The 67,527-nt window shown below is 50.0% G+C and overlaps 3 protein-coding genes and 3 non-coding genes across 6 annotated transcripts in view; 2 read left to right on the top strand and 4 right to left on the bottom strand.

Annotated features, from left to right (window-relative positions):
- Window positions 1–6,792: 6,792 nt before the first annotated feature.
- On the top strand, window positions 6,793–30,582 carry idh3b (isocitrate dehydrogenase (NAD(+)) 3 non-catalytic subunit beta). The gene is made up of 8 exons (XM_038792934.1): window positions 6,793–6,914; window positions 10,581–10,713; window positions 10,871–11,004; window positions 11,257–11,359; window positions 11,477–11,623; window positions 17,006–17,100; window positions 19,130–19,190; window positions 30,351–30,582. The coding sequence occupies exons 1-8, from the start codon at window positions 6,793–6,795 to the stop codon at window positions 30,426–30,428; spliced, it is 873 nt and encodes a 290-aa protein (XP_038648862.1). The 3' UTR covers window positions 30,429–30,582.
- Window positions 30,583–44,102: 13,520 nt separating this feature from the next.
- LOC119963798 (nucleolar protein 56-like) lies at window positions 44,103–55,497 on the bottom strand. Its single transcript, XM_038793088.1, is given in 13 exon segments — window positions 44,103–44,985; window positions 45,074–45,247; window positions 45,666–45,787; window positions 46,768–46,893; window positions 46,896–46,915; window positions 47,455–47,555; window positions 49,576–49,727; window positions 50,949–51,136; window positions 51,566–51,764; window positions 51,871–52,038; window positions 53,284–53,398; window positions 54,104–54,193; window positions 55,424–55,497. Coding segments are annotated over 13 exon segments (1,692 nt in total). The 5' UTR covers window positions 55,427–55,497; the 3' UTR covers window positions 44,103–44,751.
- Window positions 45,381–45,451, bottom strand: LOC119963953. Its single transcript, XR_005460211.1, has one exon. It is a non-coding gene; the product is annotated as a small nucleolar RNA SNORD57 (small nucleolar RNA).
- Window positions 46,599–46,672, bottom strand: LOC119963955. The gene has a single exon (XR_005460212.1). It is a non-coding gene; the product is annotated as a small nucleolar RNA SNORD56 (small nucleolar RNA).
- Window positions 51,245–51,382, bottom strand: LOC119963959. Its single transcript, XR_005460216.1, has one exon. It is a non-coding gene; the product is annotated as a small nucleolar RNA SNORA51 (small nucleolar RNA).
- A 9,991-nt stretch (window positions 55,498–65,488) lies between the features above and the next one.
- The window catches only part of LOC119963601, a 27,231-nt gene continuing 25,192 nt past the window's right edge, over window positions 65,489–67,527 (top strand). The window contains exons 1-2 of the mRNA XM_038792933.1: window positions 65,489–65,656; window positions 65,741–65,899. Of these exons, the coding sequence (XP_038648861.1) occupies window positions 65,629–65,656; window positions 65,741–65,899 (187 nt within the window). The 5' untranslated portion in view covers window positions 65,489–65,628. The remainder of the gene's footprint in view (window positions 65,657–65,740; window positions 65,900–67,527) is intronic.

Genomic DNA, 67,527 nt, shown 5'->3' with positions numbered 1-67,527 from the left:
CATTAACTGACTAGGCTGGGGCAACACATTAACTGACTGTAGACTGGGGACAACACATTAACTGACTGTAGACTGGGACAACACATTAACTGACTGTAGACTGGGGACAACACATTAACTGACTGTAGACTGGGGACAACACATTAACCGACTGTAGACTGGGTCAACACATTAACTGACTAGGCTGGGGCAACACATTAACTGACTGTAGACTGGGGACAACACATTAACTGACTGTAGACTGGGACAACACATTAACTGACTGTAGGCTGGAGACAACACATTAACTGACTGTAGACTGGGGACAACACATTAACTGACTGTAGACTGAGACAACACATTAACTGACTGTAGACTGGGGACAACACATTAACTGACTGTAGGCTGGGACAACACATTAACTGACTGTAGGCTGGGACAACACATTAACTGACTGCAGACTGGGGACAACACATTAACTGACTGTAGTCTGGGGACAACACATTAACTGACTGCAGACTGGGACAACACATTAACTGACTGTAGACTGGGACAACACATTAACTGACTGCAGACTGGGACAACACATTAACTGACTGTAGACTGGGGACAACACATTAACTGACTGTAGACTGGGACAACACATTAACTGACTGTAGACTGGGACAACACATTAACTGACTGTAGACTGGGGACAACACATTAACTGACTGTAGACTGGGGACAACACATTAACTGACTGTAGACTGGGACAACACATTAACTGACTGTAGACTGGGACAACACATTAACTGACTGCAGACTGGGACAACACATTAACTGACTGTAGGCTGGGACAACACATTAACTGACTGTAGACTGGGGACAACACATTAACTGACTGTAGACTGGGACAACACATTAACTGACTGTAGACTGGGGACAACACATTAACTGACTGTAGACTGGGGACAACACATTAACTGACTAGGCTGGGGCAACACATTAACTGACTGTAGGCTGGGGACAACACATTAACTGACTGTAGACTGGGACAACACATTAACTGACTAGGCTGGGGCAACACATTAACTGACTGTAGGCTGGGGCAACACATTAACTGACTAGACTGGGGACAACACATTAACTGACTGTAGACTGGGGACAACACATTAACTGACTGTAGACTGGGACAACACATTAACTGACTAGGCTGGGGCAACACATTAACTGACTGTAGGCTGGGGCAACACATTAACTGACTGTAGGCTGGGGCAACACATTAACTGACTAGACTGGGGACAACACATTAACTGACTGTAGACTGGGGACAACACATTAACTGACTGTAGGTGGGACAACACATTAACTGACTGTAGGCTGGGACAACACATTAACTGACTGTAGGCTGGGGCAACACATTAACTGACTGTAGACTGGGACAACACATTAACTGACTAGGCTGGGGCAACACATTAACTGACTGTAGGCTGGGGCAACACATTAACTGACTAGACTGGGGACAACACATTAACTGACTAGGCTGGGGACAACACATTAACTGACTGTAGGCTGGGGACAACACATTAACTGACTGTAGACTGGGACAACACATTAACTGACTGTAGACTGGGGACAACACATTAACTGACTGTAGGCTGGGGACAACACATTAACTGACTGTAGACTGGGACAACACATTAACTGACTGGGCTGGGACAACACATTAACTGACTAGACTGGGGATAACACATTAACTGACTAGACTGGGGACAACACATTAACTGACTGTAGGCTGGGGACAACACATTAACTGACTGTAGGCTGGGACAACACATTAACTGACTGGGCTGGGACAACACATTAACTGACTAGACTGGGGACAACACATTAACTGACTGTAGACTGGGGACAACACATTAACTGACTGTAGGCTGGGGACAACACATTAACTGACTAGGCTGGGGACAACACATTAACTGACTAGGCTGGGGACAACACATTAACTGACTGTAGGCTGGGACAACACATTAACTGACTGTAGGCTGGGACAACACATTAACTGACTAGGCTGGGGACAACACATTAACTGACTAGGCTGGGGACAACACATTAACTGACTGTAGGCTGGGACAACACATTAACTGACTAGACTGAGACAACACATTAACTGACTGTAGGCTGGGACAACACATTAACTGACTAGACTGAGACAACACATTAACTGACTGTAGACTGGGGATAACACATTAACTGACTGTAGGCTGGGACAACACATTAACTGACTGTAGACTGGGGCAACACATTGACTGTAGGCTGGGACAACACATTAACTGACTGTAGGCTGGGACAACACATTAACTGACTGTAGACTGGGGCAACGCATTAACTGACTGTAGACTGGGACAACACATTAACTGACTGTAGGCTGGGACAACACATTAACTGACTGTAGGCTGGGACAACACATTAACTGACTATAGACTGAGACAACACATTAACTGACTGTAGACTGGGGACAACACATTAACTGACTAGGCTGGGGCAACACATTAACTGACTGTAGACTGGGGACAACACATTAACTGACTGTAGACTGGGACAACACATTAACTGACTGTAGACTGGGTCAACACATTAACTGACTAGGCTGGGGCAACACATTAACTGACTGTAGACTGGGGACAACACATTAACTGACTGTAGACTGGGACAACACATTAACTGACTGTAGACTGGGGACAACACATTAACTGACTGTAGACTGGGGACAACACATTAACCGACTGTAGACTGGGTCAACACATTAACTGACTAGGCTGGGGCAACACATTAACTGACTGTAGACTGGGGACAACACATTAACTGACTGTAGACTGGGACAACACATTAACTGACTGTAGGCTGGGGACAACACATTAACTGACTGTAGACTGGGGACAACACATTAACTGACTGTAGACTGAGACAACACATTAACTGACTGTAGACTGGGGACAACACATTAACTGACTGTAGGCTGGGACAACACATTAACTGACTGTAGGCTGGGACAACACATTAACTGACTGCAGACTGGGGACAACACATTAACTGACTGTAGTCTGGGGACAACACATTAACTGACTGCAGACTGGGACAACACATTAACTGACTGTAGACTGGGACAACACATTAACTGACTGCAGACTGGGACAACACATTAACTGACTGTAGACTGGGGACAACACATTAACTGACTGTAGACTGGGACAACACATTAACTGACTGTAGACTGGGACAACACATTAACTGACTGCAGACTGGGACAACACATTAACTGACTGTAGACTGGGGACAACACATTAACTGACTGTAGACTGGGACAACACATTAACTGACTGTAGACTGGGACAACACATTAACTGACTGCAGACTGGGACAACACATTAACTGACTGTAGGCTGGGACAACACATTAACTGACTGTAGACTGGGGACAACACATTAACTGACTGCAGACTGGGACAACACATTAACTGACTGTAGACTGGGGACAACACATTAACTGACTGTAGACTGGGGACAACACATTAACTGACTAGGCTGGGGCAACACATTAACTGACTGTAGGCTGGGGACAACACATTAACTGACTGTAGACTGGGACAACACATTAACTGACTAGGCTGGGGCAACACATTAACTGACTGTAGGCTGGGGCAACACATTAACTGACTAGACTGGGGACAACACATTAACTGACTGTAGACTGGGGACAACACATTAACTGACTGTAGACTGGGACAACACATTAACTGACTAGGCTGGGGCAACACATTAACTGACTGTAGGCTGGGGCAACACATTAACTGACTGTAGGCTGGGGCAACACATTAACTGACTAGACTGGGGACAACACATTAACTGACTGTAGACTGGGGACAACACATTAACTGACTGTAGGTGGGACAACACATTAACTGACTGTAGGCTGGGACAACACATTAACTGACTGTAGGCTGGGGCAACACATTAACTGACTGTAGACTGGGACAACACATTAACTGACTGTAGGCTGGGACAACACATTAACTGACTGTAGGCTGGGACAACACATTAACTGACTGTAGGCTGGGACAACACATTAACTGACTGTAGACTGGGACAACACATTAACTGACTGTAGACTGGGGACAACACATTAACTGACTGTAGGCTGGGACAACACATTAACTGACTGTAGACTGGGACAACACATTAACTGACTGTAGACTGGGGACAACACATTAACTGACTGTAGACTGGGGACAACACATTAACTGACTGTAGGCTGGGACAACACATTAACTGACTGTAGACTGGGACAACACATTAACTGACTGTAGGCTGGGGCAACACATTAACCGACTGTAGACTGGGGCAACACATTAACTGAATGTAGACTGGGGGCAACACATTAACTGACTGTAGACTGGGGACAACACATTATCTGACTGTAGACTGGGGCAACACATTAACTGACTAGGCTGGGGACAACACATTAACTGACTAAACTGGGACAACACATTGACTGTAGACTGGGGACAACACATTAACTGACTGTAGACTGAGACAACACATTAACTGACTGTAGACTGGGACAACACATTAACTGACTGTAGGCTGGGGACAACACATTAACTGACTGTAGACTGGGACAACACATTAACTGACTGTAGGCTGGGGCAACACATTAACTGACTGTAGACTGGGACAACACATTAACTGACTGTAGGCTGGGGACAACACATTAACTGACTGTAGGCTGGGGCAACACATTAACTGACTGTAGGCTGGGGCAACACATTAACTGACTGTAGGCTGGGACAACACATTAACTGACTGTAGACTGAGACAACACATTAACTGACTGTAGACTGGGGACAACACATTAACTGACTGTAGACTGAGACAACACATTAACTGACTGTAGACTGGGGACAACACATTAACTGACTGTAGGCTGGGTCAACACATTAACTGACTGTAGACTGGGACAACACATTAACTGACTGTGGACTGGGGCAACACATTGACTGTAGGCTGGGGCAACACATTAACTGACTGTAGACTGGGACAACACATTAACTGACTGTAGACTGGGACAACACATTAACTGACTGTAGGCTGTGACAACACATTAACTGACTGTAGACTGGGGACAACACATTCATTTTGCTAAACTGTTGTGTGGCTCTGCATCAAATATCTTTTGACAATCCATGGACATCACATCAACTGCATTGTTCTTATCAACCTTTTCTGTTGCCTCTTCAAAAAAACTCCCAATTAGTTTTTAAAAATAAATTTAGAGTATCCAATTAATGGGCAATTTAGTGTGACCAATCCACCTACCCTGCACATCTTTGGGTTGTGGGGGTGAATCGCACGCAGACACGGGGAGAATGTGCAAACTCCACACGGACAGTGACTTGGGGCCTGGATTGAAACCCGGGTCCTCAGCGGCGTGGGGCATCAGTGCTAACCATTGTGCCGCTCACAACTCCCAAGTTAAACATATTTTTCCCCTCGATGGATCTATGTTGGATTTCCTTCATTATCCCCAACTTGTCTAAGGAACTGTTGGTTTTGTCCCAGACTAGGTTCCAGGAATTTCCCTACCACTGAGGTGAAATTGTCAGGTCTGCAGTAGTTGCCAACATTCTCCAATCACTTTTTGAACAAGCGTGTAGCGTTCACAATTTTCCAATCCTCTGGCACAACCCCAGTGTCTAAGGCAGACTGGAAGTTTATCAGCAGTGTCTCCGCAGTTTCCACTCTCACCTCCCTCAGTATCCTTGGAAACATCTCATTCAGTCCTGGCTCCTAATCTTTTTAAGTAAAGATAACACTCCTTCTCAATTGTAAATTCCTCCAGTGTACCAGTTATCTCCTCTGTCATCTTGGCCTGTGTGAAATCCTCTTTTTTTTTTTTGCAAAGTACCCATTAAAAAATTAAAAAAAATTTTTTTTTAAAGAGTACCCAAATCATTTTTTCCAATTAAGGGGCAATTTAGCGTGGCCAATCCACCTACCCTGCACATCTTTGGGTTGTGGGGGTGAAACCCACACAAACACGGGGAGAATGTGCAAACACCACACGGACAGTGACCCAGAGCCGGGATCGAACCTGGGACCCCAGCGCCGTGAGGCAGAGTGCTAACCACTGCGCTACCGTGCTGCCCTGCCATGCACTCATTTATTACCTCCGCTATTTCTACTGAAAAAAAAATGAAATGAAAATCTCTTGTTGTCACGAGTAGGCTTCAAATGAAGTTACCGTGAAAAGCCCCTAGTCGCCACATTCCGGCGCCTGTTCGGGGAGGCTGGTACGGGAACGCTGTCTCCACGCGCAAGTTTCCTTTTTATCCCTATTGTTTACATGGTTGTAGAAGATCTCGGGATTTTTTTTGTTAGCTGCCAGTCTCTTTTCAAGCTCCCTCCTTGCTTTTCTTTTCATTTTCACTTCCCCTGTTCCAATTCAGTTTCTGGCCATTGGTAACGCTGCCACCGTTGAGAGTGGGGGATTTGTTGATGGCAATGAAATCAAGAGGCGATGGTTCAATCCTCTTTTTTGCTGGAGATGGTCACTGCCTGGTACTTGTACGACACAAATTGAATGCTTCTGGGCTTCACCTCTCTGATCTCGCTGTCGCTTGCACCCTCTCGAGATCACTTCTTATCTCATGCAAATTTAGATGAGCACGAGGGGTCACCTTCAGCGGGACCGGGCTAGTAAACCCTAGCCAACAATTTCAAATTAAATACAAACTTAATTACATTTTGGAGAGCGATCAATCCTTACAATTCCCTCATGCTGGACTCTGTGCCACTTTACGCTCCTAATTCCAGCTCTTATCTCGTCGTGTTCACAGGGAAGATTTACACTCCGATGGAATATAAGGGTGAGCTGTCGTCCTATGAGATGAAGCTGAGGTAAGGACTGAGCCGCTCTCACACCAGGATGTGCGCGGGAAGGAGTTTGGGATCGGGAATTGAGGTTGTCCGAATCCAAGGTCACCCCGGTTGTTTCCTTGTTTGAAAGATCTGACAGAGAAGGTGTGGGGAGGGGGTGACTGAGTCAGGATTGGAGGTGGAGCGGTAGAAACATCGAACCATAGAAAATATCCATCACAGAAGACCATTCGACCCCTCGTCTCACTGCTGACTCAGAAAGAGTTATCAGTTCAGTTAGTTGGATTAGAGTAAATAGGCATTTGATGGCCAGTGTGGACATAGTGGGTCAAAAAATCCAAGCAGTAAAATCTCTGACTGAGAACGTTCCCTTAACAAATCTATGCTGACTCTCTGATTAATCAGGCACACAGCCAGAGGGCAGGACCCTGGCCGTGCGGCTGCGGCCAGGGGGCAGGACCCTGGCCCTGTGCCTGCGGCCAGGGGGCAGGACCCTGGCCCTGTGCCTGCGGCCAGGGGGCAGGACCCTGGCCGTGTGCCTGCGGCCAGGGGGCAGGACCCTGGCCGTGTGCCTGCGGCCAGGGGGCAGGACCCTGGCCGTGTGCCTGCGGCCAGGGGGCAGGACCCTGGCCGTGTGCCTGCGGCCAGGGGGCAGGACCCTGGCCGTGTGCCTGCGGCCAGGGGGCAGGACCCTGGCCGTGTGCCTGCGGCCAGGGGGCAGGACCCTGGCCGTGTGCCTGCGGCCAGGGGGCAGGACCCTGGCCGTGCGGCTGCGGCCAGGGGGCAGGACCCTGGCCGTGTGGCTGCGGCCAGGGGGCAGGACCCTGGCCGTGTGCCTGCGGCCAGGGGGCAGGACCCTGGCCGTGTGCCTGCGGCCAGGGGGCAGGACCCTGGCCGGGTGCCTGCGGCCAGGGGGCAGGACCCTGGCCGGGTGCCTGCGGCCAGGGGGCAGGACCCTGGCCGTGTGCCTGCGGCCAGGGGGCAGGACCCTGGCCGTGTGCCTGCGGCCAGGGGGCAGGACCCTGGCCGTGTGCCTGCGGCCAGGGGGCAGGACCCTGGCAGTACGGCAGCAGCCAGAGGGAATTGGGCAATCTGCACAGAGTCTCAAATATTTTCGTACTGCTTATCCACTTTAAGAATGCTAAATTCCCTAACATTTCACATTTCCCCTCTCAATATATTAATTCCTTCCAATATCATCCCCCCCCCCTGGTAACGAGACTGTTCTGCTCTTGTGTGTAGATGCTCGCAGCCATGCCCATGAGCAGTGTGGCCGTGCAGCAAGTGAAAAATGAAATGAAAATGAAAATCGCTTATTGTCACGAGTAGGCTTCAATGAAGTTACTGTGAAAAGCCCCTAGTCGCCACATTTCGGCACCTGTTCAGGGAGGCTGGTACGGGAATCGAACCGTGCTGCTGGCCTGCTCGGTCTGCTTTAAAAGCCAGCGATTTAGCCCAGTGAGCTGAACCAGCCCCTAGTGGAAAGTTCTTGCGCAGGAGTCGGATCCCTTTGGGTTATCGTGACTCTGCGGTCGTACAGAGATGTTTAAAAGAGCCAGGCGTATAAATTAATCACCCATGCAGTCCAATAAAACAGCTTCTGTACACCCTGCCGCCAACCCGCAAGGCGTTGGGAGTAGTTGCCGATGGGCAGTCCGCCCATACTCTCCTGCCATGGCTTGTGGGCCTGTGCCATTCTGCTCTCGGCCAGTTTAACACGGCAACTTCAAACGCTAAACAATATTTTTCTCTTGATTCATTGGAGCAAGTTGAACTAATGAACAAGTTGGAAAGGCTTTGTGCAGGGCATTCCCACGCAGCCCGGCTCACTCCCTCGATAATTGGAACCCTTAACTTTCGAACGTCAACTTGAGAGATGATTTAAAACAATATTTTATTTCCAATATGTTTTTATTGATTTAAAAAAAAAACTCTATCATTTCTATTCCCGAGTCTGGCTCTCACCGGACTGATTGGTGGCCGGGGAAAGAAATATATATTTTTGTTATGACATGAAATGAAAAATGAAAATCGCTTATTGTCACGAGTAGGCTTCAATGAAGCAACTGTGAAAAGCCCCTAGTCACCACATTCCGGCACCTGTTCGGGGAGGCTGGTACGGGAATCGAACCGTGCTGCTGGCCTGCTTGGTCTGCTTTAAAAGCCAGCGATTTAGCCCAGTCAGCTAAACCAGCCCTTATGGTTTATGACATGAACCTGATTGTTAAAATGGTTGCTCTGAGTGGTTACAAATTCTTTTTTAATGACTGGTTTTGTTATAAACGAGACAGGTCTCGGATACCAGCTTGCAAACCAAAAAAGCTTAGTTCATTTGAGTTGCACTTAAGGCATTTGTCCCTTGTAACAGCCAGAGAATGCATATGCAGAAAGTGTTGCCCAGGGTGTTACTGCCCATATAAATGCAGTGTCGAGTACGAGCGGGAACATTGACACCAGTTAGCAGTTCTACTCTTTCCCTAGTTATCCTCTTGTAGGGAGAAACCTACATAGAAAATAGAAACAGGAGGCCATTCGGCCCTTCGAGCCTGCTCCGCCATTCATTCTGGTCATGGCTGATCATCAAGTTCAACACTCTGACAAAGGACAAAAACTATGGTATATCATATTGCAAAGGCCAGTGGCAGGCTGGAAGATTGGGAAACTTTTACACATGAGCAAAGGGGTGTGAAAAAATGGGTGGCATGTGGCACAGTGGGTTAGCACTGCTGCCTCACGGCGCCAAGGTCCCAGGTTCAATCCTGGCTCTGGGTCACTGTCCGTGTGGAGTTTACGCATTCTCCCTGTGTCTGTGTGGGTTTCACCCCCACAACCCAAAGATGTGCAGGCTCGGTGGATTGGCCGCGCTAAATTGCCCCCTAATTGGAACAAAATAATTGGGTACTCTAAATTTATTTTTTTTAAAAGGGTATGAAAAATGTAATAAAAAGAGGTATGGTAAATTACAAAACAAAACTAGAGCAAAATAACAAAAGCTTCTATAAGTACATAAAAGGTAAGCGAGTCGCTAAAGTGAATATGGTTCCCTTGGAAGATGAAACTGGAGAGTTAATAATGGGGAACACAGAAATGGCGGAGATGTTAAATCAATATTTTGCCTCAGTTTTCACGGTGGACTACACGAGTTCCATTCCTATGGGAACGGGCAATTCAGAGGTCATAGAAAGGGTGGAACTTGGAGCAATCCGCATCAATTGGGTAACGGTACTCAACAAACTATTGGGACTGAGGGCAGACAAGTCCCCAGGGTCTGATGGCCAACGTCCTGAGGTGATTAAGGAAGTGGCAGCAGAGATAGTGGATCCAATGTTTATAATATTCCAAAATTCCCTGGACACGGGAAAGGTTCCAGTGGATTGGAAAAATGCTAACGTAACACCCTTATTCAAACAGGGAAGGAAATTACAGGCCAGCTAGTTTAACATCTTGTTGGAAAATTGTTAGAATCAGTTATTAAGGAAGTAATATTAGGAAAGTCAAACCACTATCCATCAGCATGGCTTTATGAAGGGCAAACCCATGTTTGACTAATTGGTGGCCCCTTTCTGTACGGTTAACAAGCTATGGTTGGAGAAGAGGTTGTTTGACTAATTGGTGGCCCCTTTCTGTACGGTTAACAAGCTATGGTTGGAGAAGAGGTTGTTTGACTTTCTTCCTATTTCTCCTCAGGAAGAAACTTGACTTGTTTGCAAATGTGGTCCATGTGAACAGTTTACCGGGTTATTCCACACGGCACAACAACTTAGACTTGGTGATTATCCGTGAGCAGACTGAGGGCGAGTATAGCTCACTGGAGTATGAGGTAAGTCTGACTCAGCACCCCACCCTCGGGGGGGGGGGGGGCGGGACACATAGACAGGTTTCCCCCCACCTCCCACAGCCAGGTCCCCCCCCCACAGCCAGATCCCTGGTTACCAAGCCTGGGCCCAGCTCTGACCAATCTTTTCTCTTGGGGTTAGAGCTCTCATGGAGTCATCGAATGTTTGAAGATCATCACGAGAGAGAAATCGCGCCGAATTGCCAAGTTCGCCTTCGACTATGCCACGAAGAAAGGTCGCTCAAAGGTCACGGCTGTGCACAAGGCCAACATAATGTAAGTGACGGTGTCACCTGACTTCACCCCTCTCCCTTTCTCACTCCGTTCTTCCCTGCTCCCGCTCTGTTTCTGTCCCCCCCCACACTCGCTCCCCCATCCGTCACCCCCACCCGCGCTTCCTGCACCCTCTGGCCGTCTCTCTCGCCGCTTCTCTCCCCCCCCCCCCCCCCCCCCCCCCCCCCCCTCACCCAGGCGCATGGTCTCCTTGTTTTCTTCTCGGTGATTGTATTTCTGGTTTTTCTGTGACAGGAAGCTGGGGGATGGGCTTTTCCTGCAATGCTGTAAGGAGATGGCCGAACTCTATCCCAATATCAAGTACGAGTCAGTGATCATTGACAACTGCTGCATGCAGGTAAATAGTGCTCGCCGGGGGATGCTGTTCAGTTGCCAGGCGTCACCGCGGAGCTGCTGGGTGTTGGCCATAGACCTTGGTTAATCGGCATTGATTCTCTGCCCTCTGATCCCACAGCTCGTGTCCAATCCGTATCAGTTTGATGTACTGGTTATGCCGAATCTCTATGGAAACATCATTGACAACCTGGCAGCTGGTCTGGTGGGTGGAGCTGGGGTTGTACCTGGAGAGAGCTTCAGTGCAGAGTATGCAGTATTCGAAACGGTAAAGGGATAGATAGACTTAATGTTGCTCGGTTAAACTGGGTATCAGCAATGGGTGGGGTGGGGGGGGAATTGGAGAGCAGTGGGTCACACTCTGTCCTTTCACACTCTGGGACAGTGGGTCTCACTCTGTCCTTTCACACTCTGGGACAGTGGGTCTCACTCTGTCCTTTCACACTCTGGGACAGTGGGTCACACTGTCCTTTCACACTCTGGGACAGTGGGTCACACACTGTCCTTTCACACTCTGGGACAGTGGGTCACATACTGTCCTTTCACACTCTGGGTCAGTGGGACACACACTGTCCTTTCACACTCTGGGACAGTGGGTCACGCACTGTCCTTTCACACTCTGGGACACTGGGACACACACTGTCCTTTCACACTCTGGGACAGTGGGTCACACACTGTCCTTTCACACTCTGGGTCACACACTGTCCTTTCACACTCTGGGACAGTGGGTCACACACTGTCCTTTCACACTCTGGGTCACACACTGTCCTTTCACACTCTGGGACAGTGGGTCACACACTGTCCTTTCACACACTGGGAGAGTGGGTCACACACTGTCCTTTCACACTCTGGGACAGTGGGTCACACACTGTCCTTTCACACTCTGGGACAGTGGGTCACACACTGTCCTTTCACACTCTGGGACAGTGGGTCACACACTGTCCTTTCACACTCTGGGACAGTGGGTCACACACTGTCCTTTCACACACTGGGACACTGGGTCACACGCTGTCCTTTCACACTCTGGGACTGTGGGTCACACACTGTCCTTTCACACTCTGGGACAGTGGGTCACACACTGTCCTTTCACACTCTGGGACACTGGGTCACACACTGTCCTTTCACACTCTGGGACAATGGGTCACACACTGTCCTTTCACACACTGGGACAGTGGTTCACACACAGTCCTTTCATACTCTGGGACATTGGGTCACACTCTGTCCTTTCATACTCTGGGACAGTGGGTCACACACTGTCCTTTCACACTCTGGGTCACACACTGTCCTTTCACACTCTGGGACAGTGGGTCACACACTGTCCTTTCACACTCTGGGTCACACACTGTCCTTTCACACTCTGGGACAGTGGGTCACACACTGTCCTTTCACACTCTGGGACAGTGGGTCACACACTGTCCTTTCACACTCTGGGACAGTGGGTCACACACTGTCCTTTCACATTCTGGGACAGTGGGTCACACACTGTCCTTTCACACTCTGGGACAGTGGGGGTCACACTGTCCTTTCACACTCTGGGACAGTGGGTCACACACTGTCCTTTCACACTCTGGGACACTGGGTCACACACTGTCCTTTCACACTCTGGGACAGTGGGTCACACACTGTCCTTTCACACTCTGGGTCACACACTGTCCTTTCACACTCTGGGTCACACACTGTCCTTTCACACTCTGGGACACTGGGTCACACACTGTCCTTTCACACTCTGGGTCACACACTGTCCTTTCACATTCTGGGACACTGGGTCACACACTGTCCTTTCACACTCTGGGACAGTGGGTCGAACACTGACCTTTCACACTCTGGGACACTGGGTCACACACTGCCCTTTCACACTCTGGGACAGTGGGTCGAACACTGACCTTTCACACTCTGGGACAGTGGGTCACACACTGTCCTTTCACACTCTGGGACAGTGGGTCACACACTGTCCTTTCAGACTCTGGGACAGTGTGTCACACACTGACCTTTCACACTCTGGGACAGTGGGTCACACACTGTCCTTTCACACTCTGGGACAGTGGGTCACACACTGTCCTTTCAGACTCTGGGACAGTGTGTCACACACTGTCCTTTCAGACTCTGGGACAGTGTGTCACACACTGTCCTTTCATACTCTGGGACAGTGGGTCACACACTGTCCTTTCACACTCTGGGACACTGGGTCACACACTGCCCTTTCACACTCTGGGTCACACACTGTCCTTTCACACTCTGGGCCAGTGGGTCACACACTGTCCTTTCACGCTCTGGGACAGTGGGTCACACACTGTCCTTTCACACTCTGGGACAGTGGGTCACACTCTGTCCTTTCACACTCTGGGACTGTGGGTCACAATCTGTCCTTTCACACTCTGGGACACTGGGTCACACTCTGTCCTTTCACACTCTGGGACTGTGGGTCACAATCTGTCCTTTCACACTCTGGGACAGTGGGTCGCACACTGTCCTTTCACACTCTGGGACAGTGTCACACACTGTCCTTTCACACACTGGGACAGTGGTTCACACACAGTCCCTTCACACTCTGGGACAGTGGGTCGCACACTGTCCTTTCACACTCTGGGACAGTGTCACACACTGTCCTTTCACACTCTGGGACACTGGGTCGCACACTGTCCTTTCACACTCTGGGACAGTGTCACACACTGTCCTTTCACACACTGGGACAGTGGTTCACACACAGTCCCTTCACACTCTGGGACAGTGGGTCGCACACTGTCCTTTCACACTCTGGGACAGTGTCACACACTGTCCTTTCACACTCTGGGACAGTGGGTCAAACACTGTCCTTTCACACTCTGGGACTGTGGGTCACACACTGTCCTTTCACATTCTGGGACAGTGGGTCATACACTGTCCTTTCACACTCTGGGTCACACACTGTCCTTTCACACACTGGGACAGTGGTTCACACACAGTCCTTTCACACTCTGGGACACTGGGTCACACACTGTCCTTTCACACTCTGGGACAGTGGGTCACACACTGTCCTTTCACACTCTGGGACAGTGGGTCGCACACTGTCCTTTCACACTCTGGGACAGTGGGTCACACACTGTCCTTTCACACTCTGGGTCACACACTGTCCTTTCACATTCTGGGACACTGGGTCTCACACTGTCCTTTCCCTCTCTGGGACAGTGGGTCACACACTGTCCTTTCCCTCTCTGGGACAGTGGGTCACACACTGTCCTTTCCCTCTCTGGGACAGTGGGTCACACACTGTCCTTTCACACTCTGGGTCACACACTGTCCTTTCACATTCTGGGACACTGGGTCACACTGTCCTTTCACACTCTGGGTCACACACTGTCCTTTCACACTCTGGGTCACACACTGTCCTTTCACACTCTGGGTCACACACTGTCCTTTCACACTCTGGGACAGTGGGGGTCACACTCTGGGACAGTGGGTCGCACACTGTCCTTTCACACTCTGGGACACTGGGTCACACACTGTCCTTTCACACTCTGGGACAGTGGGTCACACACTGTCCTTTCACACTCTGGGACACTGGGTCACACGCTGTCCTTTCACACTCTGGGACAGTGGGTCACACTCTGTCCTTTCACACTCTGGGACAGTGGGTCACACTCTGTCCTTTCACACTCTGGGACAGTGGGTCTCACACTGTTCTAGACTCACCAGCTAGAAAAGCAACCCATCCACAACTACCCTGTATGAATTTTGCACGTTTCAATGAAATCACCTCTCATTCTTTAAAACTTGAGTGAATCCAAGCCCCGACTCCTCGATGTCTCCTCATAAGACAGCGCCCCACACCCCCATCCCCGGATTAGCCTGGGGAAGGTCAGTTACACTCCCATCAATGTCAAATACATCTTGAATAAAGAGACCAAAACTGACACACTACTCCTGGTGCTGTCTCACTGAGGTTGTGTAGAATTGCAGCGCGACATCTTTACTCCTGTACTCCAGTCCCCTTGTGATGAAGGCCAGCATACCTTCACTTTCCTAATTGCTCGCTGCACCTGCATGCTACCTTTTAATGACACATGAACAAGGACACCCTGGTCCCTTTGGACATCACTCTCCAATCTCGCCATTTTAAGAAATACTCTGCCTTTCTGTTTTTTCTATCAACGTGAATAACTTCACCCGTACCGACATTATATTCCTTCTGCCGTGTTCCATCCAGCCCATTCGCTTAGACTGCCCAAGCCCCCTTGAAACCTCATCGCACCCTCTTAAAATAACTTACATTCCCTCCGGGTTTGGTGTGATCAGCAAATTTGAAAATATTACAATTGCTCCCCGTATCTAAATAATTTCTATAGATTGTGAAGAGCTGTGGCCTCGGCACTAATCCTGGTGGAACCCCACTAATAACAGCCTGTCACCCTCCTGTTATAATTCCAGACCAACCGCCAACAGTGGCTAAGATACTGTAGAGAAACCCCAATATTTTATTTTAATTGTGTAAGGCTGTGAGGAAAGGATGCCTCACTCCAGGAATGATTACAGGAAAAAATAGGGATATGGTATATTAAAACAAACTTTATTACTAACACAGTATTAAAATATCTTTAACATCACACCCAAAAATAAATTACAATTACCCCGTAAAAATGCGAATCAATACTGTGTATACTAACCTTAACTGCTATCTTTGCTTCCACTCAAACAAGGGAGAAAAAACATCTCCGCTCCCAATCCACTATTAAATACTATTGACACTCAGAAATACTTGCTTTACAAAGATGTTCTTTGAGAAGGAGAGATTTTAAAAAATAAATTTGGAGTACCCAATTAATTTGTTTCCAATTAAGGGGCAATTTAGCGTGGTCAATCCACCTACCGTGCACATCTTTGGGTTGTGGGGGCGAAACCCACGCAGACACGGGGAGAATGTGCAAACTCCACACCGACAGTGACCCAGGGCCGGGATCGAACCCGGGAACTCAGCTCCGTGAGGCAGCCATGCTAACCACTGCGCCATCATGCTGCCCTGAGAAGGAGAGATCTTTTGAGTCTGCTTTAAAGACTCCTGTCAGAACCATGCAGAAACCCTGGCTGTGTTTCTTCAGAAGCTGTTTCAGCTGGTTTGTTCACCTCCAACCACACTGCTGTTCTGTTTGCAGACAATCTTTTAACTGAACTGGCAGAGAGAAAAGTGCTTGATCGGTGGTCACAGCTTCAGCCAGAACGCCACTGACCTGCTTACCCTGCAAAATGCCTGATAACTTAGCTGCACCTAGCAACGACATCATCTCACTAAGCTGAAATCTAATTAACTCCAGAGGGAATCCCCTTAATCAAATCAAAACTCCATTAGCCCAAGCTTATTTATGATGGTTTAATTGCACCCCATGCTCCCAAAATATACTTGCCTTTCAAACTAGGATTTATTGTAAAACGTGACTGCAGCGGTCAAACACACTCTTTACCACACCAAATATTCAAATGACACCTAAAAGTCCGACATTCATCACACTGAGAGTGACCCTGTTTATTCCTGCTCTCTGCTTTTTGCCCATTTACCAATTCTTCACCGTTATTATCCTTGATCCTATGTGATGGGGTGTTAGTTATTTACCAGTGTTTTGCTCAATCCCAGCAGATAGTTGCTGTTCCCTTCTCACTGACTGTTGCTGTTTTATTTTAGGGAGCCCGTCACCCTTTCTCGCAGGCCATGGGCAGGAACATTGCCAATCCCACCGCCATGTTATTGAGCTCTGCCAATATGCTGAAGCACCTGAAGTAAGTTGCGGCGCTCCTCTCATCTTGCTGCTAAATCCTCTGTTAACTTCTCAAACTGAAGGCCAGTGATTTTTTTTCCCCTTTCCTCTTCGGTGACCTCCTTCGGTGACCTCCTTCGGTGACCTCCTTCGGTGACCTCCTTCGGTGACCTCCTTCGGTGACCTCCTTCGGTGACCTTCGGTGACCTCCTTCGGTGACCTCCTTCGGTGACCTCCTTCGGTGACCTCCTTCGGTGACCTCCTTTGGTGACCTCCTTGCACATTTTGATTCCTCTGGATGGGAACAAGATTGGAGACTCAGTCCCCTCATTGTAGTATTCGAAGTGGGGATGTTGGCTGATGATTACCCTGTGTTATTGCATTCGGGACTCCCCGGATACTGAAGCAGTTTGTGTCCAGATCAGACCATCAGACATAGAAGCAGAATTAGGCCACTCGGCCCATCGAGTCTTCTCCACCATTCAATCATGGCTGATATTTTCTCATCCCCATTCTTCTACCATCTCCCCATAACCCCTGATCCCCTTATCAGTCAAGAACCTATCTATCTCTGTCTTAAAGACACTCCGTGATTTGGCCTCCACAGCCTTCTGCGGCAAAGAGTTCCACAGATTCACCACCCTCTGGCTGAAGAAATTCCTCCTCACCTCTGTTTTGCAGCAAGACCTGGACAATATCCAGGCACTGGCTGATGTGCGGTGTGAATGTTGGCTGCTGCTCGTGTGGCAGGCCGTGACCACCTTCATGAAAGATTCCAGTCACCTCCCCATGGCATTCAACAGCAATACCCCTGCTGAATCCTACACCAAATGATGCCTACAATGATCTGCTCCAGGGCCACAACTATTCACCGTGTTAGCATTATGCAGCTCCAACAACATAAGCATGACACCATCCATGCTACAGCAGCCCGCTGGAGTGCACCCCATCCACCACCTTCACCACTCGCCTCCGACGCACAGTGGCAGCCGCCTGTACCATCTACACGATGCACTGCAGCAAGTCCCCCAGGCCCCTTCCACAGCACTTTCCAAACCACAGCCTCAACCACTGAGAAGATAAATTGTTGTTAAAGATTGTCATTGACTGATGAATTGTGGCTGCTATCTGTCCGTCCAAATGTTTCTCCGTTGTGGAGCGGGATTGTGATTGGAAAGTTGTGGGAATTGTCAGGGAACAAGTGGTACGAAGGTGGTTGGGCCGAGGATCTCTGACAGTGATGTCCCGGAGCCTGGAAGTTTCTGCTGGACAATCTCAATCCTCTGTGTGGCATCTGACCCCAAGCTTATCCCTCGACCCATTCATCTTGGTTTAACTCGGGGAATGAGGGGGGGGGGGGGGGGTGCTGGGGAGATTGGATGCCAGCGTTATTTACTCTATGCAAATTAAAAGACTCATGCAAATTGTTAAGGTTTGTGCAAATGGTCAAAAGCCTCGTGCAAATGGTCAAAAGCCTCATGAAAATGGTTAAAAGCCTCGTGCAAATGGTTAAAAGCCTCGTGCAAATGGTTAAAAGCCTCGTGCAAATGGTTAAAAGCCTCGTGCAAATGGTTAAAAGCCCCGTGCAAATGGTTTAAAGCCTCGTGCAAATGGTTAAAAGCCTCGTGCAAATGGTTAAAAGCCTCGTGCAAATTGTTAAAAGACTTGTGCAAATTGTTAAAAGACTCGTGCAAATTGTTAAAAGACTTGTGCAAATAGTTAAAAGACTCGTGCAAATTGTTAAAAGACTCGTGCAAATTGTTAAAAGACTCGTGCAAGGGCAGCACGGTGGCCTAGTGGTTAGCACAACCGCCTCACGGCGCTGAGGTCCCAGGTTCGATCCCGGCTCTGGGTCACTGCCCGTGTGGAGTTTGCACGTTCTCCCCGTGTCTGCGTGGGTTTCGCCCCTACAACCCAAAAATGTGCAGAGTAGGTGGATTGGCCACGCTAAATTGCCCCTTAATTGGAAAAAATAATTGGGTAATCTAACTTTTTTTTTTTTTAAAGACTCGTGCAAATTGTTTGACACAGGGCTTTTTTTTCTGCTGCAGTCTTGAATTTCACTCCAACCTGGTCTCCGAGGCTGTGAAGAAAGTCATCAAACTGGGCAAGGTAGGTGGGAGACTGACACGGTGGGGGAAGGGGTGCTGCCTGGGAAAGAGGGGCATCTAGGTGGGGGAGGTTTGTGCGACGGCTGGGGGTGCGTGGGGAGTCATTTGGGGGTTTTATGTGGGGGGGGATCAGGGTAATGTGGAATCATTCAAAGGTATGGCACAGGAAGAGGCCAAAAATAGTACCTTCCAGCACTTGTGGGGTGCGTTAGGTCGGGGGTGAGAGGGTGTGTCGATGGGTTCTGTGGGTGTGGAGTGAAATGAAAATCGCTTATTGTCACGAGTAGGCTTCAAATGAAGTTACTGTGAAAAGCCCCTAGTCGCCACATTCCGGCGCCTGTCCGGGGAGGCTGGTACGGGAATCGAACCGTGCTGCTGGCCTGCTTGGTCTGCTTTAAAAGCCAGCGATTTAGCTCCGTGCTAAACCAGCACCAGAGGGCTGGTTTAAACCACACCACACCACAAAACCATACCAGAGGGGGTGTCGGTGGGTTCTGTGGGTGGGGAGTGAGGGTGTGTCGGTGAGGAGTGAGGGTGTGTCGGTGAGGAGTGAGGGTGTGTCGGTGGGAAGTGAGGGGGTGTCGGTGGGTTCTGTGGGTGGGGAGTGAGGGGGTGTCGGTGGGGAGTGAGGGGGTGTCGGTGGGGAGTGAGGGGGTGTCGGTGGGGAGTGAGGGGGTGTCGGTGGGGAGTGAGGGGGTGTCGGTGGGGAGTGGGGGTGTCGGTGGGGAGTGAGGGGGTGTCGGTGGGGAGTGAGGGGGTGTCGGTGGGGAGTGAGGGGGTGTCGGTGGGGAGTGAGGGGGTGTCGGTGGGGAGTGAGGGGGTGTCGGTGGGGAGTGAGGGGGTGTCGGTGGGGAGTGAGGGGGTGTCGGTGGGGAGTGAGGGGGTGTCGGTGGGGAGTGAGGGGGTGTCGGTGGGGAGTGAGGGGGTGTCGGTGGGGAGTGAGGGGGTGTCGGTGGGGAGTGAGGGGTGTCGGTGGGGGAGTGAGGGGTGTCGGTGGGGAGTGAGGGGGTGTGGGTGGGGAGTGAGGGGGTGTCGGTGGGGAGTGAGGGGGTGTCGGTGGGGAGTGAGGGGGTGTCGGTGGGGAGTGAGGGGGTGTCGGTGGGGAGTGAGGGGGTGTCGGTGGGGAGTGAGGGGGTGTCGGTGGGGAGTGAGGGGGTGTCGGTGGGGAGTGAGGGGGGTGTCGGTGGGGAGTGAGGGGGTGTCGGTGGGTTCTGTGGGTGGGGAGTGAGGGTGTGTCGGGTGGAATTTTGGGAAAGGGGTGGGTTATTTGGTGGGGGGGACTGGGTTTTGTAGGTGGGGGGGGGGGGGGGGGTACCCAGTGTATTCACTGTTCTGTCTCCCTGGTTCCTGGAATGATTTTGTCTTGATTTAGCCACATTGTTTATTCGATTTCCGTTTGTTTCTTTTCATTTTCTCCTTTTGATTTATTTCTCCCTCACTCCCTCCCTGGGATTAGGTTCGGACCAGAGATATGGGCGGTTATTCCACCACCAGTGATTTTCTGAAGAGCATCCTGGATAATCTGCACCCTCCTCGCCTACGCTAGTCTGCCTCGGGCCCTGCCAGTCTGCCCCGGGCCCTGCCAGTCTGCCTCGGGCCCTGCCAGTCTGCCCCGGGCCCTGCCAGTCTGCCCCGGGCCCTGCCAGTCTGCCCCGGGCCCTGCCAGTCTGCCCCGGGCCCTGCCAGTCTGCCCCGGGCCCTGCCAGTCTGCCCCGGGCCCTGCCAGTCTGCCCCGGGCCCTGCCAGTCTGCCCCGGGCCCTGCCAGTCTGCCCCGGGCCCTGCCAGTCTGCCCCGGGCCCTGCCAGTCTGCCCCGGGCCCTGCCAGTCTGCCCCGGGCCCTGCCAGTCTGCCCCGGGCCCTGCCAGTCTGCCCCGGGCCCTGCCAGTCTGCCCCGGGCCCTGCCAGTCTGCCCCGGGCCCTGCCAGTCTGCCCCGGGCCCTGCCAGTCTGCCCCGGGCCCTGCCAGTCTGCCCCGGGCCCTGCCAGTCTGCCCCGGGCCCTGCCAGTCTGCCCCGGGCCCTGCCAGTCTGCCCCGGGCCCTGCCAGTCTGCCCCGGGCCCTGCCAGTCTGCCCCGGGCCCTGCCAGTCTGCCCCCGGGCCCCGCCAGTCTGCCCCCGGGCCCCGCCAGTCTGCCCCCGGGCCCCGCCAGTCTGCCCCCGGGCCCCGCCAGTCTGCCCCCGGGCCCCGCCAGTCTGCCCCCGGGCCCCGCCAGTCTGCCCCCGGGCCCCGCCAGTCTGCCCCCGGGCCCCGCCAGTCTGCCCCCGGGCCCCGCCAGTCTGCCCCCGGGCCCCGCCAGTCTGCCCCCGGGCCCCGCCAGCCTGCCCCCGGGCCCCGCCAGCCTGCCCCCGGGCCCCGCCAGCCTGCCCCCGGGCCCCGCCAGCCTGCCCCCGGGCCCCGCCAGCCTGCCCCCGGGCCCCGCCAGCCTGCCCCCGGGCCCCGCCAGCCTGCCCCCGGGCCCCGCCAGCCTGCCCCCGGGCCCCGCCAGCCTGCCCCCGGGCCCCGCCAGCCTGCCCCCGGGCCCCGCCAGCCTGCCCCCGGGCCCCGCCAGCCATTGAGTTCCCCTTAGCAGCAGCTTCTCTTGTTGTGTTTGGATTTAACACTGTTCCTGGACCCTGCAGCCTGTTGGAACCCCCTCCTCTCCCCACGTCTGTTCAGAATCCTTTGGAATGAGTGAGTTTTTTTTTTAATTTAGAGTACCCAATTCATTTTCCAATTAAGGGGCAATTTAGCGTGGCCAATCCACCTAACATGCACATCTTTTGGGTTGTGGGGGCGAAACCCACGCAGACACGGGGAGAATGTGCAAACTCCACACAGACAGTGACCCAGAGCCGGGATCGAACCTGGGACCTCGGCGCCGTGAGGCTGCAGTGCTAACCCACTGCGTCACCGTGCTGCCCCTGGAATGAGTGAGTTGAAGAGTTTTATTGATGACCCGGCCAGATGGAGTTTTTAGAAAGTAGCGTCACCAATATCTCCACATGGAGTGAGCTGAGGTTCCTCCAGTTACCCAGTCCAATAGTTAGTGTTTAACCTTTAACCCTTCTGCCACTGTGCTCAGCATTCATTGACCAGCTCTTGTCCCAGGGCAGAACAAATATCCGGGATTGACAGCGACCACCTCGCCCTTTCCTGCCCTCCATTGTTCCTGATTTGTGGATCATCTTATTTTCCTTTGTTTTGCCGAGATTGATTTTGAAGATTTCAGATTGCTTCATCCCAGGAGGGAGAGACAACACGTGAATGAACACAAATCATGACAAAAATAAATGGCGTTTGCCAATCTAGACGCCTAGAGGAGAATTTCTGAGATTTTCAGCGTCCAAATCATTGACGCTGGAGTTACTGGGAGCATCGGACACCAGGTAATGTGCAGGGCACCAGCCTCGGCGGCCGCTCTCCCATGGATTGTCTATTACAACATCGGTAGGGTCCTGCATTTGGGGCAGTCAGTGTTCGTCACAAATAAACATTCCAGCACTTTACCAACGACAGTCTGCATCGCTTTGTTTTGCTCAATAATCAGGGCATTTCTGTCATGTTGGGACCAGTGTTCCTGCAAACTGTGTAACTAGGGAGGTAAAGGGGACGTTACACTGAATAGAGGTGGTGGTGGTGGGGGAGGGGGGGGGAGGTGGTGGTGGTGGTGGTGGTGGTGGTGGTGGGGGGGGGGGGGGGGGGAGGAGGTGGTGGGGGGGGGGGGGGAGGTGGTGGTGGTGGTGGGGGGGGGTGCAGAACTGGAGCAGGGATATGTTGGCTACAAAGCAGGAGATTTGACAGCATTGCTCTTTGGGCCAGTGTTTTTTCAAACTTCTTTTCCCGGGACCCACTTCTGCCAACGGGCCGACCCTCCCACGGCACGTTCACTGACCCAGACTATCCCGAGTCAAGGTAGTGTTTGGACCACAGGCTTTCTTGTCTCAGGCAAGGGACCGAAACAGAATCATCTCGTTTTCCTGTCCATAATGTTTTTTAAAAGTTGATTTACAGGATGTGTGCGTCGCTGGTTAGACTGGCATGTATTGCCCATCCCTCAGTGAGCTGCTGCCTTGAGCCGCTGCAGCCCATATGGTGTAGGTACACCCACTGTGCTGTTAGGGAGGGAGTTCCAGGATGTTGCGACAGTGAAGGAACGGCCGGTATATTTCCCAGTCAGGGCGGTGAGTGACTTGGAGTTCGATCTCCAGGTGGTGGGGTTCCCAGGTATCTGCTGTTCTTGTCCTCTAGATGGTGGTGGCCGTGGATTTGGAAGGTGCTGCCTAAGGAACCTTGGTGAGTCCCTGCAGTGCATCTTGTAGATGGTACACACGGCTGCCACTGTTTGTCGGTGGTGGAGGGTTTGAATGTTTGTGGAAGGGGAGCAATCAAGCGGCTGCTTTGCCCTGGATGTTGTCGAGCATCTTGAGTGTTGTTGGAGCTGCACTCATCCAGGCAAGTGGAGGGTATTCCATTACACTCCGGACGAGTGCCTTGTAGATTGTGGACAGGCTTTGGAGGGTCAGAAGGTGAGTTACTCGCCGTAGGATTCCTAGTCTTTGACCTGCCCTGGTAGCCACAGTATTAATATGGCTAGTCCAGTTCAGTTTGTGATCAATGGTAACCCCCAGGATGCTGATTGTGGGGGATTCAGCGATGGGAATGCCATTGAATGTCAAGGGGCGATGGTTAGATCCTCTCTTGTAGGAGCTGGACATTGCCTGGCACTTGTGCGGCACGAATGTAATTTTTAAAAAAATAAAAACTTTGAGTACCCAATTCATTTTTTCCAATTAAGGGTCGATTTAGCGTGGCCAATCCACCTACCCTGCATATCTTTGGGTTGTGGGGGCGAAACCCACGCAGACACGGGGAGAACGTGCAAACTCCACACGGACAGTGACCCAGAGCCGGGATCGAACCTGTGAGGTCGCAGGGCTAACCCACTGTGCCACCGTGCTGCTACGGCAAGAATGTAACTTGTCAGCCCCAAGCCTGGATATTGTTCAGGTCCTGCTGCATTGGGACATGACTGCTTCATTATCTGAGGCGATGCGAATGGTGCTGAACATTGTGCAGTCATCCGCAAACCCCCATTTCTGACCTTATGGAAGGGAGGTCATTGATGAAGCAGCTGAAGGTGGCTGGGCCGAGGACACTACCCTGAGGAACTCCTGCAGTGATGTCCTGGAGCTGAGATGATTGACCTCCAACCACCACAACCATCTTCCTTTGTGCCGGGTATGACTCCAACCAGCGGAGAGGTTTCCCCCTGATTCCCATTGACTCCAGTTTAGCGAGGGCTCCTTGATGCCGTACTTGGTCAAATGCTGGATTGATGTCAAAGGGCAGTCACTCACCTCACCTCTGCCATTCAGCTCTTTTGTCCATGTTTGAACCAAGGCTGTAATGAGGTCAGGAGCTGAGTGACCCTGACGGAACCCAAACTGAGTGTCCGTGAGTTGGTTATTGCAGTAGCCCCTTATCTTATTACTAGTGCAAAGCTGTGTAGAACAATCCAGAATCACTACTCCATGATGGACTCTACTTAAAAATAATCTCTGCGGGGAAAATTCTGCAAAAGTTCCCCATGACTTCCAACGGTAATCAAACAAAACGTGATCTGTGCATTTCCACATCCCTAGCAACTGTGTGAAGCTAAAAGAACATTTATTTTGTGACGGGTGAAGGACTGAATTCTGATATCAGAAAACGCATTACACGTTATAATCACAAATTCAGACTTTTTAAAGATGCAGAATCTCATACCTCCTATTTCAGTGCTCAAAACATTATCCTTCCTGCCACCATAGAGTTAGGCATAAACATGACATTCAGAGGGCAACGTGCAAGTTGCCCTGCACCTGCCGACATTATCATTCTGCGAGGTGAGGTCGCAGATTTGGGACGCTGTGTCACTCGGGAGTATTTCTGGGCTCCACTCCTGGTATTCCTCAAAGTGCTGAGCGGCCAGTAATACCGTGTGGGTCAAACTAAATCACCAGGTGAATGGATTCTGGCGACAGCAGCTTAACCCCAACACTGAGCAGTTGTAACAAGCCAGGGTGGTGTCATCAGCAAACTGATGGAGTTGGAGTTAAATGGCCGGCAACTGTGCTCCCGTTGTGGGAGGGTCCAGAGGGCACAATCTCAGGGTAAGGAGTCGCCAGTTCAGACCGAGATTAAGAGGAATTTCTGTTCTTTGAGGGTAGCGAATCAGAGGAATTTGTTTTGCCACAAAGACCTGTGGAGGCTGGGTTATGTATTACATCAGGTCGGCTTTAATCTCATCGGATGGCAGAGCAGGCTCGATGGGCCGAATGGCCTTCTCCTACATCTCATGGTCACTTCTTACATATGATGTGGAGATGCCGGCGTTGGACTGGGGTGAGCACAGTCAGAAGTCTTACAACACCAGGTTAAAGTCCAACAGGTTTGTTTCAAACACGCTCCTGCTGCGCTCCGAAAGCTCGTGTTTGAATCAAACCTGTTGGACTTTAACCTGGTGTTGTAAGACTTCTTACATAGGTTAGGAATTAGATGAAGAACTTGTGATTCTACAGCCTTTCACATCTTCAGGATGTTCCAAAGTGAAATGAAATGAAAATCGCTTATTGTCACGAGTCGGCTTCAAATGAAGCTACTGTGAAAAGCCCCTAGTCGCCACGTTCCGGCACCTGTTCGGGGAGGCTGGTACGGGAATTGAACCGTGCTGCTGGCCTGCCTTGGTCTGCTTTAAAAGCCAGCGATTTAGCCCTGTGCTAAACCAGCCCCTGCTTTACAACCAATGAAACACTTGTGGTGTCGCCACTGTATAAAAGTTCAGCAGGCCCCAGAAAGTGACTCAAACAGTATTGAATAAACCAACACAAAAGTATAGGTCGCAATGCAGCTTGTAGTTCCAACAGTCCAGGGTGACCAATCACGACGGTCCCAGTCCAGGCTGGCTTTTATTGGGTGGGTTTGCCAGCCCCAGCTGGGCAGGCCTCTGGCCTTCAGTGAGGGAGCTGGAATTCCATCAGTCCCACGGAGACATCAATTGAGGCGACCCTGTGGGTAAACTGAGGGTTACTACATCCCCCCCCACACCAAACCAAAAAGTCCGAAACAAATTGTAGAGGGGGTCTCCTTCATCGTTTCGCCCATCGCTGTGCTTCCAGCAGCTGTGGGGCCAGGTCTGGGTGTGTATCATGTCGGGGAGTGGCTTTTTTTGCCAGAAAGCTGATGGGGCCTCGTCGGGGGGGGCCACGTCCTCTGAGCACAGTAAGAAGTCTTACAACACCAGGTTAAAGTCCAACATGTTTGTTTCAAACACGAGCTTTCGGAGCGCAGCTCCACTGATTCACCTGAGGAAGGAGCAGTGCTCCGAAATCTCATGTTTGAAACAAACCTGTTGGACTTTAACCTGGTGTTGGAAGACTTCTTACTGTGCTCACCCCAGTCCAACGCCGGCATCTCCACATCACGTCCTCTGAGAACACTGAGGATTCTGTGTCCGTATCTGATGCCGAGTTGTCCGCATCCCGCTGTGCTGGGCATGGGTTCCTGGTGGGACAGCAGGCACGGTGATCAAGGTACAGATTCATCCGGCATATCTTCCTCTGCGGCGGGTTCCCTACCCTTCAGGTGGTCCATGTGCTTTGGCACAGTCTGCTCTCTGGCTCACACCATGCAGGAAACTGGTCCTGTTCTTTCCCCTATAATCCCTGGGGGACACTTGGCGCCGTCTTGGAAATTTTGAATGTGAACAACGTTCCCTGGTTTAATTTCTCAACAATGATAGGCGAGGTGGTGGAAGACATTTGGTGCATGTCCAGCCACTTTGCGTGGGCGTCTATAAGGAGCAGAAACATTGACCCTCACGAAGGACCCTGCGAAGTTGACATGCAAGTGCACCCAGGGACCTTCCGGCCACTCCCAAGGGTTGGGCATGGCTAGCGGAGGGAGCTTCTTGTGTGCAAGCCACACATTGCTGCACCATTCACTCAATGTCGCCACCGAGCCCCGGCCTCCATTCCCTAACTCCAATGCAAACATCTTTGTTTTGGAAACACCCGCGTGTCTGCTACGCAACTCTTGCAATATCCTGGCCACAGGTTGACCATGCGGGAGCCGAGGTGGAGATGGTTAGCAGTTTCAAATTCCATGGGGTGCACATCACCAAAAATCTATCCTGGTCCACTCACGTCGACGCTATCACCAAGAAAGCACAACAGCGCCTATACTTCCTCAGGAAACTAAGGAAATTCGGCATGTCCACATTAACCCTTACCAACTTTTACAGATGCACCATAGAAAGCATCCTATCGGGCTGCATCACAGCCTGGTATGGCAACTGCTCGACCCAGGACTGGAATGACCCTTTTTTTAATAAAATAAATTTAGAATACCCAATTCATTTTTTTCCCCAATTAAGGGGCAATTTAGCATGTTCAGTCCCCCCTACCCTGCACATCTTTGGGTTGTGGGGGTGAAACCCACGCAGACACGGGGAGAATGTGCAAAGTCCACACGGTCAGTGACCCGGAGCCGGGATCGAACCTGGGACCTTTGAGCCATGAGGCAACAGGGCTAACCCACTGAGCCACCGTGCTGCCCTCAGAATGACCCTCTTGACGGAATTGATCTCTTCACACATCTTCTCTACTGAGTAGTACTACATTCTGTATGCTTCACCCGATGTCTGTGTCTATGTATTTACGTTGTGTATTTATGTATGTCCTATGTTTTTTCATGTATGGACCGATCTATGGACTGTATGCAGAACTTTTCACTGTACCTTGGTACACGTGACAATAAATCAAATTCAGTATAATTCAGAATGGAAAATCTGGGCACAGCAATAAGGTAATGACCAGATAATATGAACATTTGGTCATACCTCCCCTTGTACAACAATAGGTTTAGTATTCTCATCACCATCAAACCTTACCCACCATTCACTCCTAACTTTAACAAGGATGTTAAGGTAATAGAACTGGACTAGCCGCATTAATACAGTGGCTGACACGGCAGGTCAAAGGCCAGGAATCCTACGGCGAGTGACTCACCTCCTGACCCCCCCAAAGCCTGTCCACCATCTACAAGGCGTAAGTCAGGAGTGTAATGGAATACTCTCCACTTGCCTGGATGAGTGCAGCTCCAACAACACTCCAGAAGCTCCACACCATCCAGGAGAAAGCAGCCCCGCTTGATTGCTCCCCCTTCCACAAATATTCAAACCCTCCACTACCGACAAACAGTGGCAGCCGTGTGTACCACCTACACCAGGCATTTTCAAAGTCGGGGTTGCGACCCGTGGGTGGGTGTCTTGAGGGTCGCGGAGCCGTCCGTAGTGGCGCTCCCGATTGTGCAAATTCGTGCGCGGCAGCCGGCTTTTAACAATAGCGGCTGCTGCGGCCTTCACAAATGCTGCGACAGACGGAGAGGCTTAAAGGAAGTGAGAGAGAGAGTTAAAGAGGCAGAGTGGTTTAAAAAAGATTTTCCAGAGTTTAGGGCAACAGCAGCCGCCAATTGTGGAGCAAAGGAAATAATGCACACGAGGCCAGGATTGGGAATGCAACAAAAGAAGGTTAAAAGCCAGCTGTTGCCTAGGCAAATTTGCGCAATCGGAGACGCAGAAGATTTAAAATCAAATTCCATGTAATCTTCCTGCCTGAAGGGAGGCAGAGAGCCGGTCAGGCCTCCCGAACGTCGACATCGCGTGCTTTGGGCTCGATTGCGATTCGTCCATTTTGTCAGTAGCAAACAAGGTAAGAGAAAGCGGTGGGTCGCGAAGGTCGGCCGGCGTGGGTCCTGAAGGTTGGCTGGTTGGTAAAAATGGGTCCCAGGAAAAAAAGTTTGAAAAACACTGATCTACAAGATGCCGTAACTCGCCGAGGTTCCTTAGACAGCACCTTCCAAACCCACGGCAACTCACCACCACCTTCTGAAGGGCAACTAGCGATGGGCAATAAATGCTGGCCCAACCAGCGACCGCCCACATCCCATAAACGGAGTTTTAAAATTTAAAAAATAGAGAGGGTGCCGGAAAGATTCACACAAATTGTTCTAGTTACATTGAGGAAGCTGAGGTAGTTCTAGAAAAGAAGGTGAGGAGATTTGGGGGTGGTGTAGACACCAGAAATAGGAGCAGGAGCAGGATATTGTCAAGCCAGCTCCACCGCTCACTGTGGTCTTCAGCTTCATTTTCACACTTACTCCACATATTCCCTCATTCCCTGAGATCAGAAATCTGTCGATCCCAGGCTTAAATGTATTCAACGACGGAGCATCTGGGGTAGAGAATTCCAAAACTTCATAACCCTTTTGAAGTCATTTCTCCTCATCTCAGTCCTAAATGATCGGCCCCCTGATCCTGGGCTCCCGTGTTTGAGGTTCTCCAACCTGTGGAAACAATCTCTCAGCATTCACACCCCCTCAGAATCTTGTATGTTTGAAGGTGATTGGCCCTTGTTCTTCTGTAGCCTGTCAGAGTAGATGGGGGAGAAACTATCCTCATTGGTGGAAGAATCTCGAACCAGAGGACACCAATTTAAAGGCAGCAAGTGGTTAGGATCTGGAATGCGCTGGCAGCACGGTGGCACAGTGGTTAGCATTGCTGCCTCACAGCGCCAGGGACCCGGGTTCAGTTCCGGCCTTGGATAACTGGCTGTGTGGAGTCTGCATGTTCTCCCCGTGTCTGTGGGTTTCCTCCGGGTGCTCCGGTTTCCTCCCACAGTCCAAAGATGTGCAGGTTAGGTGGATTAGCCGCACTAAATTGCCCTTAGTGCCCAGGGATGCGCAGGTTAGGTGGGGTTACGGGGATAGGGCGGGGGAGTGGAGCCTAAGTAGGTTGCTCTTTCAGAGGGCCGGTGCAGACTCGATGGGCCGAATGGCCTCCTTCTGCACTGTGGGGATTCTATGACCGTGCTGTGGAGGCAGATTCAATCATGGCCTTCAGAACAGAGGGTCACCATCTGAAGTGGAAGTATTTGCAGGACAGGAGGGGAAAGGCAGAGATACAACAGGCTGGATGGCCACAGTGGAGCTGGAACCAGTGTACGATTCACTCAGTCTTCTGCCTCTTGTTGACTTGCTGCATTGAGATTCTACTTCACCAGTCCACCTATTACTGAACACACAACAGCTTCTGTCTGATACCATAATAACCTCACTACTAAATCCGTGTTTATTCCCTCCCCAGGTTCGGACACCAGATATGGGCGGATACTCGACCTCGGCAGAGTTCACCTCGGCTGTGATTGCTAACCTCGGTGCCTGAGCGTCGGTGGGAACCGGGTTACTACAAGAGGATCCCATAACTGTTCCTCACTGGGGATAAGCCCCCTGTCAATTGTGGCATCAACAAGTCCGGCCCTTCGGTGTGTGCGTACTGTGTTATCTGTTAAATGTGAATAAAAGCACAAGGAACCATGGCGTTGGGTTTTAATACGCTGCCAAACCCAACTTTCATAAAGAACTCTCCAACGGTCAGAGTTGGATTGGAGGGCCATACAGTTCCTCTGGTGTGGAGGTTATCCCTCCCTCACCTCAACTAGTCTGGGTGAATTCTTTCACAATTCCCTTCATGGATTTAATATTCACACCACATGGGTCACTGGGAAGGGAGACATTTTGGTAAATGGAACAGAGATACTCACCGGAAACCTCGGACCTGGCTAGGATTGCCCCATCCCAACGAATGGCGGTCTGGCTGGGGGATTGGAGAATCTCAGCCACTGGCAACGGACAATGACTCTCCAATGCGTTTTATCCCACTACAGCCAATGTGATGCTGCTGGTGGAATGAGAAGGCGGGATACCTGCTTCGTTAAAAGCAAAATAGTTGTAAACCTTTGTCAAATACTGGCACTGACCAGGGATGGACTTCTGAGGCTGTATAAGGCTCTGGTCTGACCCCATTTGGAGTATTGTGAACAGTTTTGGGCCCCGTATCTATGGAAGGACGTGCTGGGGCCTTGGAAAGGGCCCAGAGGAGGTTCACAAGAACAATCCCTGGAATGAAGGTGTCCTATGAGGAACAGTTGAGGACTCTGGGTCTGTACATGTTGAAGTTTAGAAGGATGAGGGTGGATCTTATTGAAATTTACAGGATACTGTGAGGCCTGGATAGAGTGGACGTGGAGAGGATGTTTCCACTTGTAGGAAAAACTAGAACCAGAGGACACCATCTCAGACTAAAGGGACAAATCTTTAAGATAGAGTTAAGGAGGAATTTCTTCAGCCAGAGGGTGGTGAATCTGTGGAACTCTTTGCCGCAGAAGGCTGTGGAGGCCAAATCACTGTGTGTCTTTGAGACACAGATAGATAGGTTCTTGATTAATCAGGGGTTCTGGGGAGAAGGCAGGAGAATGGGGATGAGAAAAACATCAGCCCTGATTGAATGGCGGGGCAGACTCGATGGGCCGAGTGGCCTAATTCTGCTCCTATGAATTATGGTCTTATGACATCAGTGCCGGAGAGAGGGAGCTGTTCCACTGGGATGGTTTCCACCGAATTGCAGACCAGGCCCGAGGGCCAAATGGCCCACTGTGCCCTCATTCTTGGTTCTCAACACAACGAGGTTGGCAACGGCCAATCACTCGCATCCTGTGAAGGAATAACAAAAAGCAGTGACAGACATTCATAACCGGCAACAAAGATATGTATTGTACTAAGAAAGACATTGAGAAGGAAACAACCCCGTGGTTGGCTGAGAATATGGAATCACATGTAGGGCAGACCGGGTAAGGACGGCAGATTTCCTTCCTTAAAGGACATTAGAGAACCAGATGGGTTTTTATTACAATCGATAATGGTTTCATGGTCATCATTAATTCCAGATTTTTGTTGAAGTTAGATTTCACCACCTGCCCTGATGCGATTCAAGCCCACAGATCTTCCTCTCTGTCTCTGAATTAATCTATTAATGTTTTGCACTGGAGTGCTACGTTGGGCTGCAGCGGAGTGCTGACATTGGAGTTTTGTGCCTGAGGGAAATTAAGGGTTAATTTCTACCTAAAATCGAGTCTTCCATTTAATGATTAACTAAAAGTTGCTGTTTGGGTTGGAAGAAGGTGAGTTTTAGACAAGCTTTAAAGCAGGGCTCACTCAAGCTCTGCCTGCAGCTGCAACCAGTTAATTAGATAACTGGCTCAGAGGTTAGATTCAGACAGTATAAAAGTGGGTCATCTTGGTTTCACAGGTCGGCGCAACATTGAGGGCCGAAGGGCCTGTACTGCGCTGTAATGTTCTATGTTCTATCTTACAGAGCTGACCTTGTTTGCACTGGAAGTTACTGTGAAAAGCCCCTAGTCGCCACATTCCGGCGCCTGTTCGGGGAGGCTGGGACGGGAATTGAACCGTGCTGCTGGCCTGCCTTGGGCTGCTTTAAAAGCCAGTGCTAAACCAGTCCCTGGGACTGAAGGAATTTGGTGAGGGAGGGAGGTACTCCTTTCATTTTCTTCCTATCCTCAAAAGCAAGTGACGGTCTTGCAGTGGGGACCATGGGGGCTACCAACAGCGGCTGTTCAGAGATGACGCACAGTTCAGAAAGTGTCGTGGGACCAACAGGCGCAGATGATTGGTGAAGAGGTCCTGGTGGGTATTTTTCAAACTATATTACATTGCAAGTCACTGTTTTAGAAAGGGTAGGGACTTAGTTGATTTGTTCTTTTTTAAATATAAAAGTCTTCTAAAGTTTTAAATTGAAAGAGTTTGGTCACGGCAGGAGAGCTCAAAGCCGTGGTTTGCTCCTCCTGCTCTATGTGGGAGGTTGGGAACATTTCCAGTCCCCGGGATCAGCCTGAGTGCAGGAAGTGTGTCCTGGAAGCTTGGGTTTCAGAGCTGGAACGGCGGCTGGGACATTGTAGAGCATCCGTGAGTCAGAGAGCATCATGGATAGCATGTTTAGAGAGGTGGTCATACTTAGCTGAAGAGACTTGAGGGAGGAAGGCAATGGGCAACCACCAGGCAGTCCAAGAAAAACAGGCAGGTAGTTGAGGAGTTCCCTGGGGTCCTGTTCGCAAATGGGCATTCCATTTTGGTTCCTCCAGGGAGTGCAGTCGTAGCCAAGCATCTGGCACCACAATAGATAAAAGAAAATTACTGCGGATGCTGGAATCTGAAACAAAAGAGAAAATGCTGGAAAATCTCAGCAGGTCTGGCAGCATCTATAGGGAGAGAAAAGAGCTAACGTTTCGAGTCCAATGACTCTTTGTCAAAGCTAACATGCAGAGAAAGTGGGAAATATTTATACTGTGGAGTCAGAATGAAAGATGAGTCATAGCCACCCAGGGAAACCGGGTGCTAATACCACAGAAACCAAGGGGAAAGAGTGTTAATGGCAGTCTCCAGAGAGAACAAAAGCTATGAAAGGCCAAACAGCAGAGAAACAATCAAAGGTTAAACTGTGATAGATGTAGATATGGGTGGAGGGGAAGGGGGAAGCAAAGAGGAGAAAGGGTAAGGAAAGGTGGATAAGATTGGGGGGGTGGTGATTATCCACTCATGCCAAGAAATCGCATTATTTCCCTTTGTCTTGAGGGTATCGGAAACTCATCAATAACTGTTGGTTTCACATCCCGTGTGACCATTTGACCCTGTCCGATTGTATGGCCAAGGAAAGTGACTTGGGCTTTTCCAGATTCACTTTTGGCTAGGTTTATCACCAAACCCGCCTCCTGAAGTCAATCGAATAACTCCATCAGATGTTTTAAATGTTCTTTCCATGTCTGGCTGAAAATTACCAGATCGTCGATGTATACCGCACAATTGGGTAATCCTGAAACAACTTTGTTAATTAACCATTGAAATGTGGCTGGGGCGTTTTTCAAGCCAAATGGCATAACTTTGAATTGGTATATACCATCTGGAGTCACAAAAGCTGAAATCTCCTTCGCCCTTTAGGATAAAGGTACCTGCCAGTGACCTTTAAGTAAATCCAGTTTGGAAATAAAAGCGGATTATCCCACTTTCTCAATGCAATCCTCCAAATGTGGGACAGGGTAAGAGTCCATTCTTGTAACTGCATTAACCTTTCTATAGTCCACACACAACAGTTGGGTACCGTCTGGTTTAAGTACCATCACTATGGGTGAGCTCCATTGGCTGCAACCCACCTCAATTATGCCATTTTTAAGCATACTCTCAATCTCTGTTAACCTGTGCCAATTTTAAAGGGTTGTCTATATGGATGTTGTTTGATTGGAACAGCATTTCCTACATCTACATCATGTATGGCCATTTTAGTACTTCCCAATTTATCTCTACAAACCTGCCCATGTGATATCAATAACTCTTTCAGGTCAGTTTGTTTTTCCTCTGGAAGGTAACTCAACAATTTATCCCAATTTTTAAGAACATCCTCATTTTCCAATTTAATTTGAGGTATGTCAATTTGAGGGGCAGCACAGTAGCATGGTGGTTAGCATAAATGCTTCACAGCACGGTAGCATGGTGGTTAGCATAAATGCTTCACAGCTCCAGGGTCCCAGGTTCGGTTCCCGGCTGGGTCAATGTCTGTGCGGAGTCTGCACGTCCTCCCCGTGTGTGCGTGGGTTTCCTCCGGGTGCTCCGGTTTCCTCCCACAGTCCAAAGATGTGCGGGTTAGGTGGATTGGCCATGATAAATTGCCCGTAGTGTCCTAAAAAGTAAGGTTAGGGGGGGGGGGGGGGTTGTTGGGTTACGGGTATAGGGTGGATATGTGGGTTTGAGTAGGGTGATCATTGCTCGGCACAATATCGAGGGCTGATTTAAATTGTTTTATTCCTAAGCTATCCAGAACTTCTTTGAATAACCTTGAGGTAAAATTTGATCCTTGATCTAATTGTATTTCTGTGGGTGGTCCATATCTAGTAAAGAATTGAAGTAACTCCTCCACAATCTTTTTAGCTGTAATATTACGTACTGGAATGGCCTCTGAAAACCTAGTAGACGCATCCATTATAGTCAAAAGATATTGATTCCCACTTTTCGTTTTAGGAAGCGGACCTACACAATCAATTAGGATCTTGTAAAAGGTTCCTCAAATGCTGGAATGGGTATTCAGGGTGCTGGTTTTATCACTGCTTGAGGTTCCCCTATCGTTTGACATGTGTGACATGATTAACAAAATGTAACTACATCTTTATGTAGTCCAGGCCAATTAAAATGTTTCTGTCTTTTGGCTTGAGTTTTCCTTATTCCCAAATGACCTCCCACTGGTACCTCGTGTGCAACTTGCAACACCTCCATTCTATACCCTACCGGCAATACTACTTGATGAACTTCTGCCCACTTTTCATCCGCCTGCATGTGTAAAGATCTCATCAAGACATAACTTTTACGGTAATAACACTCTGGTATACACTCAGATTCATCTTCCATGTATACTTTCTGATACATTTCTACATCTTTCTGTTGTAACTCCGCCAATTTTTCCGAACTAAAAATATCCGCCTCATCCTCCACCTGTTCTTGTTCTTTTTCAATCATCCGATCAAAAATCGTTTCTGATAATTGCACTTCAACTTCATCTTCACTCTTTGATTTCTCCTCTTGTCTTAACTTGTGACTTTGCGAGCGGGTAACTACACAATCCAGAAAAACCCCAGGATATTCGTCCTTCAGCACTTCAGTTGTCTGATTTTCCACTGGCTTATCAACCACAGTAGGCATCACTCCTACCTGCGATCCAACTATATCATCACCCAAGATAAACTGTATTCCTGGACAAGATAGTTTCTCTATTACTCCTACTACCACTTCACCACTCTTCACTGGACTTTCCAACCTTATCTTATATAATGGAATGCTACTCCTCTCACCCTGAATTCCACATATTACCACCTTCTCTGGCAACATTCTTCCCAAACTACATAATTCCACATCTCTTACCATTAAAGATTGACTAGCCCCTGTATCTCTTAAAATTGCGACTTCTTTACCTGCTCCTCCTGATACATAAGAGTAAACTTTACCCACACAAGTAAATTCTTTAAAGACCATAAGACATAGGAGTGGAAGTAAGGCCATTCGGCCCATCGAGTCCACTCCACCATTCAATCATGGTTGATTTCAACTCCATTTACCCGCTCTCTCCCCATAGCCCTTAATTCCTCGAGAAATCAAGAATTTATCAATTTCTGTCTTAAAGACACTCAATGTCCCGGCCTCCACCGCCCTCTGTGGCAATGAATTCCACAGACCTACCACTCTCTGGCTGAAGAAATTTCTCCTCATCTCTGTTCTAAAGTGACTCCCTTTTATTCTAGGGCTGTGCCCCTGCGTCCTAGTCTCCCCTGCTAATGGAAACAACTTCCCTACGTCCATCCTATCCAAGCCATTCATTATCTTGTAAGTTTCTATTAGATCTCCCCTCAACCTCCTAAACTCCAATGAATATAATCCCACGATCCTCAGACGTTCATCGTATGTTAGGCCTACCATTCCTGGGATCATCCGTGTGAATCTCCGCTGGACCCGCTCCAGTGCCAGTATGTCCTTCCTGAGGTGTGGGGCCCAAAATTGCTCACAGTATTCTAAATGGGGCCTAACTAGTGCTTTATAAAGCCTCAGAAGTACATCCCTGCTTTTATATTCCAAGCCTCTTGAGATAAATGACAACATTACATTTGCTTTCTTAATTACGGACTCAACCTGCAAGTTTACCTTTAGAGAATCCTGGACTAGGACTCCCAAGTCCCTTTGCACTTTAGCATTATGAATTTTGTCACCGTTTAGAAAATAGTCCATGCCTCTATTCTTTTTTCCAAAGTGCAAGACCTCGCACTTGCCCACGTTGAATTTCATCAGCCACTTCTTGGACCATTCTCCTAAACTGTCTAAATCTTTCTGCAGCCTCCCCACCTCCTCAATACTACCTGCCCCTCCACCTATCTTTGTATCATCGGCAAACTTGGCCAGAATTCCCCCAGTCCCGTCATCTAGATCGTTAATATATAAAGAGAACAGCTGTGGCCCCAACACTGAACCCTGCGGGACACCACTTGTCACCGGTTGCCATTCCGAAAAAGAACCTTTTATCCCAACTCTCTGCCTTCTGTCTGACAGCCAATCGTCAATCCATGTTAGTACTTTGGCACCTGGCATCTGGCACCTTCTTAACAATTGCTTCTAGAACAGATTGTACAATCATTTGCACCTCCTTCGCTTCCCTCGGACTTTTCTTTAGCACTCCAACAAATCTCACTGTCTTATCCTGTTTTACCACATCAGCCTTCCCAGTGCTTTTCTTCAACCACCAACACTGTGACTTTACATGGTCTAGTTTACTACAGTGAAAACATTTGAAACTTTTCATTTCTTTTCCAGCCTCCTGGATTTCTTTTTTAATCTGAGGTACACTCTCTTTATTGTCTCCCATCAGATCATCTTTACCTTTACCACTTGAGTATTTCTCATGTCCCCAGTTTCTATCCCTCACCTGCTGAAACTGATGTCAGAAACCAAACTTTGATTTATGAATTAATTCATAATCATCTGCCATTTCTGCTGCTAATCTCGCAGTTCTAACCCTCTGTTCTTCCACATGAGTTCTCACTACATCAGGAGTTGAATTTTTAAACTCCTCCAAAAGTATACTTTCTCTGAGAGCTTCATACGTTTGGTCTATTTTCAAAGCCCTTACCCACCTATCAAAATTACTCTGTTTGAGCCTTTCAAACTCTATGTATGTTTGACCCAATTCTTTCCTTAAATTTCGAAACCTTTGCAGGCTTCAGGCACTAGTTCATATGCACCCAAGATGGATTTTTTCATGTCCTCATACGTCCCAGATACCTCCTCCGGTAGTGATGCAAACACTTCATGAGACCTACCTATCAGCTTTGTTTGAATCTGTAACACCCAAATGTCCTGTGGCCATTTCATTTGTTTAGCTAACTTCTCAAATGAAATGAAAAAGGCTTCTACCTCCTTCTCATCAAACCTTGGCAATGCTTGGACATATTTAAATAGATTCCCACCAAGCCTTTGACGCTCTTTCTCACTATCCTCATCACTATCATCCAACTGTACGTTTCCCTTTACGTCTGCCAATTTTAACTGACTGTCATGTTTCATGGCCATTTTCTGAAGTTCAAATTCTCTCTCATGTTTTCCCAGATCTGTATCTCCCTTTTTCTTTTTGTTCTGCTAGGGCTATTCTTTCTTTTCTCCTTTCTTCTCTCTCCTTTTCGTTTCCCTCTCTTTCGTATTGAAGCTGCTTTAAGTCTTTCTCATGTTCCATTTGTTTAATTTGTAACTGAATTTTCCAATGAGTCAAACTGTATCTCAGGCAACTTTAAATGCTTAGCCACCGCCATAATTACCCCATCTTTTCGCATTTTGTCAGGTAATGTTAACTGCAATGTTTTTGCCAAATCTAACAGTCTGCTTTTAGTCTCTGTCCTTAAGGTACTGCGTGTGACCGTCTCCACCCCCAAAAACTTCAGAGCCTCTGAAAGAGCCATTGTCCACAACACACTCCCTACTTAAACTAGAATTCCACACCTGAAAAGCAACCACAATATGCTCACCCCTCACTGTCTTTAAGTTCACTCAGCCAATCCAATAGATAGACTTTTATCATCCTCGAGCCCCCAATTTGTTATGGGCCAGGGTTTAGAGAACCCCAAAGTGTATCATGGAGTTCACCTGACCCACAACTTTTAATAGATTGTGGTATGGGGAGTACACGGCTCACTCTACAGGTGTGATACAGCAGAAATGGAAAAGTATTTTTCAAAGCAAAACAATGGTTATTCTATGAACTCAAGTTAACCTTTTTAAAACATATAGTGAACATCTTAGCAACCATTAATTCAAATACAATCCCCAAAGAATGCAACACTAAGTAATCCTTAAGCTGTCCTTTTAACATCCATCAGACTTAGAAAAAAAAACTTTAAACAGAAGCACATCAGGTTAAAGTCACTACTGAGAGCAGTTATTAGTTTTAAATCACCAAAGGATCGATTTAGTCTTTAGATTAGAGAGAGAGACTCATACACCTTCTGGCTGTGACTGCAGCTATCCAGCTCTGAAAACGAAACTAAAACACACCCTGCAGCAAACAGCCTAAAACGAAAGTAAAAAGCTGACAGACAGCCCAGCTAACCCACTCTCTGACATCACTGCAGGAATAAACACCCATTTCTTAAAGGTACCCTCACATGACAACTGGACTCTACTGACGGGGGTAGTGGACACAGAGTATTCGGCGATCACAATCTTGGATCATGCCCCGCACTTAGTTGACCTACAGGTTAGCAAGGAGAGTAGCCAGCACCTGCACTGGATGCTGGACGTGGGACTTTTAGCTGATGAAGAGGTGTGTGGGTGGCTGAGGAAATGTATTCAGAACTACCTGGAAGTTAATGACACGGGTGAAGTTTTGACGGCTGTGGTTAGAGGGGAGCTGATCTCGATACGGGCCCACAGGGAGAAGGCAGACAGAGCAGAGATGGACCGACTGATAAAGGAGATATTGCAGGTCGACAGGAGGTATGCGGAAACCCCAGAGGCAGGGCTTCTAAGGGAGCGACGGAGGCTACAGGCGAAGTTTGGCTTGTTAACTACAGGGAGGGCAGTAGAGCAGCTGAGAAAGACGAGGGGGCGATTTATGAGCATGGAGAGAAGGCCCGCAGAATGCTTGCACAGCAGCTTAGAAAGTGGGAGGCAGCCAGGGAGATAGGGAAAGTAAATGACGGGGACGGGAACCTGGTCGGAGATTCAGCAGGGGTTAATAAGGCATTCAATTAGTTTTACAGTAGGCTGTATGGGTTGGAACCCCCAGCTGGGCCGGAGGGGATGAGGCACTTTTTAGGGGGCCTGAGATTCCCAAAGGTGGACAGGGGGGCGGGGGGGGGGGGGGGGGAGGGGGTTGTTGGTAGAAGGGTTGGGGGCTCCGATCGGGTTGGAGGAAATAGCGGAGGGGCTGAAGTCCATGCAGTCGGGTAAAGGCCCGGGGCCGGACGGGAACCCAGTGAAGTTTTATAAAAAGTTCTCTGGGATATTGGGGCCGATGTTGATGAGGATGTTCAATGAGGCAAGGGAGCGTGTGGTGCTTTCCCCGCCGATGTCACAGACCACTATCTCATTGATCCTCAAGCAGGACAAGAACCCGGAGCTATATGAGTTCTACAGGTCGATGTCCCTACTAAATAACATCGGCCCCAATATCCCAGAGAACTTTTTATAAAACTTCACTGGGTTTAGCACAGGGCTAAGTCTCTGGCTTTGAAAGCAGACTAAGGCAGGCCAGCAGCACAGTTCGATAGTTTGATTCCCGTACCAGCCTCCCCGAACAGGCGCTGGAATGTGGCGACTAGGGGCTTTTCACAGTAACTTCATTTGAAGCCTACTCGTGACAATAAGCGATTTTCATTTTCTTTCATATCGTAAATGTGAATGCCAAACTGCTGGCCAAATTCTTGTCCTCTAGGATTGCAGACTCCGTTCCAGACAGAAACAGATGGGATCTGTTAAGGGTAGACAGTTGGCAGCCAACGTAAGAAGGCTGTTAAATGTGATTATGATGCCCCCGGAAGGTAGGGATGTGGAGGTAGTGGTCACAATGGGCACAGAGAAGGCTTTTGATCGGGTGGAATGGGACTACCTGTGGGAGGTACTGGGGCAGTTTGGTTTTGGACGGGGCTTCATTGACTGGGTCAGGCTGCTCTATCAGGCTCCTGTTGCGAGCGTACAGATGAACAGGTCAACATCGGACTATTTCAGGCTGCATCGGGGGACGAGAAAGGTGTGGCCCCTCTCCCCACTGCTGTTCGCGTTGGCCATAGAGACACTGGCAATTGCGTTGAGAGCCTCAAGAGGATGGTCTGGGGGGTGGGTGGAATGGAACAGAGTCTCGCTATACGCAGACGACCTGCTCCTATATATTTCTGACCCACAAGAAGGGATGGAAGAAATTCTGAGGATTCTGGGGGAATTTGGCCAGTTTTCAGGTTATAAACTGAATATGGGGAAAAGTGAGATGATTGCGATCCAAGCAAGAGGACAGGAGAAGCGATTGGGGGAGCTGCCGTTTAGGGTGGTAGGGGGAAGATTTTGAGACCTAGGCATTCAGGTGGTGCGGGAATGGGAACGACTACACAAGTCAAATTTGGCCCGATTAGTAGGCCAAATGAAGGACGATTTCTGAAGGTTGGATGTGCTCCTGTTGTCACTGGCTGGGAGGGTGAAGACAGTGAAAATGACGGTCCTCCTGAGATTCCTGTTTGGGTTTGGATTTGTTTATTGTCACGTGTACCGAGGTACAGTGAAAAGTATTCTTCTGCAAGCAGCTCAACAGATCATTCAGTACATGGGTAGAAATGAGAATTAAACAAAATTCAAGAAAATACATAACAGGGCAACACAAGATATACAATGTAACTACATAAGCACCGGCATTGGATGAAGCATACAGGGTGTAGTGTTAATGAGGTCAGTCAATAAAAGAGTCATTTAGGAGTCTGGTGACAGTGGGGAAGAAGCTGTTTTTGAGTCTGTTCATGCGTGTTCTCAGACTTCTGTATCTCCTGCCCGATGGAAGAAATTGGAAAAGTGAGTAAGCCGGGTGGGAGGGGTCTTTGATTATGCTGCCCGCTTTCCCCCGGCAGTGGGAGGTGTAGATGGAGTGCATGGATGGGAGGCAGGTTTGTGTGATGGACTGGGCGGTATTCACGACTCTCTGAAGTTCCTTGCGGTCCTGGGCCGAGCAGTTGCCATAACCAGGCTGTGATGCAGCCCGATAGTCTTTATTCCACGATACTTTTTTAAATGGGTCAATAAGGTGATCACTGGCTTTGTATGGGTGGGTAAGACACCGCGAGTAAAAAAGATGCTGGAGCGGGGCCCTGGGGGGGGGGGGGGGGGGGTGGGGAGGAGGGCTAGCACTCCCGAACTTCAGTAATTATTATTGGGTGGTGAATGTATCCATAATTAGGAAGTGGGTGGAGGGTCGGTGTGGGAGCAGCTTCATGCAAGGGCACCAGTTTGGGGGCATTGGTAACGGCACCTCTGGGCTCCGGAGATGGCAGAGAGCAGGGATTGAGAGGATGGGGGATGTGTTTATGGAGGGAGGGGAGCTCTTCTAGCCTGAGGGAGCTGGAGGAAAATTTTGGATTGACGAGAGGAAATGAGTTTAGGTACCTGCAGGCGCGGGACTTCTTACATAGGCAGGTCTCAACCTTCCCGCTCTACCACCAAGTGGGATACAGGACAGGGTCGTTTCCAGAATGTGGGTGGGAGAAGGGAGAGTTTCTGCCCTGGGGCAGCATGAATGCTTCACAGTTCCAGGGTCCCAGGTTTGATTCCCGGCTGGGTCACTGTCTGTGCGGAGTCTGCACGTCCTCCCCCTGTGTGCGTGGGTTTCCTCCGGGTGCTCCGGTTTCCTCCCACAGTCCAAAGATGTGTGGGTTAGGTGGATTGGCTATGCTAAATTGCCCGTAGTGTCCTAATAAAAGTAAGGTTAAGGCGGGGGTTGTTGGGTTACGGGTGGATACGTGGGTTTGAGTAGGGTGATCATGGCTCGGCACAACATTGAGGGCCGAAGGGCCTGTTCTGTGTTCTATTACAAGGAGCTTATGGGGTCAGAGGAGACGCAGACTGAGGAGTTGAAACGGCAAGCGGGAAGACGAGTTCAGAGAAATAGAGGATGGTCCCTGGGTGGACACGTTGAGTAGTCGATGTGTCCACATCATATGTGCCAGGCTCAGCCTGATACAATTCAAGGTCGTTCACTGGACCCACATGAGCAGATTCTTTCGGGTAGAAGATAGGTGCACGGGAGAGTCAGCAAACCACGTTCACATGTGCTGGGCTTTTCCGAAGCTTAGGGGATTCTGCAGATGTCATGTCCAAAGTGTTGAAATCATGGGTGGCACTGAGTCCAGAGGTAGTGATTTTCAGGGTGTTAGAAGACCTGGGAATGCAGTAGAGGCAGACGTTCTGGCCTTTGCTTCCCTGGTAGCCCGGAGACGGATACTATGACCTTGGAGGGACCCCAAAGTCGGAGGCCTAGCTATCGGACATGGCTAGCTTTCTCTGCCTGGAGAATATCAAATTCACCTCGAGAGGGTCACTGTTCGGGTTTGCCCGGAGCTGGCAACCGTCCGTCAACTTCTTCGTGGAAAATTAATCGTCAGCAGAAGGGGGTTTAGCTTAGAGTAGGGGGTTAGTAAAGGTGGGACCTGTAAGGGAGGAAGATGGCTTTTGCACTGTTTATATTTTCATGTACATTGTTTATTCTGTTGTCATAAAACCATAAATCCGTCAATAAAATGTTCATAAAAAATACCTGCTTCCACTACCTCTGGATGGCCATTGCCGGGCTCCTGCACGCTCAATAATGTGTTGGGAGTCCTTGCTACCTCTGGTTTATACAAATGATTTAGACAAGAATGTACATCAATAAGTTCACGAATGATACAAGAATTGGCAGGGTGGTAAAGCAAGGATAGCACTGTTGCTTCACAGCACCAGGGTCCCAGGTTCGATTCCCAGCTTGGGTCACTGTGCAGTCTGCACGTTCTGTGTCTGCGTGGGTTTCCTCCGGGTGCTCTGGTTTCCTTCCACAAGTCCTGAAAGATGTGCTTGTCAGATGAATTGGACATTCTCAATTCTCCCTCAGTGTACCCGAAAAGGCGCTGGAATGTGAGCCTACTTCTGACAATAGTAAAGATTTATTATCGATGGGCTGATACATGATAAATCAGAGGGACCTTGGTGTGCACGTATCCTGGTCCCTTAAAGTAGCAGGGTCAGTGAATAGTTGACAAGGCAAATTAGCCAAGGTAGAGAGCAGGAAGGTTATGTTATAACTGTATAGAACATTTAGCTAGAGTATTGTGTGCAGAGATTTACCAGGATGTTGCCTGGGCTGGAGAGTTAGTCAGGATGAGATTGATAGACTTGGAGCAGGGGGAGAAGATATGATTGAGATGTATAAATTTACGAGGAACTATTCACCAGCTTATTTGTCATTGTATTTTATTAACTGTACATATTTACAAACTTAAGTCGGACGGACAAACTACTGATTACTACCAACTCTCCACGCCCCAAGCAACACAGCAAGAGGTCAAATACATCAGCCCCGGCCAGTGTGACTCAGTCGGACTCTATCCTTATGTATTCCTATTGGCGTTGAGTACCAGTCACATCCCAGTGAAGTTACCGGTTCAATTGATCAATGCAAAGTGGTGCCTCCCACACAGTGAATACATTGAAGGCACGTCCCCAAAACAGCACAGGGGAGCAAAGCTTGACATTAAGGAATACACAGCAGGACTTTGGGCAGGTCGGAGGCCTCAGTACAAGCACAATAAAACAAAATAAAATATTTGTAAAAAAATAATCAGTTTCTGATCGGAGAGACAGCCTAGTCTGTATGAACCAGTTTATAGGGACAGTGTAGTCTGTATGAACCAGTTTATAGGGACAGTGTAGTCTGTATGAACCAGTTTATAGACAGTGTAGTCTGTAGGAACCGGTTTATAGGGACAGTGTAGTCTGTAGGAACCGGTTTATAGACAGTGTAGTCTGTAGGAACCGGTTTATAGGGACAGTCTAGCCTGAGCTGAACCAGTCCAGGGGGATAGACCACACTAAGTGGCAGCCGTTCAGTTAGATTTGGCTTTTTTCTTTTTCTTCTTTTTCTCTGACACAGGAGTCTCCGGTTCCTCGAGTTCCTCCGCCACAAGCTGCTGCTTCCTCTTCTTCCGGACAGGCGTTTCCTGGACCCCATTCGACATACTGTCCACAGCTTCTTCTTCCTCCTCCACTACTTTTTCCTCCTCCACCACTTTCCTCTTCTTTTTCTTCTTCTTCACCTCTACTTCTTCATCCTTGATCTCCTGGACAAAAAGATTCAGTGAGTGTGGATGGTAATAATGGCTTTTAGGCCAACAGCAGAATCATTCTCCTCTGACTCCCCCAACTCACCTCACTCTCTATTTTGGCTCTCTTTTCAGTGGGTTCACCCTCCTCCCCTTCCTCGGTAGCCTGGGCTTCCCCATCCTCGGTAGCCTGGGCCTCCAACTGTTGCTGCTCTTTTTTCTTCCTCCGCTTCTCTCGCTTTTCCAACTTTCTCTTTAATTTTGCCGTCACTTCTGCTGCCTGGGAACAGAGCACAAGAGGTCACTCAGTCGGAGCCACACCACACATTCGCACAGGGCTACTGCACACCAGCAAACTCCCACCCGCACTCTCCGGATCAGGCGGAGCTGTCGTCCAGCTGATGGATCCCATTGGATCAGCCTCATTAAATCAGCTTTTTCCCTCCACAGTATTCCGTCAGCATCAATGTTTGCATCATCTCCAAAAAGATCCTGGCCAGCGGACAGCAGTGCCAGATTCCGGTAACCTGGTGGATACATTACTGCAGCAGTAATGGAGGGGCCACCATTATTAACCCAGACAACATGAATAAAGAGCTGGTGCCAGAGCTACTGAGCTGGGAACCACTGGACAATAAAGAGCCCAGCGACCTGGACCAAGCCTCCCCCCAGAGACACCGGTCACTCCGCACACTTACCTCAGTGGCAGCCTCCCTCATAACGTCAATATTTTTTCGTGGAGCTTCGCCAGTTTCATAGAACGCTAATCGCTCTTCAACCTGGTCTCTCAGTTTGCCTCCAAATACACAGGTGGGAATATCTGGAAAGGACAATTTAGATTAATCAAAGGAAGTAATGGACACAGTCAGTGATAAGATCAGCCCTGCTGCTGACACACACACACAATGATCAGGTTGTACTCCCACCCCGCACTGTGGAGAATGGTCCAAACACACCCTCCCCCCACCCAGCCACGGGGGACAGGCCCACCACGCCAAGGACAGGAAAGAATTTAAAACTTACAGATGACTAAAAAAGAAACAAGCAGAGAGCTTGAACTAAACCAGGATAAAAGATAGTAAATGGTACTGTGGTTAGCACTGCTGCACTACGGCGGCACGGTCCCGGGTTCAATCCGTGTGGAGTTGGCACATTCTCCCCGTGTCTGAGTGGGTCTCACATCCCCCCCCCCCCCACAACCCAAAGATGTACAGGTTAGGTGGATTGGCCACGCTAAATTGCCCTTTAATTGAAAAAAAATGGAATACTCCAAATTTAAAAAAGACAAGCAGTAAAGGTATAAGAGGGGAAACGAGGAAGAACTTTCGCAGAGGGTAGTGGGAGTCTGGAATTCGCTGCTTGAGCAGGTGGTGGAAGCAGAGACCCTAAACTCTTCTTAAAAAGTACCTGGACCTGCATCTGAAGTGCTCCAAGCTACAGGGCTATGGGGTTAGAAAGGGCACCCGGTGTTCTTGAGTTGGCATTGACAAGATGGGCCGAATGGCCTCATTCTATGACAAATAAAATCCCACCTACATTCAACTTTAATTGGGTTTGTGAACATCATCCACACAGAGTTACAAACGCTGCACCATAGAATCTATGGCACGGTACACAGCGTCCGGCAGGCTGCGCTCAGAACAAAGCTGTCAACATTCACTGGGGGTGAAATGCGGTTGACGAAAAATATGAAACATCACTGCAGTGGCCTGGCCGGATCGGGGACGACCCCCCCCCCCCCCCCCCCCCCCCCCCCCCCCCCCCCCCCCCCCCCCCCAAGCAAACCACGGCAGCCCTCACCTGAAAAACAGTCAATCCTCGATGCTAGGGTGCACTTGTTTGCCAGGTAGCGAGAAATCCTGCCTTTGTTCTTTGCTGCAGCTCTTCCAATGAAGGTGGAGTGGAAAATGAGGCCGTATTTGGGGTGTTTCCTCGGGTTTTGAGAGCTCTGTCAGACAGGGAAGGAAACAGATGAGAAGTGCAAACCCCCCCCCCCAATCCATGCAAGAATCTTAATTGGTTATTTACTCGTCCAGTCACTAAACACCCACTCTGTTACAGCACAGCGATAGCACTATGTCACATCCACACTGCAGCAACCTGCCAGCACCTCCCAAACTTGCACTGGAAGGGCAAGCAGAAGCACAGGAAGATCCCAAAGTAGAAATACACAGTTCCAGTGGCAGAACTTACAACGGCAGCAAAGACACATCACAAAAATGGTTAACAGCATGTTATCACCACCCACAACGTCCCCCATTTAATCAGCTACAATTAAAATGGCGACCATAGAAGACAGTAAATACCTAATGGAGGCGATCCAAATCCAAACTGCACCCCTTAAGACATTAGTAGGAGCAATGATAGGAGTTAAACAGTGGCTGTTCAGAACTGGGTTTATCAGTCACACTGGCTGCAAATGCGTACACAGTGCATCAAACAGACTGTCAGTAACCTGCCATCACTACAGCCACCCTGCAGCTATACCTGAACAAAGCTTTCTCTGCACCCAGGATCTGTACTGTCGAGGCTGGGTACTTGGCCAGATTAGTCAGGCTGCCCGCGTGGGAGATGAGACGAGCACCAACCTAAAGAGAGAACACAGAACAGAATCAGCATCCACCGCACATCTACACGGAAAGGACCAACCTGCTATCACCACAAGCTCTCAGACCCAGTCCAGCTGTGCCAGGATGCAAAGTGCCATCAGAGAACATGGAAATGTTCTGAAGCTGGCATTCCAGTGATGGGAGGGAAGGGCATCGTGGTGTGTGCGTGTATACACACCTTCAGTGAGCACGCACACCATCACACGTGCGCGGCTGCAGTTGGGCCTGCTTACCCCACACTTAGTGCAGCCCCATTATTGAAAACCTGCTTTTATAAGGCCAGCCCTGGATAAACAGAGACAAAAGGGAAAATGCTGGAAAATCTCAGCAGGTCTGGCAGCATCTGGATGGAGAGAAAAGAGCTAACGTTTCGAGTCCAATGACTCTGTCAAAGCTAACAGACAAAGTGGGAAATACATGGTGGCAAGGGCAGCACAGTGGTGCCCTTGCTGCCTCATGGCACCTAGGTGGCAGGTTCGATCCCAACTCTGGGTCACTGTCCATGTGGAGTTTACGGGCTGGTTTCGCTCACTCAGCTAAATCGCTGGCTTTTAAAGCAGACCAAGCAGGCCAGCAGCACGGTTCGATTCCCGTACCAGCCTCCCCGGACAGGCTTTTCACAGTAACTTCATTGAAGCCTACTCGTGACAATAAGCGATTTTCATTTCATTTATACTGGGGAGTGAGAATGAAAGATGAGTCATAGCCACAGAAACCCAGGGAAACCGGGTGCTAATGGCCACAGAAACCAAGGAGAAAGAGTGTTAATGGCAGTCCCCAGAGAGGGCAAAAGATGTGAAAGGTCAAACAGCAGAGAAACTATCAGAGGGTGAACTGTAGGTGTGGGGGGGAGGGGAAGGGGGAAGCAAAGGGGAGAAAGGTGCAGGAAAGAAAGAAATGGTAAAAGACAGTTAAAATGAAATGAAAACAAATGGGTTGAGGTGGGGCTGACCATCTGAAGTTGTTGAATTCGATGTTCAGGCCGGAAGGCTGTAGCGTGCCTAACCGGAAGATCAGATGTTGTTCCTCCAGTTAGTGTTGCGCTTCACTGGATCATTGCAGCAGGCCAAGAACAGACATGTGGGCATGGGAGCAGGGTCTTTTGTTAAAATGGCAAGCAACAGGAAGGTCAGGGTCCTGAATGTGCATAGACCGAAGATGCTCAACAAAACGATCACCCAGTCTGCGTTTGGTCTCTCCGATATAGAGGAGACCACAATGGGAGCAGCGAATGCAGTAGACCAGATTGAAAGAGGTGCAAGTGAAACGCTGCTTAACCTGGAATGAGTGATTTGGGCCTGGGATGTTAAGCATGGAAGAGGCAAAGGGGCAGGTGTTACACCTCCTGCGATTGCATGGGAAGGTGCCATGGGCGATGAGAGAGGTACTGGGTATGGTGGAGGAGTGGACTAGATTGTCTCGGAGGGAATGGTCTCTGCGGAATGCTGACAGAGGGAGTGAATGGAATATGTGTTTGGTGGTGGCATCACGCTGGAGTTGGAGAAAATGGCGGACGATTATGCTTTGCATACGGAGGCTGGTGGGATGAAATGTGAGAATGAGGGGGACTCTATCCTTGTTCTGGGAGGGAGTGGAGAAACAGAGCATGCAGTAAACTCACCTTCTAACCATTTCTAAATACCTAGTGTTAGGGCTAGAGAGGGTTCACTTTGAGTAACGCAGTAGACATCTGCGGGTCCCACCTACACCTTTCGAATAGCTCGGTACCAGGGTTAGAGTGAACATGCTCAGAGCATCAATAATTCTTCACAGGGTGTCAGAGGATTGACAAGATTCAACAGATCACCACACGTTTCACTCTCCCAGCTAAAGCAGTAGAGTGGGAAATGTAAGATCCAGAGTGTGTGTCGTACACTGTACGCACATTGGATACAAGCACAGCAACCCCCTCTCCAACACCCCCCCCCCCCCCACATATTCAGAAAGCAGCTTTCAGTGAGCAAACCTCCGCAGACCCAGGAGCCGCAACGACACTTACCACCTCCCCGATGAGAACAGCCAAATTGGGTGCCACCTGGCCCATCTTGGAGCGCAGGTATTCATGGAGAGTGGTTCGATATTCAGCCAGAGACACCACTCGGGTGGAGAAGCACTCAATGTTGATGAGATCGATAGGAGAGATATCCATACCTGCAATAGTGAGAGGGGCAGAGTTTAAACTGTTGCAGAGATGGGGGTGAGCTTGGCAGTTAGCTCTTGCACAATGAAAACACACAACAAATCTTGTATACAAAGCACAAAATGAACACACAATCCCTTCACAGGGAGGACTAGGAAGTTAAGAATTGAAGGCCTTACTGCAATTAAAGATAGCATTAGTGAGGCCACATCTGAAGTATTCGTGATGTTTTAGACTCCTTTCCTAAAGGATATACGCATCTTAGAGAGAACACAAATGTTTACTAGATTGGTTCCCGGGATGAGGCAAGATGGAGCAGGCTCAGTTTGTATATATGGATTGGTTATTGCGTGTGAGGTGATCTAATTATAAAACGGAGCACTATAATAGCTGAGAAAATGCTTGCCCAGCTGGGTAATCCAAAACACACAGGACAAACCGAGGTGAGAAAACATTAGCGAATTATGAACCTTTTGAATTCTCTTTCTCCCCATGTCTGCGTGGGTTTCACCCCAACTCAAAGACGTGTAGGTTAGGTGGATTGGCTACGCTAAATTTATTTTAAGAAGTGAACCTTTTGAATGCCCTACCGTTGAGTTGGGGTTATTTCAGAGGGGTGGATAGATTTGTGGACACCAGAGGAATTAAAGGACATGGGGGTGGCGTGGGAAAGCAGAATTGGAGGATAAATTCAGTCAGAATCTCAGAATAGCAGAGCACCCCCTGCTGTCTCACAGCGCTGAGGACCTGGGTCACTGTCCGTGCGGAGTTTGCACATTCTCCCCATGTCTGCGGAGGCCTCACCCCCATGACCCAAATGTGCCGGGTAGCTGGATTGGCCACACTAAATTGCCCCTTAATTGATACTCTAAATTTATTTCAAAGAAGGAATAGCAGAGCAGGTTGGAAGGGCCGAACGGTCAATTAGTGTATAGCTGTACCTGCATTAACATTTCCTGGTGGCCAGGAGAGACAGCCACACTGGAGAACAAAAATCTGATCACAACTCTGAGCAGGGTTAGAGGGGATGCACATTCAGAACATATTCTTCCTCACAGCATGTCAGAGGATTGACAGTAAATCATCACAATGTGTTCCACACTCCAGACCTAACCTAATGGTTGCACGAGACCTGGTGTCTGAACTGTCCACACCGCAGCTGTACTGGGGATGGATAGAAGCAACACACACTCCACTTCCAAACAGCGGGGCGCCGGGGAACACAAACTGACCCATGGAGCTGCGCGATGCATCCAGAATAGCCTGGACTTTGGCACTGTCCATCACAACCTCCTCCAGAGCCTCCACACTCTCATCAGTTAGCTCCTTGCGGTTCCCAATCAGCTTTGCCAGTCGACAGTACGTGTAATTCTCAGGAACAATCTTGACGAGTTCTGGGAAGTGGTAGCCATACCACTCTCTGTGGGGAGAAAGGAAGGCAGGTCACTCACTGAGAGATAGATTAGCAGGTCACCCCTTGCGGCCAGCACATGGCCTCCCTCGCCACCCACTCCATAGTTAAGCCAGCAGGTATCTCCCTGACAACAATACAGGCCGAGCCACAGGTGGAGCAGGGCTGTGGTGTAACAGAGAATTTACTCTACCTCCCCTTTCCATGCAGTCAGTGCCAAGAGAAGACACCACCTATAAGAAGGACAGGGAGGCCCCAGCAGTGCAATACACAGCAAATCCGAAACCCCTCCCTCCTCCCCCACACTACATTTCAGCTCACACAACAACCACACTGTTCAATGTTGTGCTCATGAACATTAGTTTGCTGGTCAGCTGTATTTGCAGAGCACATCCAGCCCAGGGATACTGGTGTTTCCTTTGTCAGCCCCCAGTTTACCTGACTCGCATGGAGAAGGTGTTGATGTCCTTGTCTAACTGGTCCAGCAGGCTGATCGACTGGATGATCATATTGTCCACGCGGTTCACATTGAACTTCACCTTGGCCCGAGAGTAGCTGTGCCCCAGGCCCAGCTGGGCTTTGGCAGCAGAGAGGGCAGTCAGACCTTGCACCAGCGAGTGGAAGTGAAGCCTCACCCCTGGGCCAGACCAACAACAAAAAGCAGAATCCGGTTAACAGCCTGTGGTCAGAATCCTCACTCAGTTCAACACTGATTCCAGCCTCTTCACCAATCAGCTGCTTACCTCGAAATATTTCTGCCACCACTCCTCCAGCCTGGCACTGGATTCCCAAATCCTCCTGGATTGCCGCTCCGATTTTGGAGTCTGCCACCCCCAGGATCACCTTCCTTTTCTTGCCAGAAGCAGGCATGTTAGTCTCCAGCAGGAGTCTCATATCCTGGTGAATGATACCTGGGACACAGCCAACAATGAGAGTGGTCTGAAAGGCGTTACGGACAGGAGGCAGATTCACCTCCAGCTACAGTGCTCAGCTCGGTTTGTTCACTTCACAATAAATCAGTGGATTGACAGATATATGAGACATCATTGCACACAAGAGAACGCTCCCACACATCAGATCCCCCCATCCCAGTCAGATGACACCCCCTCAGCAGGGAACAAGCCTCCACATTTTCTGAAATGCTCAAAACCTCAATTCACAGCCCATACAGGTGCAGCCTCGTGGATGCAATCCATAGACCAGCTGATACAGCGACATGCAAACTTGTAATAATAATGGCTTATTGTCACGAGTAGGCTTCAATGAAGTTACTGTGAAAAGCCCCTAGTCGCCACATTCCGCCGCCTGTTCAGGGAGGCCGGTACGGGAATTGAACCCGCGCTGCTGGCCTTGTTCTGCAAACCAGATGTTTAGCCCACTGTGCTAAACCAGCCCCAGGGATGTGTAGTGAGATTGGGGCGATATATTGACATTGACCACCCTGATGGGCAACACGGTAGCACAAGTGGATAGCACTGTGGCTTAACAGCACCAGGGGGTTCGATTCCCCTCTGGGTCACTGTCTTGCAGAGTCTGCACGTTCGCCCCGTGTCTGCGTGGGTTTCCTCCGGGTGCTCCGGTGTCCCCCCACAGTCCAAGGGCGTGCAGGTTAGGTGGATTGGCCATGATAAAAAAAAAGTGTCCTTAGAGACCAAAAAGGTTAGATGGGGTTATTGGGTTACAGGGATAGGGTGGAAGTGAGGGCTTAAATGGACCGGTGCAGACTCAATTGGCCGAGTGGCCTCTTTCTGTACTGTATGTTCTGTCCACTACCCCAAGGCACAGTAGGAAGTCTTACAACACCAGGTTAAAGTCCAACAGCTGTGTTACAAATCACTAGCTTTCAGAGCACTGCTCCTTCCTCAGGTGAATGAAGAGGTAGGTTCCAGAAACATGCTGCTCCGAAAGCTAGTGATTTGAAACAAACCTGTTGGACTTTAACCTGGTGTTGTCAGACTTCTTACCGTGCTCACCCCAGTCCAACGCCGGCACAGCAACTCTCAACCCCCAAGGCAGGCACAGCAACTCTCGATCGTCGCTGGCCCAGCCAGTGATGCCCACACCCCATGAACCGAGCTAAACCAACCCGGCCCACAAATTCCAGTGGACACCCACGGCACCGCTCAGCAGGAGACTCAACAGTGAAGACAACTCACCTTCAGAAATCGCATTCATGTTTTCCAGGGCACTCTGAGCAGATTTGAATGGTGAAAATGCCACGAGCTTAACAATGTTGTTGAACTTGCCGATGGTCAGTATACTCTCCTCCACCTGGAACAGGAAAGGACAGTCACAACTCATGCAGCTGTTCCAACAAATCCAGTCTAGGAGCTCTGACACACGAGAATAGTGACAGCCACCAAGCACACAGCTCAGCTCCCCCCGACACAAACACAATCTTGAACATAATACCGAGAGCACAGGCCTATTTCCAAGATTAGAAGTGGCTATCATTGCGTGTAATATCAGCCAAGGTAGCTAGCCGAAGGAATTGGTTACAATGATCTTGACCAGGTCTGTTCCAGATAAAGCAATTGGATAAGGGATCCTGGTTCATGGAGATCAGGAGAACTCCAGGGAATAGGAAACCTGCAAAAGATCATCTGGAGAAACATTCTAGATTCTGCATGGCTTTCTGAATGCGCTCCGTATGTTCCATTACTTTGAGCGGACTAAGAACCGGGGCACGATATTACCAAAGTTAGACAGGCCAGTCAGCATCTGTCGAGAGAAAGGTTGAGGTTTCAGATATCCTTCAAAACTAATCCAAAGCTGCTCGTTGACTTTGCAGAATACGGTGCTGAGAATTCCCAGAAGCTGGTAAGATGAGGATCCAGTAGACAGCAGCCTCAATGTACAATCTGGGCTAACAGTCCCATATTCAATGAGTGCAACAGAGATACCGTCTCAGGTTATATTGGAAAACCAGATAACAAGGGACAACCACAGACAAAAACCGAGAAATACTCCACCCACCTGAGGCAGCAGCAGGCCGATCTCCTCAACTTCTTTAACTGCCAGCAATGCATAGCCAGCAGCATGCTCGAAAAGCACATGTAACAGCACCTGGACAAGGGAACATTGGATTGGTTCATTGAATACCTGCATTGCATTCCTTGCTAACTCCTCAAAGCAACTCGAGGTGCAATCAAATCGACGAGTTGGACAATGATTTAGACAGAGCTGAGTTTTAGACAGATAGAGAAGTTCAGGGTGGGAGCTCCATTGTTTAAATCACATTCTGTCCCTGGCCTCCTGCACCGTCGCAGCTGCCCATCCTAGCAGCCGGGAGGATGGGGCTGCCCATCCAGCACCCTCAGCAGACCGGGAGGGTGGCAGAGGGGGCACCCATCCTGCACCATCGCAGCAGCCCAGGAGGGTGGCATGGGGGGGGGGGGGGGGGCTGCCCATCCTAGCAGTCGGGAGGATGGGGCTGCCCATCCGGCACCCTCAGTAGACCGGGAGGGTGGCAGAGGGGGGGGGGGGCGCCCACCCTGCACCATCCCAGCAGCCTGAGAGGGCTGTAAATTCTATGATCTTGCACCGTCCCAGCAGCCCGGGGGGGGGGGGGGGGGCGCCCATCCTGCACCGTCCCAGCAGCCCACGAGGGTGGGGCCGCCCATCCTGCACCGTCCCAGCAGCCCGCAAGGGTGGGGCCGCCCATCCTGCACCGTCCCAGCAGCCCGCGAGGGTGGGGCCGCCCATCCTGCACCGTCCCAGCAGCCCGGGGGGGGGGGGGGGCTGCCCATCCTGCACCGTCCCAGCAGCCCGGGAGGGTGGGGCTGCCCATCCTGCACCGTCCCAGCAGCCCGGGAGGGTGGGGCTGCCCATCCTGCACCGTCCCAGCAGCCCGGGAGGGTGGGGCTGCCCATCCTGCACCGTCCCAGCAGCCCGGCGGGGGGGGGGGGGGGGACTGCCTCATATTCTTTAATAAGTCCCTGGAGGAGCATTTGGCACATCCCAGGCTATGGACCCAGTGTTGGGATTGGGACCAGGTGCCTCTCATGGGGTACTGCGGACTGGATGGGCCGAATATTTCAACACGAGTTGGATAAACAGCCGGATCATGGGCAATCCCCCCAGCCCAGCCCGGGGCCTGCGGCCTATCTCCCCGCCGCGTGGGGGATCCCGCCTGTCACCCGAGCGGCCCGCAGCTCACACCCGGCCGGGGCCCGCGGCCTCACCCCCGCCCGAACCACGGCATCTCCCGCGGCTCCTCCCGGAGCTGCGCACCTGTTCCCTCACCCGACCCCCCTCTCCCCCCGACCCCCCTCTCCCCCCGACCCCCGCTCTCACCATCCCGCCGCTGGGTCCTGGACTGAGACTGTTGACCACGTGACGCGGCCTCTTATAACCGCCACCTCGCAACAACCCGGCCTCTCACTGGCTGCCGAGCAGCCAATCCGGTCTCTCACTGGCTGCCGAGCGGCCAATCCAAGCTCTCACTGGGTGCCGAGCGGCCAATCCGAGCTCTCACTGGCTGCCGAGCGGCCAATCCGAGCTCTCACTGGCTGCTGAGAGGCCAATCCGGTCTCTCACTGGCTGCCGAGCGGCCAATCCGAGCTCTCACTGGCTGCCGAGCGGCCAACCCGAGCTCTCACTGGCTGCTCAGCGACCAATCCGGCCTCTCACTGGCTACGGAGCCACCAATCAGTACAAGGATAACTGCAGGATCTCGAGCCCGTCTGTCTGTTCTCAGCACAGAGAGCGAGAGGCCATTCAGCCCATCATATCTGTGCCGGCCCTTCAGCCCATCATGTCTGTGCCGGCCCTTCAGCCCATCATGAATATCACAGCTGCACTGCTGGAGGACGCCTCAGAGCGTAGGGAGGCTCTATGGGTAGAGATCAGGAATAAGAAGGGTGTAGTCACAATGTTGGGGGTTTACTCCAGGCCTCCCAACAGCCAGCGGGAGGTAGAGGAGCAGATAGGTAGACAGATTTTGGAAAGGAGTAAAAGCAACAGGGTTGTTGTGATGGGAGACTTCAACTTTCCCAATATTGACTGGGACTCACCCAGTGCTAGGGGCTTGGACAGGGCAGAGTTTGTAAGGAACATCCAGGAGGGCTTCTTAAAACAATATGTAGACAGTCCAACTTGGGAAGGGGTGATACTGAACCTGGTATTAGGGAATGAGCCTGGCCAGGTGGTAGAAGTTTTAGTAGGGGAGCATTTCAGGGACAGTGACCACAATTCAGTAAGTTTTAAAGTGCTGGTGGACAAGGATAAGAGTGGTCCAAGGGTGAATGTGCTAAATTCGGGGAAGACTATAACAATATTAGGCAGGAACTGAAGAACCTAGATTGGGGGCGGATGAACTTAGAACAGTACAGCACAGAACAGGCCCTTCGGCCCTCGATGAGCCGCGCTCTGTCCGAAACCAAGATCAAGCTATCCCACTCCCTGTCATTCTGGTGTGCTCCATGTGCCTATCCAATAACCGCTTGAAAGTTTCTAAAGTGTCCAACTCCACTATCACAGCAGGCAGTCCATTGCACTCTCTAACCACTCTCTGAGTAAAGAACCTACCTCGGACATCCCTCCTATATCTCCCACCCCGAACCTTGTAGTTATGCCCTCTTGTAACAGCTACATCCACCCGAGGAAATAGTCTCTGAACATCAACTCTATCTATCCCCCTCATCACCTTATAAACCTCTATTAAGTCGCCTCTCATTCTCCTTCGCTCCAATGAGAAAAGCCCTAGCTCCCTCAACCTTTCTTCATAAGACCAACCCTCCAATCCAGGCAGCATCCTGGTAAATCTCCTTTGCACCCATTCAAATGCTTCCACATCCTTCCTATAGTGAGGTGACCAGAACTGCACACAATACTCCAAATGTGGTCTCACCAGAGTCATGTACAGTTGCAGCATAACCCCATGGCTCTTAAACTCAAGCCCCCTGTTAATAAACGCTAACACACTATAGGCCTTCTTCATGGCTCTATCCACATGAGTGGCAACCTTCAGAGATCTGTGGACTTGAACCCCAAGATCTCTCTGTTCCTCCACATTCCTCAGAACCCTGCCGTTGACCCTGTAATCCACATTCAAATTTGTCCGACCAAAATGAATCACCTTGCACTTGTCAGGGTTAAACTCCATCTGCCATTTTTCGTCCCAGCTCTGCATCCTATCAATGTCTCTTTGCAGCCTACAACAGCCTCATCCACTACTCCACCAATCTTGGTGTCATCAGCAAATTTACTGACCCACCCTTCAGCCCCCTCCTCCAAGTCATTGATAAAAATCACAAATAGCCGAGGACCCAGCACTGATCCCTGTGGTACACCGCTGGTAACTGGTCTCCAGTCTGAAAATTTTCTATCCACCACCACCCTCTGTCTTCTATGTGATAGCCAGTTACTTATTCAATTGGCCAAACTTCCCTCTATCCCACACCTCCTTACTTTCTTCATGAGCCGACCATGGGGAACCTTATCAAACGCCTTACTAAAATCCATGTATACGACATCAACTGCTCTACCTTCATCCACACACTTAGTTACCTCCTCAAAGAATTCAATTAAATTTGTGAGGCAAGACTTACCCTTCACGTATCCGTGTTGACTATCCCGGATTAAGCTGCATCTTTCCAAATGGTCATTTATCCTATCCCTCAGGACGGTTTCCATTAACTTACCAACCACCAAAGTAAGACTAACTGGCCTATAATTACCAGGGTCATTCCTATTCCCTTTCTTGAATAGAGGAACATTCACCACTCTCCAGTCCTCTGGCACTATCCCCGTGGACAGTGAGGACTCAAAGATCAAAGCCAAAGGCTCTGCAATCTCATCCCTTGTCTCCCAAAGAATCCTTGGATCTATCCCATCTGGCCCAGGGGACTTGTTGACCCTAAGTCTTTTCAAAATTGCTAATATATCTTCCCTCAGAACATCTACCTCCTCCAGTTTACCCACCTGTATCACACTCTCATCCTCAAAAACATGGCCCCTCTCCTTGGTGAACACTGAAGAAAAGTATTAATTCAACGCCTCTCCTATCTCTTCTGACTCCATGCACACGTTCCCACTACTGTCCTTGACTGGCCCTACCCTCACCCTGGTCATTCTTTTATTTCTCACATTAGAGTAAAAAGCCTTGGGGTTTTCCTTGATCCAACCTGCCAAGGACTTCTCATGCCCCCTCCTAGCTCTCCTAAGCCCTTTTTCTTAGCTCATTCCTTGCTACCTTGTAACCCTCAAGCGACCCAACTGAACCTTGTTTTCCCATCCTTACATACGCTTCCTTTTTCCTCTTGACAATACATTTAACCTCTTTTGTGAACCATGGTTCCCTCACACGGCCATTTCCTCGCTGCCTGACAGGGACATACTTATCAAGGACACGCAGTATTTGTTCCTTGAATACGCTCCACTTTTCATTTGTGCCTTTCCCTACAGTTTCTGTTCCCAACTTATGCTCCCTAATTCTTGCCTAATCGCATCATAATTACCCCTCCCCCAATTATAAACCTTGTCCTGCCGTATGGCCCTATCCGTATCCATTGCAATAGTGAAAGACACCGAATTGTGGTCACTATCTCCGAAGTGCTCTCCCAAAAACAAATCTAACACTTGGCCCGGTTCATTACCCAGTACCAAATCCAATGTGGCCCCCCCTCTTGTCGGCCTATCCACATATTATGTCAGGAAACCCTCCTGCACACACTGTACAAAAACTGCCCCATCCGAACTGTTCGACCTATAGAGGTTCCAATCAATATTTGGAAAGTTAAAGTCACCCATGACAACTACCCTGAGACCTCCACACCTATCCATAATCTGTTTTGCAATTTCCTCCTTCACATCTCTATTACTATTTGGGGGCCTATAGAAAACTCCTAACAACGTGACCACTCCTTTCCTATTTCTAACTTCGGCCCATATTACCTCAGTAGGCAGATCCCCTCGAACTGCCTTTCTGCAGCCGTTAAACTATCCTTGATTGACAATGCTACTCCTCCACCTCTTTTACCATTTTCCCTACTCTTACTGAAACATCTATACCCTGGAACTTCCAACAACCATTCCTGTCCCTGTTCTAACCATGTCTCCGTAATGGCCACAATATCGTGGTCCCAAGTACCAATCCACGCTCCAAGTTCATCTACCTTATCCTGGATGCTCCTTGCATTAAAGTAGACACACTTCAACCCACCTTCCTGTCTGCCAGTACACTCCTGCAACCTTGATACCCTCCTCAGTACCTGACTGCTCTCAACACTGGCTTCTGGACTACAGCTCGTTTTCTCATCCCCTGACAAATTAGTTTAAACCCCCCAAAGAACCGTAGCAAATTTTCCTCCCAGGATATTGGTGCCACTGAACCGTCTATCTGTCCCTCTAACTATCGAGTCCCCAATAACTATTGCTCTCCTGCTCTCCCTCCGTCCCTTCTGGAGGGACGGACTCAGTGCTGGAGATCCGGTCACCGTGGCTTACCCCTGGTAAGTTGTCCCCCCCCACCAGTATCCAAAGCGGTATACTTGATACTGAGGGGAACGACCACAGGGGGTCCCTGTACTGACTGCTTCCTCCCAGCCCCTCTCACCATCACCCATCTAGCTTGATTCTTCAGAGTAACTACATCCCTGAAGCTTCTATTTATGACCACCTCTGCCTCCCGAGTGATCAGAAGCTCATCCAGCTCCAGCTCCAGTTCCCTAACACGGTTTCTGAGGATCTGGAGATGGGTGCACTTCCCACAAGTGAAATCAGCAGGGACACTGACGGCATCCCTCACCTCAAACATTCTGCAGGAGGAACATTGCACTGCCTTCCCTGCCATCCCCCCTCGATAACTTGCGGGACTTTAAGGGTAAATCAACATCTGACATGTGGGAGGCTTTCAAATGTCAATAAAAAGGAATTCAGGACCGGCATGTTCCTGTGAGGAAGAAGGATAAATACGGCAAATTTCAGGATAGTACATAGAACATACAGAGCAGAAGGAGGCCAATCGGCCCATCAAATCTGCACCGATCCACTTAAGCCCTCACTTCCACCCTATCCCCGTAACGGAATAACCCCTACTAACCTTTTTGGTCACTAAGGGCAATTTATCATGGTCAATCTACCTAACCCGCACATCTTTGGACTGTGGGAGGAAACCGGAGCACCCGGAGGAAACCAACGCACACACGGGGAGAACGTGCAGACTCCGCACAGACAGTGACCCAGCCAGGAATTGACCCGGGGACCCTGGTCCTGTGAAGCCACAGTGCTAGCCACTGTGCTACCGCGCTGCCCATGAAATTGTGTTGTAGGATACAACATTGTCGGGATATTGTAGACCTCGTCAAAAAGAAAAAGGATGCATTTGTCAGGGCTAGAAGGCTGGGAACAGACGAAGCCTGTGTGGAATATAAGGAAAGTCGGAAGGAGCTTAAGCAAGCGGCCAGGAGGGCTAGAAGGGGTCACGAAAAGTCATTGGCAAATAGGGTTAAGGAAAATTCCAAGGCTTTTTACACGTACATAAAAAGCAAGAGCGTAGCCAGGGGAAAGGGTTGGCCCACTGAAGGACAGGGGAGGGAATCTATGTGTGGAGCCAGAGTAAATGGGCGAGGTACTGAGTTAATACTTTGCATCAGTATTCACCAAAGAGGAATTGTTGGATTTTGAGTCTGGAGAAGGGTGTGTAGATAGCCAGGGTCACATTGAGATCCAAAAAGATGAGGTGTTGGGCGTCTTGAATGTAGCCAATGTTGTTCCTTTGTTTGAGAAGGGTAGCCAGGATAATCCAGGGAACTACAAACCAGTGGGCCTTACGTCAGTGGTAGGGAAATTACTGGAGAGAATTCTTCGAGACAGGATCTACTCCCATTTGGAAGCAAATTGACGTGCTAGTGAGAGGCAGCACGGTTTTGTGAAGGGGAGGTCGTGTCTCACTAACTTGATAGAGTTTTTCGAGTAGGCCACAAAGATGATTGATGCAGGTAGGGCAGTGGATGTTGTCTATATGGACTTCAGTAAGGCCTTTGACAAGGTCCGTCATGGCAGACTGGTACAAAAGGTGAAGTCACCCGGGATCAGAGGTGAGCTGGCAAAATGGATACAGAACTGGCTAGGTCACAGAAGGCAGAGAGTAACAATGGAAGGGTGCTTTTCTAATTGGAGGGCTGTGACTAGTGGTGTTCAGCAGGGATCAGTGCTGGGACCTTTACTGTTCGTAGTATATATAAATGATTTGGAGGAAAATGTAACTGGTCAGATTAGTAAGTTTGCAGATGACACAAAGGTTGGTGGAATTGCGGATAGCGATGAGGATTGTCAGAGGATACAGCAGGATTTAGAACGTTTGGAGACTTGGGCGGAGAGATGGCAGATGGAGTTTAATCCGGACAAATGTGAAGTAATGCATTTTGGAAGGTCTAATGCAGGTAGGGAATACACAATGAATGGTAGAACCCTCAAGAGTATTGACAGTCAGAGAGATCTAGGTGCACAGGTCCACAGGTCACTGAAAGTGGCAACACAGGTGGAAACGGTAGTCAAGAAGGCATACGGCATGCTTGCCTTCATTGGCCAGGGCATTGAGTATAAGAATTGGCAAGTCATGTTGTTGCAGCTTTATAGAACCTTAGTTAGGTCACACTTGGAGTATTGTGTTTAATTCTGGTCGCCACACTACCAGAAGGATGTGGAGGCTTTAGAGAGGGTGCAGAAGAGATTTACCAGGATGTTGCCTGGTATGGAGGACATTAGCTATGAGGAGCGGTTGAATAAACTCGGTTTGTTCTCACTGGAATGATGGAGGTTGAGGGGCGACCTGATAAAGGTCTACAAAATTACAAGGGGCATTGACAGAGTGGATAGTCAGAGACTTTTTCCCGGGGCAGAGAGGTCAATTACTCGGGGCATAGGTTTAAGGTGCGAGGGGCAAGGTTTAGAGGAGATGTATGAGGCAAGTTTTTTTACACAGTGGGTAGTGGGTGCCTGGAACTCGCTGCCGGAGGAGGTGGTGGAAGCAGGGACAATAGTGACATTTAAGGGGCATCTTGACAAATACATGAATAGGATGGGAATAGAGGGATACGGAGCCAGGAAGTGTAGAAGATTTTAGTTTAGACGGGCAGCATGGTTGGCGCAGGCTTGGAGGGCCGAAGGGCCTGTTCCTGTGCTGTATTTTTCTTTGTTCTTTATGTCTGTGACGCCCATCATTTAAAAAAAATTTAGAGTACCCAATTCATCTTTTCCAATTAAGGGGCAATTTAGCGTGGCCAATCCACCTACCCTGCACATAGTTGGGTTGTGGGAGTGAAACCCATGCAAACACGGGGAGAATGTGCAAACTCCATGATGGAACCATCAATTCAGCGAACACGTGTAGTTGGATCTGAACAGAGGCTTTAATACACTTACAACAGAGCCAGCCTATTCATCATTGAGCTTCAGATGAACTGGCAGGCTGGCTCTAAGGCACTGATCTTTATACATCGCTCCCAGGGGGAGGAGTCCTGGGCGGAGCCAAGGGAGGAGCCCAGTACAAACTCTCGCGTACGCCCAGAGCGACTCCCCCGGTGGTCGGATAGTGCAACTGCACTTACAATGGTGGATAGTGAACATATATACACGGAGTTATATTGGCAACTATATACAGCATTGATCTTACAACGGGTAGATAACGAACATATATACGTGGAGTGATATTGGCAACTATATATAGTGTGAATCACATTCACCACACTCCACACGGACAGTGACCCAGAGCCGGGATCGAACCTGGGACCTCGACGCCGTGAGGCAGCAGTGCTAACCACTGCGCCACCGTGCTGCCTTGTGTGCCGCCCATCATGTCTGTGCCGCCCTTCAGCCCATCACTTTATAGGAAGGATGTGATTGGACTGGAGAGGGTGCAGAGGAGATGCACCAGGATGTTGCCTGGGCTGGAGAGTTTCAGCCATGGAGAGAGACTGGGGTTGTTTTCCCTGGAGCCGAGAAGGCTGAGGGGGAACCGGATTGAGGTGAGGGACGTGGAGTAGACGGGAAGAAACCCTTAGCAAAGGGGTCAATAACCAGGGGGCATAGATTAATGTAAGGGGCAGGAAATTTAGATGGGATGTGAGGAGAAAATCTTGAACAGCCGCAGCATTCAAGGTTAGGGACCAAGTGCTAGAAAATGGGATTAGAATAGATATAGGTGCAGACGTGATGGGCCAAATGACCTTATTTTGTGCTGCAAAACCCTTCCACAACACACACCATCTTGACTTTGAACTATATTGCCGTCATTCCTTTGCTGTCAAAATCCTGGAACTCCCTCCCTAACAGCACAGTGGGTGTACCTACACCTGCAGCGGCTCAAGAAGGCAGCTCACGACCACCTTCTGAAGGGCAATTAGGGATGGGCAATAAAGGCTGCCCTAGTCAGTGACACCCACGACCCATAAAAACCGCAGAAGGAAATGTAAAAGTTGCTGACAGTATAATAAACTGCCCAGGAGAATCGGTTTGTTGCTGAGTGTCACACTGTGGATTCGGGACTGGGATCGATGCCTGCTGTGCGCTGTCTTTCTAGCTTCAGAAAACCACACAGGCGAATGTTCAGTGTGGTTTTCCCCATCGGAACGTGGAGCATGTCTTGTCCTGAAATGACAGAGTGTGCTCTCTGATATAACACTATGTTCCACAATGTTTCACTGGGGGGGTCGGAGGTCAGTCAGCAGAAAGTGACACCCCTTAGCAAAGGGGTCAATAACCAGGGGTCATATGATTAATGTAACTACGGACTGTCGGGAAAAATATAAGAAGGGTTTTTTCCAGTTAGACAGAGTTAGAGAGAGAAATACAGCACAGAACAGGCCCTTCGGCCCACGATGTTGTGCCATACTTTTGTCCTAGGATAATCATAGAATTTTGGACACTAAGGGCAATTTATCATGGCCAATCCACCCAACCTGCACATCTTTGGACTTAGCACTTAGTTGTATCTAACGCAGGGCTCACATGAATACCCTGGAGTGGGAGGCCTGACAGCTGACAGGAGAGTGGAGGGGGGAACGTTTGCAGAGTTAGAGGCAACTCCGCCAGAAAAAGAGACGGTGCTTTTTCCTTTCACAGAATCAGACGTTTACAGCACATTCAGCCCCTCCCGTCTGTGCTGAAGGAGCTGTGAGTTTGCCCATTTCCCTGGTCTTTTCTTCAATCTTTTTAGTTTGACAGAAATAAGAGCACTGGTATTTTATTGAAGGAACATATTATACCCCAAAGACTGAATTGCTGTGTGACTTACATCAAAAAATTCATATATAGACAAAGTAATCCCCGAAGCTGGAATGCAAGCAGAGTCAGTCATGACCTCACAGAATGGAGGTTCAGATTCAATGGGCTGAATGGCCTACTTACGGTCTAATGATCTGCCCCTCTTGCCCCTGTGCTCCCCTCCAAACACAATGGCTCTCACGACATTATCCTGATTCAGAGAAATGGCTCAGAGTTAGCCAGCTCAGTGAGATGCAAGGTCCCAACGAAAGAAAATAAAAATGAAAATGAAAATCGCTTATTGTCACGAGTAGGCTTCAAATGAAGTTACTGTGAAAAGCCCCTAGTCGCCACATTCCGGCGCCTGTTCGGGGAGGCTGGTACGGGAAGCCCCATCTTCAATATCTCGCTCCATTGCAAAAGGCAGGGAGGATTATCCGTAGCCCGACTCCAAAATCGTGTTCGGCGATTGGGCGGAGAATGGGCTCTGACTGCAAAATTGGAGCCGACGGCAGTTTGCCATGGTAACGTATGGAAGTCAGACGTCTATCCAGTGACATTCTGTACCCGTACTGGTGGTGGCAATTGCAGAATAGCAGCAGAACGCCGTGACACCCATTGTGCTTGGCCCTTCTCCCAACTGCTTCAGGTTGTCTGGTCTGGGAGGGTGTTAGCTATACGGAGAGGCTGAATAGACTCGGACTGTTTTCATTAGAATGACGGAGGTTGAGGGGCGACCTGATCGAGGTCTACAAGATTATGAGGGGCATGGATAGAGTGGATGGGCAGGCACCCTTTCCCAGGGTGGAGGGGTCAGTCACCAGGGGACATAAGTTTAAGGTCCATGGGGCAAAGTTTAGAGGAGATGTGCGAGGCAGGTTTTTTACACAGAGGGTGGTGAGTGCCTGGAACACGTTGCCAGGGGAGGCTGTGGAAGCAGATACATTAACGGCGTTCAAAAGGCATCTTGACAAACACATGGATAGGATGGGTATAGAGAGATACGGCACAAGGAAGTGCTGAGGGTTTTGACAAAGGTTGGTATCATGACCAGTACAGGCTTGGGAGGGTCGAAGGGCCTGTTCCTGTGTTTTATTGCTCTTTGTTCTTTTTCATGATTTTTAAGCCCCTCCCACCTCCTGGGAAAGGCTGGGGCAGTTACAAAGTTATTTCTGACATGAATCACAGGCTGGCACAGAGTCAGAAACAGAGTGATTGACAGAGAATGAAGGACAGGGTAACTCGGAGAGGGAAAGAGAGATTGACGAGGAGGAGAGGCAGAGAAATCGGTGTTAATGAAGGGAGGGAGCTGTGAGCTGGAGGGTAAAGGCTTGTGATTATTCGCAATGTTTGCCCGCAATGTGTGTCTGGTATTTCTGACCTGGTGCTGGGTTTTAAATCGTTCAGCAGCAGAGATTGAAGGGAGTGCGGACGATGACACGATAACGTTCAGAAGTGGCACATCAATAACTGCCCCCAGCTCCAGGCCCATCGATCATCCACCAGGAGCTGAACGGCACTCTCACATTAAAGCAATTTCTTCAACTGGACAAGGAACTGATTCAGGTGAGGGAGAAAACTCATGGTTTTAGCCTCACTATTTTGTACTCGTTCATAAATACCGAGATCGGTGGGTCCTCTAAAGGTCAGTAGAGTTCAGGGGTTACAGCACTGGTATGGTTCAGCAGGTACAGGGCTTACTGTCCAGACCAAACAGAACAATCGTTGAATGGTTACAGCAAAGAAAATTTGGAGTATTCGGAGATTGTGGGGTTGGATTCTCCGTTCCCCGACGCCGGATTCGTGTCCAGCGACAGGGTGGAGAATCCGTTTTGGCGGCAAATTCGGCACCGGCGTCGGTTTTCCAATTCTCCGCCCTCCCGAAAATTGGCGTGCTCATGGAGTAGGCCGCACCGAGTATCCACCGCCAGACGCCATTGCCTGAAGCCCGCCCGGCGATGCTCCCTCCCCGACCGGCCTAATTCCCGACGGCGTGGGACTCTCATGGTCCCAGCCGTATGCGATCCTCGCGAGGCGGCTTCAGACCCAGTCCGGGGCCGTCACAGTCGGGGGAGGGCCGATCTGCGGGCAGGGGGGTCTACATTTGTGGCTGGGGGCACTGTGTGCGGGAGGTCCGGGGCGCGCCAGAGGCCGATGCGGGCCACTATTTCGGCGGTCCATGTACCCGGGCTGAGTCCGCCATGGAGCACGGGGCGGCCGCTGGAGGCCACCGCGTTCGCAAGCGCGACCTCTGACCCGGAAGTGCAGGGGTGGGAGGGGGGGCCGTATCGGCAGCTGGAGCTGCGAGATTCACAACGGCTCCCTGCCAGCCCCCAGCAGGGCTGTGAATCTGTGGCCTTTTGATGACAGTTTTCCTGCCGTGAAAAAACACAGTTTTCCCAACGGCGTGGGGGACACAGTCTCCAAAACGGAGAGTGCAGCCCGAGGTCTGTGACCACGCGCTGCGCTGGGTGGATTGGCGGTGGTTCAAAGGGAGGCCCAGCAGCCGCAGTGCTGGTTGAATGTGGGCTTGTAGGCAGTTGAAGGGGAGTGTGAGAGGGTGGGGGCTGCCATCCAAAGGTATGTGGAGCGGAATGGTACGGGGGAGGTCTCGGCCTCCATGTTGTGGGAGGCATTGAAGGTGGTCGTCAGAGGCAAATTTATCTCAATCTGGGTGCACAGGGAGTGGATGGAACAGGAGGAGAGAATGAGGCTGGTGGATTTTGAGGGTGGATGGGAGGTATTCGGTTGCACCAGTGGAGTTGTTACTGAAGAAGAGGCAGAGGCACCAGATGGACTTTGGTTTGGTGCCACGGGGAAGGTGATGGGACAAATGCCCAGTGTACGATTATGGGGGAAAGGCAAGTAGGATGTTGGTGCACCATTGAGGAAGCAGACAGCGACGAGGGAGATTAGTCGGGAGCGGAATGAGAGGGGCAAGGTGGTGTCAGACCCAGAAGGGGTGAATGGAGTGTTGAGGCCTTTTGCAGAAGGTTCTATGAGTCGGAGGCTCTGCTGGAGGGGAGGGTATGAGGCGGTTCTTGAACGGGTCGTAGGGTGGAGGTAGGGAAGGTGTCGTGGGGTTGGAGGCTCCGATTGGGCTGAGGGAGGAGATGGATGGCGCTGGTTTGATGCAGGCAGGGTAGGCCTCAGGGCCTGCGTGTTCCCAGCAGAGTATCATAAGATGTTTGGTG

The sequence above is a fragment of the Scyliorhinus canicula genome, chromosome 3, assembly GCF_902713615.1.
Source record: "Scyliorhinus canicula chromosome 3, sScyCan1.1, whole genome shotgun sequence".
NCBI classification, from domain to species: Eukaryota; Metazoa; Chordata; class Chondrichthyes; order Carcharhiniformes; family Scyliorhinidae; genus Scyliorhinus; species Scyliorhinus canicula.
Note: the sequence above shows the minus strand (reverse complement) of the source record. Positions and strands in the feature narration are given on the sequence as shown.

What these genes read in the sequence shown, in the direction of transcription:
- idh3b (XM_038792934.1), top strand. Translation starts at nt 6,793, where the DNA reads ATGCTGGACTCTGTGCCACTTTACGCTCCTAATTCCAGCTCTTATCTC. An exon ending in GTGCACAAGGCCAACATAAT is followed by an intron (nt 11,005 to 11,256) that starts GTAAGTGACGGT and finishes TTTCTGTGACAG; the next exon opens with GAAGCTGGGGGATGGGCTTT. An exon ending in AGTATGCAGTATTCGAAACG is followed by an intron (nt 11,624 to 17,005) that starts GTAAAGGGATAG and finishes GTTTTATTTTAG; the next exon opens with GGAGCCCGTCACCCTTTCTC.